We start from the raw sequence: 60,948 nt of genomic DNA, 5'->3' as shown, positions 1-60,948 counted from the left end.
ACCTCCATTCTTTAATGGCACTCATTTGAATTCTGGTCCACTTTGCATCTGGTTTTGACTCAGTAGTTTGAAAGCTGCTGCAGGGTCACCTTCAAAGTCAGCTGAGTCTGGCTTGAAGCATTCCCCCTGCCTGCCTGCCTGCCCCCTTTCACATTTCCCCATGACTGCACTCAGCAATGTTCATTTCTACAGCTGACGCTGTATCATTGGGCTATGTGCCACCCACCCCTGGCATGGAATCTAGTCTAGCCGGTTTGCATTAGCCATGTGATGTAGAGTAAACTCTGGTTTAGAAGCTTATTGCCTCAGTCAATATTTGCAATTGCTTTAGGGAGGGAAGTTTTCTTTTACTCTCTCTATCTCTCTCTCTTTAAAACAGCTTTGACTGACGCAAAAGTCCCCAAGCCCCCTCAAAATCTCCGTAAATGCTGATGGGTGTGCCTCACTCACCTCCTCTTCCACAGATGTTTCTGGCTTCGAGAAGAGCTGAAAATGAAGGACAGGTTAGAGGAGCTCAGGAACAGAGTGAACGAAGACGGGGACTCTCTGGAACTAGATGACACTCTCTCCTTCGATAACCCTATTTTCCAAGAGGAAGAGGGCAATCCCATGAACAAGGTTTTCCAGGAGATAACCAGTCTCTCCTTGGTGCTGAATAAGCTGGAAGAATTATCTGAGAACATTGACAAGAAGCAGCAGCAGGTGCTTTGCTGCACTACCGAGGAAAGTATTTGCAGGGAGAAAAAAGAGCTGAGTGCAATCAAAGACTCTTTCACCCAGGAGGCCAAAACCCTGCAGCCGAGGCTCAACAGCATCCAAGAGGCTCTCGCCAGGGACAGCAAGCAGTGGCTGGCCATTAGCCGCATACGCCACATCCAGCTCTCGGCACTTGTTGGCCGCTATCGTGACATCATTGCCCACCACTACGCCAAGGAGACACAATATGTGGAGAGGCTGAAGGAGCAGATCAGGAGGCAAACAGAACTGGCTGGTCTGGATCTCCAGGAAGAGGACATCAAGCGGATGGCGGAGAGTTCTGAGGTGCCACGCATCGTTGGCCAAGACTTGGAAGTGCTCAGAGCCAAGCAGCACCTGGCCTTGGTGCAGGTGCGCCACCAGCAGCTGCTGGACTTGGAAGTGCAGATTGGCGAGCTGCACGCTCTCTTCCTGCACCTGGAGATCCTGGTTGCGGAGCAGCAGGAGACCATTAACAGCATTGAGTACAATGTCCTGCATACCCTTGATTACATCTCTCAGTCAAACGAGGAGGTCAAGAAAGCCCTCAAATATGAGCGGCAGTCACGGTTATCCGCTGCGTTGTCTGCTGTGCTGGGCCTCTGCGCTTGCTGCACATGCCTATCGTGTATGGCAACTCCGAGTGTGATGCGCTGAATAAAGAAGTGTGGGCACACAGACATTTTTTCCTAGACTTAAAGGCTACCACTGGTGACTAATGATAGCACTCTGGAACATTGGATGTGCATGTCATTGCAGGTCAGTCCTGGATAGTTGCTTGGGGTGGATGGAAGCATTTGCAAAGACAACTAAAACATCTTCACACCCCTTTGCTTATGGATTTCGCCAAGTTTTTTTGTTCTGTTCTTAAGAGCATGAAAAGAGGCCTGCTGTGGATGCTGTTCTGGCCAGCATCCTGTCTCCAGCACCACACAGCTGAATGCTTCAGGGAAGCAGACAGGCAGGACGTGAAGCTGATGCAACAACAATGAAAAGGTGTTCATTTCTTCAACTATGTCTGTAGGAATATAGAAACCTGTCTTCTGCCGAGTTTGACCATGGGTCCATCTAGCTTCATAATGTCTATGCTGACTGGCAGGGGCTCTCCGGGATTTCAGGCAGGGTTCTCTCCCAGTTCTATCTGGAGATGCTGGGGATTGAACTTGGAACCTTCTGCATGCAAAGCAGGTGTTCTAAGCCGACCACTAAGCCGCAGTCCATTCCCAAACAGCTCTACTGCCTCCCAGTTCAGAGGAGTTAAAACCCAGAAAGGCAGTAGAGGTCAAACCAGCCCAGAGGCCAAATCTTCTTTATGAACAACACTCGAATCATAATCCCAAATGCATCTGAAAGGAAGGTACTTCTGCATATCCTCATAACATTCTCTTCTTTCCCATGTTTTCTGTGTTCCAAATGGAGACTTTGGAAATGTAGGTCTGGCCCAGCAATGCAGCAGGAGGCTTAAGTGACCTGCAGGAAGGGGGATTAGAGGAAGGCAGGAATCAGTGCAGCAAGAGTATTAGCCCTATCTTGGGGTGGGGGTTGGTGGAGGTTGCACATTTGCATTTTGCTCCGCTGGCACTGTGAAAACAGGTTCTGTGGCATCTCTCAGCTCTGCTGACATCTAGCTTCAGTGAAACTGGAGATTACTGAAATATGTATAGCTCAAAAGAAAGTTGTAGACTGCCATAACTCACCCCTCCCCCACAACATCTTCCTTCCTCATTTTTTGCATAACAGAGTTGCCACAAATTCTCCTGATGTGTCCATGGTTAGAATGCATTACCATCCGTGGATGCCCCTTGGACAAGTGACTCCCCCCCTCACCAGGAGGGTCTTCTCAGTGGGCCCTGCTGCTAGGGTGTGTGGCCCATGGTACTGGCCCTGATCCCCATAAAAAGAAAGTGAGGGATTCCCCCTCCCCACACCTGTAAGATGAGGCCATTGCACCATTTGGAACAAAGAAGAAAACCAAAAACATTGTTTAGTTTACTGGCTTTATTTCCTGGATGCTTAAATTGATCATGTGTTTTACATCCTGGCTCCATTTGGTTATTATTTCAAACTGCTTCTGGTTGGTGTAATTTGGAATAACCCACAGTATGAATTAATGGTGTTAATGTTTACATAAGAATGCAACGTGTGCATGCATGTAATATATCTATATATATCTATGTACTTGTATACATGCACATTACATATGTATTAATATGCATGTACTGTATATATAAATTTGTATAAAGTCATCTTACACAATTACGCAGGTCTTCATACTTTCATAAGGTGTGGGGGGAGGGTGGGGCTTAGAGGAAAAGTCATACCGTAGGTCAGTGGCAGGGCACAAGCCTTGCTTGTAGAAGGTCCCTGGTTCATTCCATGCCATCTCCAATTAAAAAATGAGCAAGCAGTGTGCGATGGGAAAAGACCTTTCTCTCTGCCTGAGATGCTGAAGAGCTGCTATCAGCCAGTGTAAACAATACCTGACAAATGGTCTGTCTTAAGGCAGCTTCCTATGTACTTGCCAGGAGTCTAAAATAGTTTTCTCCACCTGCAGTCTGAAGCGGCAAATTTATTATTCTCCTTATTAACCAGTTTTATGCACCACCCTTCATAGTGTCAGCAATCCTAGGGCTTTTCCCAACATATAATTCAACTCAATTGTCTACAAAGTTCATCTGTTGCTTTAAAAGTAAGAAGGGTGGGGGGAGGAAAGGTCTTTTATAGTCCTTGTATTACTGCACAATAGTGAATAGGTGAGATATGAAGTTTTGTTTTTCTGAAGTGGGATTCAGATTCAGACCCAATCTTCGTGGGCAGCTTCCAATGAACTTCAGGCTCAAAAAGAGCCATCCGTTCCCCCTCCCCCAAAGGGGCCATATTGGTGTCAACAGAATTTTGCAGTTGGTGCACATTCATATATTTTAATGAATTTATAATTGCACTTAATATCCTGCTTTTCCTCCAAGGAGCTCAAGGTGGTATACATAGTGCTCCTCCTCTCCATTTTATCTTCATAACAACCCTGTGAGGTAGGTAAGGCCGAGAAAAGGTGACGAGCCCAAAGTCACCCAGTGAGCTTCATGGCAAGGTCACTTTAACCATTACACAGCATTGCCCCTCTCTATAAACAGGAGGGTTGGGGAGGGGAGGCTTACTAAGAGGAGAGTGTGTTCTACAGCCTGGGCCAACCAGAGACATTTTGCTGTCTGAGATGACATCCGTATTCCACATGTAGAAGCTGCTCATACTGTTTTACAAAACAGCATCCCATAGTGTTTGGGAATTTTTAGTTTACAGAAAAGGTGTTTGAGAGGCGACATGCTAGAAGTTTATAAAATTATGCATGGCCTTGAGAAAGTGGGTGGAGGAAAGTTTTTCTCTCGCTCTCTTAACACTAGAACTCAAGGACATGCAGTGAAGCTGAATGTAAGAATGTAGGAATGTAAAAGAATGTAGGAATGTCAAAAAAAAAAAACAACAACGAGCAAAATAAAAGTGAAATTGTTGTTGGTATCCGTCTGTGCAGGCATCCGGTGGATACCAACAACAATTTCACTTTTATTTTGCTCGTTTTTTTAAAAAACAAACAAAATTGTTTTAGGTTATGAAAGAAGATGATTGTTTTCCTCAGATGCAAGCACTTAATGCTAATTATCTGAAATCAAATGGAAATATGAAAAAGGTGACTGAGTGGAAATTGAGGTTTGGACAAGTGCATGCCAGTCTTTCTTTTTTAAAAAACAGGTTTGGTATAAACCACAGGGTTCAAACAGCACTGCTATCTTGCAGACACAGAAGTACAGTTGCAAAGAGTCAGAGGGAATTTTTCTGTGTTTCACTGTCCACTATGTTAATAGGACACTCAAGGCTAAACTCACAGTATTAATAATAGTAATGCAGATGGTAGGTGGGTTTCTGTGCCTGATAAATATAAATAGATTCTGCTTTGGATGCAGAGATGTTTTAATTAGTATGTATGTGTAAGCTGCTGCAAACTCAGAGCTGCAAGAACAAAACATAAGAACTGGATATGCATTCAGCATGCTAGGGAGAATATCAGCTTTCATTTACTCCCTGGCCCGGCCTCAAATTCTAGTCCTCATGTCTGCAATGGGAAGCCTGGTTAAATCTCAGAAGCAATTATTGGTGGTGGTGGTGGTGGGGATGTTGGAGTGCAGTTGTTACGCAAGACAGCCTGTGATTGGCACCTCAGACTCCCCCACAGCACCAATGCCCAAGCAGAGTTAGAGCTGAAATAGTCAAATAAACCTGTTTTGCAAAATATATCCAGCACGTAGTATTCTCTTACCTTCGGTGCAGAATGTTTCACTGTAGGATTCAGACTTCTTGTTCCTGTTTTGCTGCAGATAGGCACAGTTCCTTTCATACCCTCCAACATTTCACAAGAGAAAATAATGAAAATCTTGCAATACTGCTATTTTTAAACTGAGAATTGCTGCCTGAATCCAACCTGATCGGCATGACCTGATGCCTGCACAGACCTGACCATCTCTTCAGCACGTTGGTGTATGTCAGGGGTAGACAACCTTGTTCGCTCCAAGGGCCAGATCCTTATCCGGATCAGCCTCGAGGACCAAATCTAAATGTCCCAATGGCATTGGGTGATTTGCTGCTTCGAAGTCCTCAGAACCACCTCACAGGCAGCAAGGTGCTGCTATAGCAAAGGCGGGGTGGGGGGGGCACTTGTTTTAGCAGCAGTTTCAATGCAAACCCCTTCCTGATTCATTGAATCCTGCTGAACTGAATCAGAGTATGCATGTCAAATCCTACTGCACGCAGCCAAACTGAGCAGGATTTAGCCTCTCATCAGCTGACAAATGTGTATATCTGTTAAAGCCTGCTACTGCATTGTTTTCTCATGACAGTCCATGTGGCCTGCACAGCCAATGTGGTATTGATTCCCACCCCCTGCCCATCAGTTGGCAGGGGCAGACCTTGGTAAAATGGCATCCTGCCTGAGGCCAAAATTTGACACCACCCACCCGGCCCTCACACCACAGATAAGGGAGGCACCGTGCTTTGGGAAGGGAGGCAGGAAGCTCTGGCAGGGTCCTAAGAGTCTTCCTGCCTCCTTCCCAAAGCTGGGCAGGTGCTACTAGGGTTTGATAAGGAGGCAGGAGGACTCTAGAACCTTGTCAGAGCCCTCACATCTCCTTTCTGAAGCAAACACTTACTAGGCTTTGGGAAGAAGACTTGGCCCTTGCGCCCTGTGTGGGGAAACCAGTTGCACTGCCCTAAATCTGCCTCTGCGGATGGCGTTATTGAGTGATGTTTGCTGATGGACAGGTGGGTGTGGTTGGTGGAAAATGGACTTGTGGGACAAAGTGGGCTCCCTGGTAGGGTTGCCAGACTCAATAGTGGACAGGACTTCTGTGCCTTTAATTGCCCTGCTCTCTTTTGAGTCTGGAAGAGAGCAGGGCAATTAAAGGCACAGAAGTCCTGTCCACTATTGAGTCTGGCAACCCTACTCCCTGGCAACCCTACTCCCATGCATGCATTGGAGGTATTGAGTGCATGTCCATCAGGCTCACATATCAGTGCTCACAGCCTTTCTCTCCATAGCAGGCTGTTTGCAGGCTGTTTGCCTTGTATGGGGAAAACAACTCTACCAGAGTGAAATGTATTTCTCCTGATTATGTTATTTTTCCTTCCCCCCCCTCCCCACTAGGCACTATTCTTTGTAATAAAAAGTAGCCCACAAGGCTTTGGAATGGCTCATTATCAGAAGGAGAGTAGCGGCCACAGAGCTGTGAATACTCCATACTTTGTAAAGGCAGCTCCATGCTGTGGAAATGCTTTTCTATATAAATTAACTTGTTTACAAATTGGACACACACAATTCGGCACACTGGAGGAAGCCATATTAAAAAGGATTATGCTCAACAGTCCAGGGAATGTATAACTGGCTTGGCAGCCCTGAGTATATTTCATTGAGACAGCCTTCTCGGCTGAATAAATACTACTGTACAAGAAAGGTGGCTTTTTTGTGTGTTTTTTACAGGAGACTCTCAAATCCTTTCTTGACATTTAGAACAGCATATCATGATTTGGTAGTGTAATTTTCCAACAGAGACACCTCCAAGGGAAATAAATTTGCCTAACTCACTTAACAAATGTGGAATGGGGAGTTCTGCTTGACAATTCTTGCTGCAGTTCGAGGATAGGATCTGATTTGTAAAATGAAAGGCACCACGGTTTCTCTCTCCCTATAATACTGTTGTGAGGTGGCTTTTTACGGTGGGGAGGGTAGCGTGTATGCATGAGCCCCCTTCTACTTCCTGGATCCAGCATGAATTTAATTCCTGGAATAGCTCACTTCCTAGCGAGGTAATGGCCTGTGTATGGGTCATTAAGGTAACAAATGAAGTGCCTCACATGGGTGGCCCTCAACTCCCTCAACTTGCTGGTAATTAGAAAGACAAAGCCCAGAGTTGAGTTGAGTTGAGTTGATGTGTGTGTGTGTGTGGTAGAAGCAAGAAGCAGGCTGGGCAGCTGAGAGACAGAGCCATGCTGGATCCCTGCCAGAATCCAAGGCTGTGGCAATGGGAGAAACAAGATACTCTTAGGATGTTAATGCTGTGAGCCCCTCCATCAAAGGTTCAGCTTGTATATATGTGTAAATAAACCACATATCTGAAAGACACTGCGGTCTCTGCTGTCCCTCATTCTGAAGAAACCAAACCCTGGGTAAGCGCCTGGAACCCCTGGAATCTCATACTGCTCAGAGACTGGAGTGGTGTGCAACAATACCAATATCTCCAGTGATCTATCTATATATGTACAGATGCTGTAAAGTTTTGCATGGTTTTGTTTTGATTTTATCTGTGCTTTTTTGTATTATTATGCTGTGTATCATCTACATTGACTGGTGGGGCTCTCCAGGCTATCTGGGAAGCTCAGGTACAGTCACCTGATCTGAAACAGATCTAGGAATGAAGAACACCATCTTAGATGCTGCAGCTTGGTCTTTTGTTACAGTTGTGTGAAAGAGCTTGCCCCCATCATTGCATCTGGTGCCAGGATATAGTCTAAGGCTGAAGCTAAGCAGTACTGAATCTGTTCAGTGCCTGGATGGGTGACTGCCTGGGAACCACCTGCACACTGGCTAGGTTTCCACAATGAAAGAAAGGCAGGCTATAAAAGGCAGAAAAGACACATGCAATTCTGGATCAAACTCCCTGGTGATCCCCGGAGAATCAAATGACACAGTTCTTGCAGGGCTGTCTCTAAAGCATTTTGCTGCATGAGGAAGAGGATAAGCTGGTCCCTGCTCCCCAAATTCCATGTATCATAGCCAACTTGACCCAAAGCAGTTGACTCTTTTTTCAGTGGTGAATGCAGGGTAGGCCAGGTTGCATATACTGCCCCTGTCCTTTTGCCTCTCCTAAGAATGTGCTACTTCGGCCAGCCACACTGAACACTTCTGCATCGAACTGTAGCTAGAGGATCATAGCTTTGAGTGCTTCCATGTTAAAAACAAAGCAAAGCATATACAAATCAATCTGCTTGTAATACACTAGTTTTCTATGCATGTAAAGGAACATGGGAATATACTCTGGCCCAGGAATATACTGCTTGACCATCCAGTGGTTTTGCCTACTCCAACGAGTAGCAGTTCTTCCCCAAAGTCTCAGGCAGAGTTCTCTCACATTGACTGCTATGTTTTTGCACAATGAGCCAAGTTTTGTGAATTCATTGCTCCACCCACTTTTGCCTGTGGCCTGCCCACCACTGGCATGTGGCCCCTGGAAGGCTGCCCAGAAGGGAATGTGGCCCCTGGACAACATTCCTCACTCTTGAAGTTATAAAATAATACCAGAAAGTACCCAATCAAAGTAATCAGTCAAACCTAGAAAAATACCACCTTAGTTTCAGAATGTCTGAAAAATGCTTTTGTTACTACTTTCCCTTGTGCTTTCCTTTGTCAACAGGCTTTGATGTGTATAATTTCTCACTCTAACCACAGACCTGGATATTTGTCCACTTAGCTCTTGGGGGAATCTTTTGTCCTTTTCCTACTTGACCTCTGAATAATTTAATTAATTCATCTGTTTTAATTTAATCAGCAAACCAGTATTAATTAAAAGGGAGATGATTCATTGAGACATTATTTTAATCAGTGTGTAGCCCTAAAAGAAAGAAGGAAACAAAAATTAAACAGCAGCAGTCATCCTGGTCCACCTTAGGGTTTTGGATATGACTCAGGGAGGAGGCAATGTCATTGTTGACCCTAGAGACATCTTTGTATCCTGGAGGAAGTGGTGGGGGAATTTAGCCATTGATAGCCTTATCATCCATGAATTTGCCCAATCCTCCTTAAAGCTGTCCAGGTTGGTAGCTGTCACTACTTCTTGGTGGAGCAAATTTAAGTATGCACAGTGTGAATAAATGCTACATGTTTGTCCATAATCTCTCTCTATTCAACTTCATTAGATGATCCTGTTGCAGTCTAGTGCAGGCTTGTCCAACAGGTAGATCGTGATCTATCGGTAGATCACTGGACATCTGTGGCAGATCACTGGTAGATCACTGCTTGCCCCAAAGAAGCTCAACAACTTTGCCCTGCCCTCCTAAAAAACAGGGCTTTCCTCCTCCCTAAAAAAGCTTAACAACTTACCCAAAAAGGGGTAGATCACTGCCAGTTTTTAACTCTGTGAGTAGATCGCAGTCTCTTGGGAGTTGGTCACCCCTGGTCTAGTGTGATGAGAAAAGAGGGGGGGGGAACCACATTCTGCATGCCATGCATACCATGCATAATTTTACACACCTCTATCATTGCCTCTATCACGCAGGTGGTGCTGTGGGTTAAACCACTGAGCCTAGGGCTTGCCGATCAGAAGGTCGGTGGTTTGAATCCCTGCAGCGGGGTGAGCTCCTGTTGCTCGGTCCCAGTTCCTGCCAATCTAGCAGTTCATAAGCATGCCAAAGTGCAAGTAGATACTGTAAATAGGTACCACTACAACGGGAAGGTAAATGGTGTTTCCGTGCACTGCTCTGGTCACCAGAAGTAGTCTTGTCATGCTGGCCACATGACCTGGAAGCTGTACGCCGGCTCCCTCAGCCAATAACGCAAGATGAGCGCCACAACCCCAGAGTCGGTCACGACTGGACCTAATGGTCAGGGGTCCCTTTACCTTTATCATTGCCTTGCTGTGAATGCTGAAGATAGATAGATTCTTTATTGCGGCTAAAAAGCCCACACAAATGAAATACATCAAACACAAAAAGCAAAAGAACTGCATTTCAGACACAAAACAAGGACAAACAGAGGCAACGTCTCTATAAAAGTTACACCGCAGCCATTTAGGGTTAACATAGTCGAATATCTATATACAGTATGTGTAAAATTGCCGAGAAATAATAGAATAAAATAATATATTAAAAGGTTTCAATAATCATACAGCATTCCGGTTTGTCTCTTGTAGGAGAGAACTGAGGTTAAAAACCTTGAATGCTGCCTCCTGGTCTGGTCTTGACCAGAAGGATACTGGAATCAACAAGGGAGACCCACATGACCTTAAGGTGCTGCTTGCAATGCCAGGTCAATGATCCATAAGACCACTGTCATCCACAACTTGATCGTGGATGGAGGACTTGACCTGGCATGTGTGTCAGAGACTTGGTTAGATGAAGCATATGGGCCTGTCCTTGCTGCTGCTTGTCCACCAGGTTTCTCTTATGCACAGCAACACAGGTCATATGGTCGGGGAGGGTTGCAGTGATTTTTAGGAAGTCATTAGCTTACACTGGGCGTCCTATTGGGAAGACCCAGTTTTCTGAGTGCATGTTCTGGAAGTTGGGCAGTAGGGGAAGTACAGGATTCCTTTTGGTGTAATGACCTCACTGCACCAAGGATTCCCTGCCCGAGCTACTTCAGGTCGTGCCGGATGTTCTCCTGGAGACACCTAGTTTGGTTGTCCTAGGGGACTTTAACACCCATGCCAACGTGACCTTACAAGGGGCTGCTCAGGACTTCGTGGAAAGCATGGCCTCCATGGGGCTGTCCCTGAATAAGTCTGGCCCAACTCATAGCCGTGGACATGCCTTGGACCTGGTGTTTACCTCTATGGACGTTGGTGATCTGACACTAAGTAAAAGTGAAACAAAAAAGGTGCCATGGTTGGATCACTTCCTGGTGCAACTGGACTTCTCCTTGACCCTTCCCCTCTGCAGGGAGGTGGGACCGATTTGGATGGTCCGCCCCCACCACTTAATGGATCCAAAGGGTTTCCAAAGAGTGGGGTAGGGGATGCTTTCTCCCAGGCTTTCCCAAACTAAGGCCCGGAGGCTGGATGCGGCCCGCGAGGCTCTTTTATGCGGCCCCTGCCACCCGCCACTGCCCACTGCTGCCGCCTACTCTTAACAGCGTGGCTGCCCACTTCTGGGTCGCCGGAGCTTCGGAAATAGCTTGTGTGCATGGGTCGGAGGAGGCCCATGTGCATGCGCACAAGGTAATTCTGGTGTTCCGGTGACCCAGAAGTGTGCTGGAAATCGCGTGTGCACACGCGTATGGGTGCACACTCCCATGTGCTCCGGCCCACAGCACGATTGGTGCTGGCGTCACCGGCCCTCGACGATGTAAGTTTGGGGACCCCTGCTTTATCCCATGCTGATGGCCTTTCAGCTGATTCCCTGGTGGCCCACTGGAATGCGGAGTTAACCAGGGCATGGGCGGATTTAGGTTTGATGAGGCCCTAAGCTACTGAAGGTAATGAGACCCTTTATATGTCCAGCTGTCCTTTGTCAACAACAAATTGTCGCTGTTTTTTGTATTGAATATATGCTATATGGTAATTTATGAACCTAATAGGTATCTAAAGCCATTTGCACATAACAAAATAGGAGCCTAGACAACAAAACACTGTTGCTGTATGTAGGTTTTATTTTATTTGTTTTTTGTCTTATATTTTGGAAATGTACATCCAGGTTTTTTTCCTTTAAGTGTTTTTGGGGGCCCCAAGAGAGTGGGGCCCTAGGCTATAGCTTGTTTAGCTTATACGTAAATCTGGAACTGAACCAGGGCTATCAACTGTCTGGCTCTGAAGCACCCTCTCTGATTGCATGGAGCCTGGATAAGTGGCGATAGTGATGGTGAAGAGGACTTTCTTCATTGCCTCTATTACATCTGCAGAAAACAGTAGCGGGAGACTCTTTCAGGTCGTTCGCAATCTAACAGAATCATCTCCACCATCAGGCCTCAAGATCTCCTGCAATGATTTTGCAAATATTTTTGCAGAAAAAGTCACTCAGATTTGGAATGAGGTAGACTGCACCATGGGAGCAGGGCCAGGGCGGGAGAGTGCTAGAGCCCTGTCTAGTCATGTTATATGGGATCAATTCCAATTTGTTACCTCCGAGGATGTGGACAGGCTGCTTGGACGAGTGAAACCGACCACCTGTCTCCTTGATCCTTGACCATCCTGGCTAATAAAAGCGAGCTGGGAAGGGCTCCGTGGGGTGGTGAATGCTTCCCTCTATGAGGGAGCCTTCCCAGACCCACTGAAAGAGGCGGTCATTAAACCACTTCTTAAAAAACCATCTTTGGACCCAGCCAATATAGCCAACTATCACCCAGTATCAAAACTTCCATTCTTGGGCAAGGTGACTGAGTTGGTGGTAGCTGAACAACTCAAAGCATGCCTGGATGCGGATGATATCCAGCTCTACCTCTCTTTTAAATCAGAACCAGTGAAGGCGGTGAAGGTCCTGGAGGCAGTTGGAGGATGGATGGGGGTGGGGGACTCCCTGGTCCTGAATGGGGTAACTGTGCAGCCTGGGAATCATTTTAGGCCGGGGGTAGGCAACCTCAGGCCCGTGGGCCGGTTGCGGCCCAATCGTCTTCGCAATCCGGCCCACAGACGGTCCGGGAATCAGTATGATTTTACATGAGTAGAATGTGTCCTTTTACTGACAAGCTGGAACATGTCCAGAAGAGGGCAACCAAAATGGTCAAAGGCCTGGAAACGATGCCTTATGAGGAACGGCTTAGGGAGCTGGGTATGTTTAGCGTGGAGAAGAGAAGGTTAAGGGCTGATATGATAGCCATGTTCAAATATATAAAAGGATGTCATATAGAGGAGGGAGAAAGGTTGTTTTCTGCTGCTCCAGAGAAGCGGACACGGAACAATGGATTCAAACTGCCAGAAAGAAGATTCCACCTAAACATTAGGAAGAACTTCCTGACAGTAAGAGCTGTTCGGCAGTGGAATTTGCTACCAAGGAGTGTGGTGGAGTCTCCTTCTTTGGAGGTCTTTAAGCAGAAGCTTGACAGGCATATGCCAAGAATGCTTTGATGGTGTTTCCTGCTTGGCAGGGGGTTGGACTGGATGGCCCTTGTGGTCTCTTCCAACTCTATGATTCTATGATTTAAAATGCATATCTGGGTTATTTGTGGGGCATAGGAATTTCTTCATTTTTTCCTCCAAAATATAGTCTGGCTCACCACATGGTCTGAGGGACGGTGGATTGGCCCACGGCTGAAAAATGTTGCTGACCCCTGTTTTAGACTCACAGGTGTCCATGGAAGTGCAGGTCAATTCTGGATCCAGGGCAGTTGTCTACCAGCTCCATGTGGTGTGCAGGCTGAGACCCTCCCTGCCTGCAGACTGTCTCAGCAGAGTGGTACATGCTCTAGTTATCCCCCTGCTTGGACTACTGCAATGTGCTCCACACGGGGCTGCCTTTGAAGGTGACTTGGAAACAACAATTAATTCAGAATGCGGCAGCTAGACTGGTGACTGGGAGTAGCTGCTGAGACCACATAACACTGGTTCTGAAAGACCTACATTGGCTCCTGTTATGTTTCCGAGCACAGTTCAAAGTGTTGGTGCTGACCTATAAAACCGTAAACGGCCTTAGCCTAGTGTACCTGAAGAAACGTCTCCACCCCCATCATTCAGCCCGGACACTAAGGTCCAGCTCCAAGGGCCTTCTGGCAGTTCCCTCATTGTGAGAAGTGAAGCTATAGGGAACCAGGCAGAGGGCCTTCGTGGTAGTGGCGCCCAACCTGTGGAACACCCTCCCTTCATATGTCAAGGAAATAAGCAACTATCTGACTTTTAGCAGCCCTGTTTAGGGAAGTTTTTAATGTTTGATATTTTATGGTGTTTTTAATATTCTGTTGGGAGCTGCCCAGAGTGGCTGGAGAAACCCAGCCAGATGGGCGGGGTATGAATATCATCATCATCATCATCATCTTACTCAACCTCCACCCCCCAATCAAAAATAAGTCCCAGAAGTTGTAAACTTTCCTGATGGGGTAAGAAAGCTTCCACTGTCAGAGGCAGTAATGCTTCTGAATACCCGATGCTGGAAACTGCAGGAGAGAAGAGCACTGACATTGTGTATTTGGGCTTCCCAGAGGCATCTGGTTGGCCATTATGAGAACAGGATGTTGAACTAGAAAGGCCACCACAACTTGCTGGAACTCAGTTCCGGTACCCCTCAGGTGGATGCCATTGCCATTCTAAGAGAACAATGGAGCCACACCTCTTTTTCTAGAAAAATAGCACTTATCCAGCAGGAAAGTCTTATGTTCTTATGCTCTAGCCTCTTGATTATTTTGATTGCTCAATTGCTTCATGATAGAAAAGAAAAGATATAAAAGAAAACTGCTCAATGGCAATTCTGCACTAGCTGAACCATTTTATTAAAGGCAGCCTTCTGTGGAGCGCATGGTGGCAGTCCAATTTGGTGTATCTCCACCAGTTATGGAGCTCTGTTAGCCTCCTTGCCCAAGATGCCTGCCTTCTCTTTCAGCCATGGGTCTCACACTACAACATCTGATGTGTTCAAAGAGCCAAGAGCTTTCATTCTGACTGCACTGGAGGACTCGTTTTAATAACTCCATGCTGAAGTCTGTGAGAACAGCAATATTTTTGGTATGATTCTTTCACTTTCATTCAAAGCCCTGCTTGGATGTCATTAGCCTTTGTTACATTATCTCCTCTGTACAGCCTGTCTTGGTGAGTCATTCCACAGGGAGTAGCAGATCCTTTAATAATTCAGCTCGTTAGGAGATGATATCCAACTGTCCTTTGGAATCGCCTTGAAAAGAGAAGAAGAAGAAGAAGAAGAAGAAGAAGAAGAAGAAGAAGAAGAAGAAGAAGAAGAAGAAGAAGAAGAAGAAGAAGAAAGGAAATCTAAGAAACCAAGTTATCCCAGGAGAAGCTATTATCTCCACTGCCTATAAGGCGATGCTAACAGGAAAGGCTGCAAAGTGGGGACAATGACTTCCATTCAGGATTTCTAAAAGGATGAAAAACTTGTTCATGAGGCAGATGAATAACAGTTGCAAAAAATAACAAAGCATGGATGGGATTAATGCCTTTCGTCCACATCCACACACTCCGAAAGAGAGTTTCCTTTGTGGAGATGTCAGGCACTGAGGGATGGAAGAAGGCATCCTTTCCCATTCAGCTCTCTCTATTAATTGCATGCAGCACTGTTTCTGTCCTGCTGCATTTTGCCATCTGCCAAAAACTGTTACTCATCTCACTTTCCACTGTGGCAATATTACAGAACCTCTTATCATTGACCATAAAAAACCAAGATTAGGCACCAAATACCTGCACCTCCCCACCTCAGCAGAAGGATGGGGAATCCCCAACATAGAAACATACTACATAGCCAACCAAATCAGCCATATAATCCCATATATACTAAAAGATGAGACAAAACAATGGATACACCTAGAGAGGGACTCAATTGAAGGTATCTCAAACAATCTAAGGAAAATTCCTACAACACTTAATAGGTACACACAAACCATGTTCAAAGCACAGAAAACAGAAACAGGCAAACTATCCCCAACCCCAACCCCATTAACCCCTCTGGCTTACCACCCCTTATTCCACCATGCAGCACAAAACCTCCAGATAAAAACCTGGCAATCCAAAGGCTTATATCACCTAATAGACTTTTATAAAAATAGCAAACCTTTGTCAACACAAGAAATACAGGATAAACTAGAAGACACCCAAATACCCTGGTTAGCACACCACCAATTACATGCCCTCTTAAACAATCCAGCAGTAAAATCAGCAGCAACTAGGCCCCTGACAACCTTTGAAAACCTCCTCCAAACGACATTGGGACACAGCAAAGGGATGGTATCTGCAATATACAAAATGCTACTCCAAAATCCCATGAATCCCCTAGACACAATCAAAAGACAATGGGAAGACAACATAGGCTACAAGATTAACCCCAATCAATGGACCAGAATGTGGTCTAACCCCCCCTTTAAATCCATATCAACAAAAAGGAAAGAACTCACTCTGAAAATCACCTACAGATGGTACCTAACACAAGAAAACTAGCGCTAATATGCCCAGAAACCTGACCAAAATGCTGGAGAGGGTCACCTTAACAGGCACGTATTTCCACATGTGGTGGGAGTACCCCAAAATCCAACTATTCTGGACAACAACCATATGAGAAATAAGCAAAATAACCAAGCAAACATTAGAAATGACCCCAGAATTGGCCTTACCAAACATCTTCCAAGACAATAATGCCCAATTTTACCACAAAGAACTCATAACCCACTTACTCTCAGCAACCAGAAGCACCATAACCAGACACTGGAAAGACCTGTCAGGAGTAAGCATGAATCAATGGTACCAAATAGTATGGGAAACAGCCTTACTAGAAAAATTAACCAATAAGCTGAAACTGACACGGGGACAAACAGAAGAAGACGGCTGGTATGGCTCCCTTTTATCACATACATAGCCCAACAAGACAATGACAAAAACCCACCAACAGCATACAAATCAATATGGCTAACCTGATCCAAAACACCCACCCACCCCACTCACACATGAAACAAAGACCACCACAGCCAACCATAAATGAACAACCATACCCTAGGCTAACCCCAACATCTCTCACCACCAAAGGAACACAAGCAAACAGCAGAGAACCTGCACAAGCAACGCTGACAATAAACCCCACATATATTAAGCAAAATAGAAACATCGTCACCCACCCACACCCCCACACCCCATCTCCCCCCCATCTCCCTCTTTTCTCCTTTCTTCCCAATGTCTCAACAAATGAAACTGATAATAATAATAATAATAATAATAATAATAATAATAATAATAATAATAATAATGGACCATGCTGCCTTAGGTTGATGGGAGTTGAAGCCCAACCTTTGGAGGGCCACATTTCCCCATTCCTGCTATAAAGATATGCCATATTGAAAAGGTTACAAGGGAAAATTATAAAAGGACAAGAGCCACAGACAACTGGCTAGCAGGACTTCACAGCAGAACAGGGCTTTGTTTCATTCAACCACTTTATCCCAAATTAAATTTCATAAAAGGCCTGTGGTTGTACTATGGAATAATACTAATACTAATAATAAATGCTGATGGTATTCTGGGCATTGCATGCTTTTAGGGCAATGAAGGGGAAAACACAATTTAATCTGTTTAACAGACTGTGTTATTGGATTGGGACTTCTTTGGCACTTTGGGTAGAAGTCCTTTTGCTGTTATTCAGATTCAGAGTGCAATTGGGTGCCAAGAACTACAAACAACACGTACGCAGGCGCCATTGTGGAAGCGTGGCATGGGAGGACTCAAAAGCTTGACACACACACACCCCAGGATTCTCCAAGCCCCTTCCCTGAATTTTCAGTTTTTATTACGAAAGAAGAAGTAGAATCCACTTTTATGTCAAGAGATATAAGGAAGCAAGATCCAGGCCAAAGCTCAGTGGTAGACCAACTACTTCTTATGCGGAAGGCCCCAGGTTCAACCTGCAGGTAAGCATGGAAGAGACAAGGGCTCAGCACAACCTTCCTCAATCCACCCTATGGCTCCAACCCAAGAACCCCCTGTCAGGCCAACCTGCCTTTAGCCAATCTGGGGACCACTCAACCTGCCTCAGATCCAGCCCCAAATTAATTTGGAGAGTGCGGCTTATCTTTAATTAGGGTTAAAAACATATGGCTGGGGTGGGAGTGGGGGGTGAGACATTACATACCCTTCCCCCATTTCTTACCAAGAGTGGGGTGGTTGTGTTTTCATTTTGCTGGGTGCTCCTGTGGAGAAGCTGCTTGTGAACGAGCCTCTTGTACCCCAAAAGATTTCTGCACTGATACTAGGTTGAGGCAACAGGCAGGAAGGAGAGGCAGGTGTCATTAGGGGAAAGTTGTCCCAGATTGGGAAGCAGACCCCGAGATTGAAGGTGGGGAAAAGGGGCATATGTTGTAAAAGGCTGCAGTCTGGTGCCAGGCATTATCTGAGCAAGTTGGTCACTCAGAGCTCTTCCTGCCCCATGTGTGCCTCTTCAGGACTGGAACAGGACAGCGAATGGGTTTGGTTTGCATGCAGGCACAGCTGCTTGTTGGAGGAGAAGCCCCAGGTCTTCACTGAGGTTTTGTGGGTTGGAACACAGGGTTCTTAACCCAAGGTACCACTGTAAACATATTTGCTAAAACTGCATGCATGTGTGTATGTGTGCATGTGTGTGTATAGAGGACTGGAAACAATTAATTAGAAATTTTCATTAAGTATAATGACACTCTCCAAGAATGCTTTCTAGGCCTTTCTAATCAAGCACAGCCTTGACAAAGCTGTTTTTAACCTTGACACTGGAACACAACTGGAGAAATGACTGAATTCATATATATTCCTCCAAAATGTATTGTTCAATAAGCACAGGATCAAGTGGCCTCTGATTAAATCCAATTAATATGACATTTTGGAGTGGAGAGTGTCACTTGGTGACATATAGATCATGATCTCACCCTTTGCATCAGGCTGAAACAGCCCTGATATAATGTTAGCAAGAAAATGTTTTCTTTTTCTTTTTTGGAGTTTGGAAACAAGGCTACAATTTACTTGTGAGCGATAGCTCCTGTTTTCTGTCATTTGTTTCTGATACATCTTATTCCTATTTTCTCCCTGTCGGCTCTACCATTAGACAGAGTGTGGCATCTGCCTCTGGCAGCGGATGCTTTGTGGCTGTAGTGTCAGCCTTCCAACCATTCCTCCTAAGCTTCTTATTCATTCTCCTCTTGAGATCAGTGCTGTGTGCTGGCACATGGCCTGTCATGTACACTATCCTAGTGCAATGAGGACTTGCCCCATTGCCAGTCTTGATATAAGATTTCTGTGCCAATCCAGTCAACATCTTGCCCTTTGCCTCAGGGAGTAGAATATATTGGGCCAGCCCTGGTTCAACTCCCTCCCCAGAATCTATAGAAGAGCCTTCCTTCTACCAAACTAGTGACCTCAACATGATGCCAACTCGCATCAGCTGCAGCCAGGGTGGATAATGATCAGACATTATGGGAGCTGTAGTCCAACAACTTCTGCAAGGCAACAGGGTATTTATTTATAGCAATTTAAACTCACCCTTTATCAAATGATCTGAGGGTGAGCTGAGGAAAGCTGCACTAGAAGTTAAATATCTAAAAAGTAAATAGCAGGTGCAAGCAGCCTGATCCAGATTGTGACCCTAACTAGGAGTATGAGGATTTAACTCAGGGAAAGGAAACCTGATGCACACTAGAAGTTGTTTGGTTGTCATCTCATCATTCTTGATCCTTGGTAATATTGTCTGGAGCAGATGAGAGTCTTGGTAGCAAACTTTCCCCAAGAATTGGGACCAGGAGAAGCAGGTGGAAAAAACCCCTTTGCTTCAAGAGGTGCCTCTGAAGATTGCTTTTTCAAACTCCCAATAAAGTCAAATGTCAAGGAAGCCAAAGAGGAGCTATTTCAGTATTAGCAATTCTGTATGCAGCTGTTGATGATGAATATGATGTGTGCAATTAGAACAGCACACACTATTTAGTGCTGCGCATTTTGCAAAATGGCATTCTGTTCGACTAGGTCCTCTCCCATTTATAATCAGCGACAGCTACCATTCACTGCCAGGAAAGCCTGATTCATTCTGACTCACTGCTGAAGTCCCTGTGCTGCCGTGTGTGTGTGTGTGTGTGTGTGTGTGTGTGTGTGTGTGTGTGTCCCCACGTGTGAAGAATAATACAATATTCATGCTCTTTGATGGAGCCAGCGTGTATGTTCCTCGTGGAGGTACAGGGCCTGCCTTTTGAATTACATGAATAATGGGCTGTGCTTCAAATGAAACTTCAGTGAAACTATTTGGAAGTCACAGTTTGGATAAAGCTGGGCCATGCTGTAGCATCCCCCAAAAGCCTACTCAAAGTGAATTCTAAAGACTGCATGTTCTTTTTATACAGCTATGGTTGAAATTCTGCTAAGAGTTTTGCAGATACAGGAAAAAGACATGCAGGCCATCTCAATATTTTTTCTTTCTTTCTTTCAGAGAAGAATACAACTGAGCTGCTTTGAATTAAAAGACAACAACAGCATTCAGCAGGTGGCCCTAGCCTTTCCACAAACCATTAAAGACTAGAGATAAGGAAGAAATTTGGTTCAGATTACACTTAAATATGAACCCACCTAATCTCACTTCTCAAAACAATATGTGAGCAAAGTCGTCCTATGAAATTCATACTGATTTTTTTCAAGGCAGTAAAGTGTACATGTAAGTGCATACATTGATGAAAATAAAATGTATCATATTAGGGGAAACTCTTTGCAATAATGGGTATATTAGGAAAAAATGCATTATAAATGTATATATTAGGAGAAATTCACACTAAACTGCAGATGAAATTTCACGAGGACTTAAAAATAATAATAATAATCACAAAATGAAAATTGAATACTTACCTGGCAGGGGAGACACCTTGATCATGAAGGAGGTTTTCCCAGGTTGAGGCCCATCCCATACCTGCCAAGTCCGGGTCGTAAATATCCGGGATCGGCAGCGCGCGCATGACCGGAAGTTGCGTGACGCGACTTCCGGTGGCGCTTTGCCCTTCTATGGGCATCAGAAAATGGCGGCGCCGGCGCCGGAAGTCCCTTTTACATGTTTCCGGTCATGCGTGGAAGCGACTTCCGGCGCTGGCGCCGCCATTTTCTGGTGCCCATAGAAGGGCAAGCGGCACCAGAAAAATGCCCGGGTAATTAGGGTTGCTAACAATTGCATTCTCCTCCACTCATAGCTGCCAAGTATCCGGATTTAAGGGAGAATACCGGGATTTTTCGCTAAACGGGAGACCGCCGGGAAACGGTAAGAAAAAAGGGGTTTTCCCGGCGGATACGGGACTGCAGATGTGCTGACCTCTGTGATTTCTACAAATGCAGGAAACTCAATGGGATAATTTGTGGTAGTGGGGGACTGTGTTCATGTTTTCCCCTGGAGGGAAAAAGAAAGACTGGAAAAATGAGAACTGGGGAGAATCTGAAATGGACAGGTTTGCCTGTACCTATCAAAGAGAGAACAAATAAGGCAGCTCTCTAGCATAGTTATCCCCACCACACAGGAAAAGTAGGAAATGGATTTCATAAAGTGATATTTTAGTAAACACCGGGTAAGTAGCATATACAATTTCCACAATTCATGTTGAGATATAATTGCATAAGGCAAGGACACTTCCTAGGCTGCTGCCATGGCCCTAATCATCATCATCATCATCATCTGCCAGCTGATGTCATAGCCTGAAAATGGTCAGCTGACCTTGGAGTCCAGTAGAGAGACTCCAAGGTGCTATAAAAATGAAAATAGGTACAGTTATTGAAAAAGGGTAAATGAGTAAAACTGTTCAAGCAACAGTACACATTTAGCAAAAAGAGGTGTGGCCCCACAGAACAAAATACTTTGACTGTCAAAGGCCAATAAAAAGAGTTGTATCTTCAGCAGATAGTGAGAGTCAAACAATGAAGATGCCGGGCACAGGGAAAACATAGGAAAGAGCAAAATACAGAGTGGAAAAATAAGTCACAGCAGGTGCACAGAATGTAAATAGTATTTTTTAAATAGCCCAGGTAATGAGCTTTGTATTCTGTCCAAGAATCTGGAGGTATTTTCTCTAACATTTTGAAGGATTGCATAATTCAGTTTGGGGAATAAATAATTATATCCAATTCAGTTGAAATTGCACTGGGCCAGTTCTTGCACTACAAAGTGTTTCTTTTAAACCTGTGACTTCTTAAGTTTAGATTTTGAAGTGTGTGACTTAGGAAAAGGCCAGAAATAGATCTCTCCCTCCATCTGCCTGAGAAACTTTTCCAATGTTCAGAATGAATTCATCGTGACTCCTACACAGAGCACCAAAGGATCAGGAAAAGCTACTGGAATGCGTCAGAAGGAGCTATTGAGAGCTACTGCACTCCAGATCTATTGTAGTTTATAGCAATGTTTGCCATCTGCCTGGCTGGTTCCTGTGACTCCTGGAAAAGACAATCATGCTAGCACAGTGTCACAATTGCTAGCATTTTAAAGATCTAAATCTGAATGCAAAAAGTTCTGAAGCAAATCAAACAGCTGAGCACCCCTATTGTTACCTGATTCTGCAGAAGTCAAAATCTATAAAACAACTCACTGTGTAGATAGTGTCATACAGTTAAGCCACTAGATGACGCTGGGCTTAGCTATATCTGAATGGAATCAGACATTTCCTGTTACCTATGGCCGGCCAAAGACATTTTGACACCTGAGGTGAACAACAAAATGGTGCCACCTCTGTACCAGGGAAGAAGAGGAACGTGAAGATTTTTAACAGGAACAAGGGTTGAATAAAGATCTGCATTGGGAATGAGTGTAGGTGGAGACGAGTAGGGCCTCCTATTCACAAGAGGCCACTGAAGAAGTGGCATGGGCAGGGGGGCTGGCAGATCCAGGCTCCAAGGAGCATGCCACAGCTGTCCCCACACTCTTGGGTGATCTGTGCTGTGGCTACACCTTCAACCACTGCACATGGCAGAAAAGCTTCGCCACCAGTAAAGCAATACGTACTACGTTGTCACATGTTTTACTACCCCTGTTTCTTGAGTGACTGGAAAATGGATGGGTCAGGTGTATGGTTGGAAAACAGGGGGAAATGTGTGCATTTGTGCATGCTCTGCATATGTGTGTATAGGATGTGTACATATGGTGAGTCTGTGTGCTATGTGTGCACACAATAACTAGAGAGTTGGTCCACTGTCAATGTGACTCCCAATTCCAAAATGTTTAGTCACGCTGCTATACACAGACTGGCCAGGAACCTTCCAGAGTTCCAGGCAGGGGTCTTTCCTAATCCCGATCTTATGTGGATATATGACTTGCAACTAAGAACTGCTACCCTACAACAGGTGCCTGAGTTTTCTTATTTCCTCCTCCATCCCAATTCATTTTTATTTTGTGCTGTGCTATTTTAAATTGCATTCTCAGGTCAGGGACTATAAACTGCTCTGGAAAATTGTTTTGCCTGAAGCGCAACAAAACATTTTAAAAAACAACAACTAAATAAGTAAACGCTAATGAATTCTAGCCTCATGAGAGAGAGAAATACTTGTCTCTCTCTGCTGCCGCCACACTTTGCAAAACCTTATCAACTACCATGAGCTGATTTTCTGAAACAAGGTCTTCTTTGAGGTGAGATTTGTGTTCACGTTAATCTGGGGGGGGGACATAACAGGGGCAAATAACATAATGAGAATTCCCCTTGCTACGAACAGCCATTGTAGTACTGTCTCTGAAAATGTGCGAGAATTGATGCTGAGATGTGGGCTCGTTTCAGGCAGGAGATGACAAATAATTTGGCACCAACCAAACTGTTGCTGTTTTAGTCTTCTCCGGGCCATCTGCCATAGGGAAAACAAGAGGATATGTTTCCTGATTCAGAGGGACGCAAGCAGAGAAGTATTATCTGCATATGGATTTGTACAAGGTCCATCTGATACACACACAGAGGCATTCAAGGTTAGCATTAAATCTTCATGTCAGTTTTTCCGCTCCATATGGTTATTGGAAGTTCACCAGCCAAGGTCCTTCTGTGGGTGACTTAAAGGTTAACCCTGTTAGTAAATCACCTAAACAGGAGGGTGATGGTGGAGATATAGCTTAGCAACCAAGGGTGTTAAGATGTTCACTGAGGTAACCCATGCTCTGGTTGGCTCTGTTGTTCTGAGGGAGTGCTCTTCTGTACTTTTTAGTTGTCCGTCTTCCCTCTCTGTAGAAAAATCTCTGTTCCTTTCTCCACCTTTATGCACTGCTTTTGTTTGGTTTCCTCAGTAAGGGGTTATTTGGATTTCTCCACTCTCTGGAGTCCATCTGCATTTTTTAAAATTACTTTGCTAAGAGTGACGAAGGCAGCAATGGCTGGCATTGTTAACTAACTGAGAGGTCCACATTCTAAGCTGGGGGTGCATTGCCAGCCTTCAGAACCCCCTGACTCTGCTATGTCTTCCTTCTTGCTACTGCTGGCTGCTCCCCTTTCCTTTTTTGGTAGAGCAAGCAGTGACTGGAGCAGCTCCAGCCTGTCTTGCCCCATCCCTCTGGGCCAGGGACATCTTCTGGAGCCCACCAAGTCTCTGAACTTTTCCCTGCAGGGTGGTAAAGGAGGGAGGGTGGTAAAGGCTATTTTATCATTCTGCATCTATTGTAATGTGATCGTCCCTCCCTGGGTTAAGGTTGAGTTTTGAACCTGTTGTTCTGTGATTATTTTTAGAAATATTTGTTTACTTAAGGCTGTGGAATGTTGTTGTTTTTTAATTAAGGCTGTGGAATGCACTGTTCTGATACACGGTGAATAAAATATGGAGGGGGCAGGTAAGGCCCACCCCGCATAATAGATCATATGACGCAGCACATAACATACATACAATTTGAAAGGCAATGTCCATTAACTTGGGGGGCTGGGCCCCTTAAATATTTTCTTGTGCGGAGCAAAGATTCCTATGTTGGCTCCTATGTTCTGATTTAACTATTATTATTATTATTATTATTATTATTATTATTATTATTATTATTAGCAATAAGAGTTGGTGAGGTGGTGGCACTCTTCCGGCTTCCAAACACAGTGTGTTGTTGGTACTTACATGCTCAGGAAGCTTGGCACTGCGCAGTGCAACTATATATTCCTCTGCAGGGAGATAATATCAGAACCTCCTATAATTTATCCATTACTTAGTTGGCTTTTTGAATTTGGACAAAGGAGTTGATTGACAATGAGGCTGATGAAACAGTCAAATTTCCTTTTTATCAATAATAACAATAACAATAATAATAGTAAAGGTAAAGGGACCCCTGACCTTTAGGTCCAGTCGTGACTGATTCTGGGGTTGCGGCGCTCATCTCGCATTATTGGCTGAGGGAGCCGGCGTATAGCTTCCAGGTCATGTGGCCAGCATGACAAAGCCGCTTCTGGCGAACCAGAGCAGCACACGGAAACACCGTTTACCTTCCTACTGCAGCAGTACCTATTTATCTACTTGCACTTCATGCTTTTGAACTGCTAGGTTGGCAGAAGCTGGGACCGGGCAATGGGAGCTCACCCCATCACGGGGATTCGAACTGCCGACCTTCTGATTGGCAAGCCCTAGGCTCTGTGGTTTAACCCACAACGCCATCTGCATCCCTAATAATAATAATAATAATAATAATAATAATAATAATAATATATTTATGCCCTCCCACCATCTGGCTGGGTTTCCTCAGCCACTCTGTGCAGCTTCCAACAGAATATTAAAATACAATAATCTATTAAACACTAAAAACTTCCCTATACAGGGCTGCCTTCAGATGTCTTATAAAAGTCTGGTGGGACATCTAGTGGGAGGGCGTTCCACAGGGCGGGTGCCACTACCGAGAAGGCCCTCTGCCTGGTTCCCTGTAACTTGGCTTCTTGCAGCGAGGGAACTGCCAGAAGGCCCTCAGCACTGGACCTCAGTGTCCAGGCAGAACGATGGGGGTGGAGACGCTCCTTCAGGTATACTGGACCAAGGCCATTTAGGGCTTTAAAGGTCAGCACCAACCAATAGCAAGATGGTGACTGTATGGGGTTCTTTCCGCCTGCAGGTTTCAGAAAATCTGTCAGGGTGTATGTGATTTCATTTTTCTTCTAGTAGAAGGAATGCTTGTCCTTGAGCATTAAGTGTATATACGATACTTTAACGTCACCAATTGTTTTACTCCACATCCTGGCAACTACTTCATATGTGGTTTTGTGCGGAAGCATTTTTCAATCTGAACTTGATTCAAGTGTGTCATTGGCTCCGTGACAAATGCCAGGCCAATGGTAAACTGCTATATACAGTGACAATAGCTAAGAAGGAGAGCAAATCCATTCCAGGGCTGCGTGCTGCTGCAGTAGTTTTAAAAAACCAGATATATTAAAATGTTACTAGGATAAAGACAACAGCACCTAAACAGACTGGTTTTTCAGAATGAATGATCACAATAGGAATAAGTCTCAGCAGAACTGATGTAGTGATGATTTTCATCATTTATCTAATGGAAAAATATTGTTTCCTCAACAGTTTCTGGATAAATAATCATGCTTACTAGATTTTACTTGGCAATGGGTAACTGTACCCTAACAGATGCATTAGGCATTTTCCAGGACGGGTTCCATTTTAGTGGTGGTGCTTGTGAGTTTGGCAAAGTGCTCTCTGGTGGCAGTAGCATAATTTTAATCTGAGCACTGAATGGTATTATGGAGGTTCCCTTCTTTAGGTGGCAATGTATATTTCTTAATTCAAAATAGTGTTGTGTGCACCCCAGTCTCCAAGTGATGAGAAAGTCCTGGGGTTCTAGCACTTACTGGAAGCTCAGTTTTTCTGGAATGAAGATCACTGAAGACTGCCTTTAGGATATTTGGTTTTACTTACACACATATGCAACCTGAACATCAAACAGCATCAGCATTCCAACAGATCTTGCCTCTCCGTTAGGTTTCTAGGGGGTTCCCAAAGCTGTAGCTTGGGATTCAGCACAGAGCAAGACAGGTTTCTATGTCTCCTTTCCAATTCCCAGCTTTTGCCCAGACTAAAACAAAGACTAGTTTCCAGGCCTATTGTTCTTCCACCCAAGGAATGACATGGCATCCAGCCAGGTGAGCGGGGAAGGAGACCTGCACAGCTCCTGAAAGAGCTTCACCAGCCAGTTGTGTCTTTGGCGAAACACCTGTTCTTAACTAATTCCAGGCCCAGCTAAGGCCATTAACTTAACAGAGCTTGGTCTGATCACTTCAGCAACCCCTTTTCCTACAAACTACACCATCTCTACAAGCAGTTTATACAAAGCCGTGAAAGATGCTGACTTTCTTGCAAGCTAATGGAGCTCCCATTAAAATAAACAGGCTGTTTCTGTACACCTTGCAGTAACTGTCCCTTCTGTGTGCTGAGCTCTTTTTCATGTTTTAGCATAGTGTGTTTATGCCAAGCTTGTGATTTTATGTCTTAGCCATTTGCCAGTGCGTGTTAAATGCTGTAAAATTTAATACCTGCTCTTTAGAATGTCCTCATAATGCTTTTGTTTGCAGCACATGTCTTCTTCCTTCCTTCCTTCCTTCCTTCCTTCCTTCCTTCCTTCCTTCCTTCCTTCCTTCCTTCCTTCCTTCCTTCCTTCCTTCCTTCCCATGCATACCAATCTCAGAATTTGCCAATCCATTGCAATTTGCAAAGCAGCAATACAGTGATGGCCCCAGCACATCTGCCAATGCAGCATCTGAGTCAGAACAATGGCGAATGAGTCAATGTTAAATAAAGGAAAATTGAGTTAACAGAAAGAATTGTAACCAAACTGTTCCCTTCTCTAACCAATTGCCAGGATGGGCCTTTGATTAGGGATGGAACACTATGTCCAGACGAACACAGTAATTGCCATGCTGGATCTGACCAGAGTTCTGTCTGGTGCAGCATTCTGCTTTTGTTAAACCCAACCAGTGGTCAGCAGAATGAGTAGGAGGGCTCCAAAACGCAGGAGGGCTTGAGCGCCACATTTTGAAATAAGTGAATGCATACCGGTATTATTGAAAGAGGGACTGCCCACAAGATACTTCAGCCTAGATCACCTTTTAACTGCTTGATTTTATATTAATCCTGCCAATGCATTTAGTTGTTTACAATGGTTATTTAAATTATTGAAATATTCTACATAACTTTCCCATGCTTTAATAAAAACATTTTCTTCTTGATTTCTTATTTTCCCCATAACTTTTGCTATTTCTACGGGTTCCATGAATTTTGCTTGCACTCTTCCTTGGTTGGGACGGTACAAAGCATAGGAAGCGGTGGCAGTCCTGCATTTGGGCCGGGGGTCCTGAAGTTCGAACTGTTATGGAGGCCCCTTTGCAGCCAGCAATGAGGTCTGGACAACTGCTGTTGTCTTCTTCAGTGGAGTTGTTCCATGACAGATCACAACACCTTCACAACAGCTGTGCTATTGACTCTCACAACAATATATACAACAACAAAAATAAATCCATTTGGTCATTCTTCTGGGATCCCGCCAGGATTAGGGGCCCTGGAGCTTAATTTTCAATGCGCTTCATGGTAGATCTGCCCCTGATAGGAAGGATAGGAGTCATACGATTGGTCTGTCTTGCTCAGTATACTGACTGACTGTGGGGTTTCAAATTGGGATGTCTGCCAGCCCTTCCTAGAGAAGCCAGAGACTGAAACTGGGGCCCCTTGCATGCAACATGGATGCTCTACCACTGATCTATGGCCTTTTCACAAGAGCACTCTGCTCCCCTGTGGTTTCCCGCAACTGGTATTCAGAAGTGTTATGGCCTATGACCGTGAAGGCAGAGCAAAGCCATCGTGGCTGGCAGCCATTGATAGCCTTATCCTCATAAGAATATTAGGAGAGAAAAGAAAACATCCATGGGATGGGGAAGGGGGGTGAGCTTGTTAGGAGGGTGAGTCAAATGACCACAGCGCAGCAGTCTTTAAACAGATGCATACATCAGGTCAATGTGACATTTACACATTGGAAAGAGGATTACGCATGACTGATGAAAACATAATTACCTCGAATCTATTGAATGCACTGCACTCTTTATTCTTGGAATTGTTTGGGTTGAGCCACAATTAAGCCACAAGCTCAGTTAAGGTTTTATTTGGAAACTATAAACACAGCCATATTTAGAAAGTCGGGACTCTACCCACGCTGTGCCTCTTAGATATACATATTTTAAAAATTAGATTCACATCTTACCTCAAGGTTCCTGACCCTGTTTTTCCATTCTACCCTCACAATAAACCGTGAGGTCGGTTAAACCGAGAGGTAGTTACTGTCTGTAAGCGAACTTGGTGTCTAATCCAGGGGTGGGGAACCTCAAGCCCAGGGGCCAAGTGTGGCATCATAGTTAGAGTGTTGGACTATGACCTGGGAGACCAGGATTTGAATTCTCACTGAGCCATTAAGTTGACTGGGTGACCTTGGACCAGACACCATCTCTTAGCCTAATCTACCTCACAGGGTTGTTGTGAGGATGAAATGGGGTAGGGTGGGTGGGGAGAGAACCATGTACACCATGAGAAATGGGGCCGGGGGGGGGGGCGCTGGAGCGATCATCGCACCACGGCGCCCGGGCGCCCGATATGCTTAAGACGGCCTGCAAGAGGCTCAGTGGTTTAGACCCCAGTGCCACCTGCGTCCCAATGAAAATAGGGACATCTTACACACACACACACACACACACACACACACACACACACTACCCATCTGATTGGGTTGCCCCAGCCACTCTGGGCAGCTTCTAACATATATAAAAACATAATAAAACATTAAACATATAATTTTTTTTTTTTAAAAAAAGCTTCCCTATACAGGGCTGCCTCCATATGTCTTCTAAAGGTTGTATAGTTACTTATTTCCTTGGCTTGAGGATCACATAACTCCATACCCTCTGATGAACATAGGGATGTCCTAAGGACATTATGGGATCGAATCAGAAACCAGGGCAGCTTCTGTAACTCTGGGACTGTCCCTGGAAATAGGACTCTTGGAGTATCTGAAGTTGCCCATGAGGGGATGTGGCTCTTGAACTGAAAATGATACTCCACCATTTACATGTCTGTGGAAGTATCTTCAAACTTTTCACACCCAGGATCTATCTGGGGACCCATTTCCTAATCTTTTACCTTACATTTGCAAGGTGGTAGTGCTCTACGGGCAGCTGGCTTCCAGCACCAGGCCAATTGGCAGACCAATTCTGTGCCTGCAATTGTGACATGGAGGCTGGCAACATCAACTCTGGCATTTGGGAATCTCTTGCAGATGACTGCATTGTGTAACATAGTGAGAAGCAGCACCATGGTGCACCTGCAGCAGCCCAACTGGACATCTTCATCTGTCCCAGCTGCAACAAAACGTGACTCTCCTGTCTCAGTCTCTACAGCCACAGCAGGCGCTGCAACCTTCCAACAGCGTGACCTCACCCTCAAAGGTGCACTGCTCCATCGTCTTCCGAGACAGACGGATGCCATCAACATTGCATTACATTGGTAGTGCTCCTGTTGTGACCCACCTTGGACCAAGCTGCAACCTACTTGTGGGTCCTGACCAACCAGCTGGAGACTGGTGGCCTACAGATTCCAACACTGTGCAGAACAGGCCTCCTGCAGATACCACCCTATCAGGTGGTATGTTTTGCACTGTGTTGAAATTGAGCCTTTAGTGTGGTGGCATCTACTCTTGGAACTCCCTCCCATTACAGTCTGGATAGCTCAGTCTGGATAGTTCAGGCATCCCCAAACTGCAGCCCTCCAGATGTTTTAGCCTACAACTCCCATGATCCCTAGCTAACAGGACCAGTGGTCAGGGAAGATGGGAATTGTAGTCCACAACATCTGGAGGGCCGAAGTTTGGGGATGCCTGGCTCAGTTCGTTAGAGCTTGGTGCTCATAATGCCAAGGTTGCAGGTTCAATTCCCATATGGGACAGTTGCATATTCCTGCATTGCAGGGGGTTGGGTGATCCTCAGGGTCCCTTCCAACTCTACAATTCTGTGGTTCTCTATCAGACAGGTAGCGTCTCTGTTTCTTTTTGGCACCCGTTGAAGGCCTTTCTCTTTCAACAAGACTTCTAAGCAGAGATTTTATCCTAAATGGTATCTGTATTGGATTTGACATCATTTTTAAATAGGAATTTTTTTTATTGTAGATATGTTTACTGTCCCTTATTCTGAAATTGCTTCGAAATGCTTCAGGGGAAGACATTCATGAATTAAATAAATAAATGCATGTCTACTCAGAAGCCGAATGGGACTTACACCCAGGTAAGTATATAGGATTGAAGGCTGAGTGGGGAGTTCAACCTTCCCCTTCTCCAGCCCTAATCCAACACTGTGTTTTCTGAAAATGCAAATGTTTTTCTCACCCCAGTCCTCAGAATGATAATTGGTGCTGGGAAACTGTTATTGGCTCAGTATTCTGCCCACTACCTCCCTCAGGGATGAATGCAAACTTCAATTCTTCATATTAATTTTCAGATGAAGTCCCAGGCAGAACCCTTTTTTAAAAAAACTGATGCTTGTTGAACAAAGTATGATGAATTCATCTTATATATTATTTATGCATGCAAAAACCACTCCAAACCAAATTGCATATTGTCTAATCTTGTCACTCCTATTTATGATATATGTGTTATTATTCATAATGATGCAACTCCTTGACATTCCTTACCTCTTTATCCAATTCTCGGTGGCAGAATAACACAATTATAAAGTATTCGATTGTAGAGATGAATATATATATATATATATGGGTAGGGAATGAGATTCCAAATATGGAAAGTTATTGCAAAACTGGTTTGAATCTGGGCTCTTCAAGCAAAACCGAAACGTGACTGTAGCATATGTCTTTGGCTCAAGGGCTTTTGGAATGAGTTAAGCCCCCAGATAACAGGAACTAGGCTTCTTCTGCAGGATTAGAATCATCCACAGTTGCAAACCTGACATATTGCAAGCCTTCCATAACACCAGTAGCATTCCAGGAGACAGCCTGGAACCACGTCAAGAGGAATACCATGGCATTAGAGTGACCCCCTGCCCCTGAGTCAGGAAGACTGTTGTCAAAGTACTAACCAGGGTCTCCCACTACCTATCATTAGGGGATGAGTGAATCTTGCCAATTCTGTTTTCACTCACATTCTCATTTTTTCAGTCTTCTGTTCTGTTCTCCACATTTCTGAATCAGTGATGCTTTCCCCATTAAAAAAAGCTCTGTTAAAATTAATCAGCATTCTATTTTTTTTAAATACAATTTTGTCTAGTAAGATAAGTTAAAGGTAAAAGACCCCTGGATGGTTAAGTCCAGTCAAATTTGACTATAAGATGCGGTGCTCATCTCACTTTTCAGGCTGAGGGAACTGGCGTTTGTCCACAGACAGCTTTCCAGGTCATGTGGCCAGCATGGCTAAACCGCTTCAGTTGCTTCTGCTAGGTTGGCAGAAGCTGGGACAGAGCAACAGAAGCTCACCCTGTCACACAGATTCGAACTGCCGACCTTCCAATCAGCAAGCTCAAGAGGCTCAGTGGTTTAGACCACAGGGCCTTTATAAAACACTTTTTCCTAATTTGCATTTTTGTGGTACTTTTACTAATATATGCATTTATACACACACCCATTACGCTACTATATGCATTCTGGTACATATCTTTATCTTTAAGTGCTAATTCCAAATGCTCATTTATGCTTAATATAAAAGCCATTTTACTCTTCACTGTTCACAGGTGAGACATGATTATTTTTCACCTTTCACCATGGGGTGGGTGTGTTGTGATTATTTTCACACACACCCCTTTGGGGGAAATGGTGGGGTTGTTTGTATCAGCACTTTTTTCTGGGGGTACTCAAGGGTACACAGTATGGGCTCCTTTTTCTAGTTAAAAGCACTAGTTAAAAGTATGGCACTTACTTTAACAACTTTATGGTGAGTATTGGCACCTTTTTTCCTAGAAAAAAAGCTCTCCTAGTGACGGGAGAGAAGTTCAATTCAACTCACAAACCTAACAAATTCATACTTTCTGCAACTGTACATGAACTGAAATGCAGCCATCCTTCAAAATTCACACTTCTCTGAAATTTGCAGTGCAGTTCTCCAGCCAAGTAGTGTGTGCAAAAATGCATATGATAAGGTAAAGTCTGCATATAAATGCATGTGTGACTGGAATTAATGTAAACAAATGCATTATACTAGGAAAATTGCTTTCTGAAAATATCATTATTAGGTGAAATTCACACAAATATGCTGATGAGTTCTTTTAAAAACACACACAAGGTGGTATAGAAACTAAATTTAAGACTGAAAAAAATGGGAAACTGAGAGAAATGAAAACTGACAGATTTGCCCACCCCTATGGACTGCTTTTCAACTGGCCATTGGTGCTGCATATATTTTCCACTGTAGGCACCCCCTCTTGGCTGGAGACCATGTACAGACCATACAAGATGGGATCTCTTCCTCTGAGACACCATCTCTCTCTCTCTCTGAGAATGACTGGCCCTTTTCCTTACTCAAGTATATTAAATTAGACTCTGCTGTTCTATAATCCATTATCTAACTTGTAATAGTTTTACAACTATGGATTTAAATCAAGACAGATGATTTTTTTGCATTGGTTAGCAATTAAATATCCCTGTTGCAGAAAAAGACCAAAAAGCTTTGGGATCCCTTGGAGAAGGAAGCCGTTTGCCATGGAAATGATGTCTCAACAATATCAATTACTGCTCTGGTTTATGATTAGGTGGATTTTCAAAGGCTAATTAATTTTAAGAGCATATGAAGGCTGCTAGGCTACCTTCATAGGGGAATTGAGCCTTGGGGAGAAATTAATAGCTCCCAGATGGAGGCTTTTTAACCAAACACACACAGCACTGAGAGTGTTTCTGTCCCACTCCAAGGTTACAGACTAGGTGTCGGAGATGTTGGAGAACTGCAACAGCAATGAAAAAGGAAGGGGAAATCACTGCACTCCACACACTTACCTGTGGTCAAGAATGGAAATAATTCATGCAAATTCAATCAGCATTGGTTCATTTAACTGCTTTTTTTAAGTCCACAAACTATACATAAGTATTATTTTTTACATTGCTTTAATGTTTTCTTTACATTGAAATGAATGTAAGTTATGAAAGTTATGTAAATAGTTGCACAACTCACGCAAATTATGTTACATGGCAGACAGCGATACAAATGAATTGGTATTTGGTGGAAATCAAACAGCAGTAGAATGGAAACAGCGCTGATTGTGATGAATACAGGTTAGATATTTCTGCCTTCTTACATCGCAAAAGGGGGCAGAGGCAACCATTCTGAAGATTAGTTTGGAGCTCGATGGGATATGTGTGTGCAGAGCCAAGGGTCAGAAAATCATCTGAATTTCCTCCTACTAGGCATGGGGAACCTCAGCCCCAGGGACCAAAGTGGACCTCTCTATTTGACCCTTGGAACTGTGCAAAATCCATGCCTCCTCTTCCCTGGTTATATTATTTGTTGGAAGTGCACAGTTGAGATCATTCAGTGAGCAACTGTAGTAAGAATTTACTTTTACACTACCTTGTCCTACCCAGGTGAGGGACCACCTTTTAACTAAAATACAGAACCAAGGAAGTAAAACAAGTCCTGTGCCCAGTTAGGGACCCAGAGTTTATGAGATACTATTGCAACAGGACAGAGCTCAATTCAATATGGTTGTTCTTGCCAAACTGCCATTTAAGAAGGTCTGCCCAGAGGAAAATAAGAACAAAGCTTACACAGCAGCTCAAATACAAAGAGTTATAAAACATCAAAACATACCTGACCATCCTCCTACATACATCAAGAAAGGTTACAGGCCATGAGAAGTAAAAGACACATGGTTCTATACAGTGGAACCTCGGTTTATGAACACCTCAGTTTATGAATTTTCGGTTTATGAACGCCGCGGACCCATCTGGAACGGATTAATTCACTTTCCATTACTTTTAATGGGAAAGTTCGCTTCAGTTTATGAACGGTTACTCCGCGGACCGTCTGGAACGGATTAATCCACTTTCCATTACTTTCAATGGGAAAGTTCGCTTCAGTTTATGAACGCTTCAGTTTATGAACAGACTTCCGGAACCAATTGTGTTCATAAACCGAGGTAGCACTGTACTGGTAACTTCATCCTCACAATTACCTTGGGGTGCCGCTAACTGCCTAGGCCATTTGGGTTTCATTGTTTTCTTATGAACCAGGCCTTTGACAGGGTTATTGATATTCCTGTTCCTGATATTCCCTTCATCCCTGAGCCTTCTCAGGAAGCTTCAAGGAGATGTTACACTCAAACAACATCCTTAATGACCATTTGTACCACTTTTAGAGTTGGATAGGATTTCTTGTTTATGTCCTAGAGAGCATAGAGGTTGTAAAATATTATAAAATTTAGGCACACAAGAACCACACATAAAAACTATTCAGTCATGCACTCTATCTTTCTGAAGGTAAAATGCCATTAATATTTGAAAAATTATTAAATCAAAATATGCACTCTGGGTCTCTGATTCTCTGATATAATAACTAATCACTCGCCACCCCTCATCCACAGGGATGAGTCTAGACTGATGTTCCCCTCTAGTCCTCTCTTTGTCTAATTGGCTAGATCTGCATCAGGGTCTTTTCCAAGGATTCTTCTCTTCTCATGAGGTGGCCAGAGTATTGGAGCCTCAGCTTCACGATCTGTCCTTCCAGTGAGCACTCAGGGCTGATTTCCTTCAGAATGGATAGGTTTGATCTTCTTGCAGTCCATGGGACTCTCAAGAGTCTCCTCCAGCACCATAATTCAAAAGCATCAATTCTTCAGCGTTCAGCCTTCTTTATGGTCCAGCTCTCACTTCCATACATCACTACTGGGAAAACCATAGTTTTAACTATACGGACCTTTGTTGGCAAGGTGATGTCTCTGCTTTTTAAGATGCTGTCTAGGATTGTCATTGCTTTTCTCCCAAGAAGCAGGTGTCTCTTAATTTCATGACTGCTTTCACAATCTGCAGTGATCATGGAACCCAAGAAAGTAAAATCTCTCACTGCCTCCATTTCTTCCCCTTCTATTTGCCAGGAGGTGATGGGACCAGTGGCCATGATCTTGTTTTTTTTTTATGTTGAGCTTCAGACCATATTTTGTGCTCTCCTCTTTCACCCTCATTAAAAGGCTCTTTCATTCCTCCTCACTTTCTGCCATCAAGGTTGTGTCATCAACCTTGGAACTAGCAGACTAGTTCCTTACAAAACAAATGATGAGAATAGAACCTGCACATTTTGCCTCATATCTCAGTTTCTACAAATACTAGAAACTTGCTTTTAAAAAAAGGAACCTGGGGTTATTGTGGGGGGTGGGGTAGGACCACCACCTATTACTTAAGATGCTAGGGAGCATTTTGTCCCCGTGCTTTAGATTTTATTTTGGTGATGGACAGGAATACACCTGTATGTGCTTAGAGTGCCATATGGCTAAAAAGACATTTGAGAATTTATTATACAGAAAACAGAAAATCCTGTTTGCAACCCTCATCTGATGCTATTTGTGTATGCATATTACTATTTATGTGGGTTGGAAAACAGAAGGAAGACACTGTTTTCAATGAAATGTTCTTTGCAGCCTATGTCGGTGTAACACAGAACATAATGTCATAACAGAAAGCAGATCCTCTAAATGCAGAGTTCCATCTTTATTATCATCTTTGTATCCGTTCAGGTCTTTGGAAGACTCAGCTTGATTTTAAAAATATATTTTAAAAAATGGGATGAGCACTTTTGCGATGTGAAAGTTTAGGGAAAGCAATAGGCACCCATTATTCTTATTTTTAATGGTTGTGGTGAAACATCAGAAGACATACTGCAGTTGTTACCTGTTACCTGCAGGAAGCTCACCCCATCAGTGGAGACAAATCAAGCTACACATCCTATCTCCTCAAGTAATTTGAAAATGTTTTTTTAAAGCACACTAGCTTATGAAAGCGGGACGTGGGTGGTGCTGTGGGTTAAACCACAGAGCCTAGGGCTTGCCGATCAGAAGGTTGGCAGTTTGAATCCCTGTGACGGGGTGAGCTCCCGTTACTCGGTCCCAGCTCCTGCCAACCTAGCAGTTCGAAAGCACATGAAAGTGCAAGTAGATAAATAGGCACCGCTGCAGCGGGAAGGTAAACAGCGTTTCCGTGTGCTGCTCTGGTTCGCCAGAAGTGGCTTTTGTCATGCTGGCCACATGACCTGGAAACTGTACGCTGGCCAATAATGCGAGATAAGCGCCGCAACCCCAGAGTCAGTCACGACTGGACCTAATGGCCAGGGGTCCCTTTACCTTTACATAGCTGATGAAAAGAAAACACCAGGGAAAAGATCCTTTGCATCCTTTGGAGTGGTGCAGTCTGGATGCAACTGAAGTTGTGGTGTTAAAAAGTACACTAAGAAGACATTGGAATGAGGGGGCTTTACAGATGGCTTCTAGATGACCTGTTCATTGAGTATTCATACTGATCTGTTTGCAGGGAAGTTAAATGATGTTGTGTCAGACAAATGCTATCCCACACTTTTCAGAGCATTTCCCCTCACTATACTCTGGCTTTTTTGTTTGGGGGTGAGGAATGAAATCAGGTCCATTGCTCAAGAATTCCAAATCTATTTTAATGGCACAACTTGAATTTGCTGGTATGCCATTGAATCCCACCCCCAAATAGATATTTGGGGGGCAGTTTGCTGAGCATGTGGGTTGACAATCCATTGACATGACAGGACATGATATAAATGATAATCTCTCTGTTGATTTACATGGCAATCCTCACTTGCTTCTGCAACCCTCAAAGGATGAGCATGCCTACTGCACTCCCCATACTCCAAAACCTCCATGCATCACACAGATCAGTTCCTTTGTCAACCATATCACAGTGTGTCAGGAGCAAGATGCACTGGGGGGAGGCACCCCACATTACCCCACATGAAGAATAAGGCTATCAATGGCTAGTAGCCATGACAACTATGCATTCCCCCCCCCCCCACAGGAGGGGAGCAGAACATAGAACATAGAGTACAACAGCAGAACATAGAGAGCAACTATGAAGAACACTGCCTTTGAGAGTGAACTGGTCAGTTATAGAAAACCAAAATGTGCGGTAACTGAAAGGGTTTTTTATTCAGGTGAACGAAAGGAGGTGAATGAAAGGTACTTTTCTGAATAGAAGTGCACTTGATGTTTGATGGGTGTTTGCTGGTGCTAGCTGAAAGGTTGCATAAGAGTTCAGGGCTCTCAGTAGTCAATGAATGAGTGGTAAGGAATTGTCCTGTTTACATTAGGATTTAGGAGACTCTTGTTTGATACAATAGGTAGGTGGTCTGATGCAAGCAATCATTCAATTGGATCAGAAGCACTAAATTTCAAGTACAATCCCCTTTAAAACAGATTTTTCCTCAAGCCACAACAAGCACAACTCAGGATGTGAGGGCAGTAATCCTCTATGGCTAGCATTAAGCACCAATGGATTCTTTGGGGTTAGAGATTGCCAACTCAACACACTCTCATTCAAGACGTCATTTGGAACCTTTTAATTCACTCCCATTGATCTTCTGCTGGTCTGTTTAAAGATGTGTTACTTTAATTAGCGCTTGAGAGACAAACTAGGTGTCTACATTATTTATGCTGTAATATGATTGGGATGGGTTTTTGCCGTAACATCTGATTCTTGGGAGGGAAAGGCTGGGAGGAAGAAAAAACATCTTTGCCTGAATGGTTTTTAAATGTCAAGCAGGGATTATATTTGTGAACACTGTTAAACAACTAGCTTAATGCATAAAGCTTAGCCTACAAGTTCAACCTTTCAATTAAACTTTGCTTTAATGCAATCTGTGGGTGACAGAAAAAACAAGTAACAAAACATAGAGAGAAATAAGATCACCATGACTACAAAGGAAACTTTCCAGCACAAGCCATGCTTTAGTCAATCAGGGGCAGATTATTTTTTTCAAGGCTTGAGGAAATAATTTTTTTAAAAAGATCATTAGGCTCCCTCGGCCTATAGAGCGAGATGACGGCCTATAGAGCGAGATGAGCGCCGCAACCCCAGAGTCGGACACGACTGGACCAGATGGTCAGGGACCCCTTTACCTTTACCCTTTAAGTGCAAATAACAAACATAATATACAAACATTGTGAACCAATGGTTGAAGAAGCAGTACAATACTTGATGCGCTACAGGTCTTGACAAAGAGGTTGTTTAGGATACCCACATCCAGTCTTTGGGTTTTGGGGGGGATTTTAAAAGCATTTTTCTTTAAAAATTGCCATGCTGGCCCAGCCACGCGTTGCTGTGGGTCATCCCTGTGATTCCCCCCACCCTGTCCCAGTCCATGACGTATCCCACCCCTCCTCCCTCTAACCCCCTGGCTCATCCCTGTGTTTCGGTAGGACACCCTTCCCTCTGTTTTCCCCAGGGAGTGTTGTCCCCTCCCCCCTGTATCGCCATACATTGGCCCCTGCTCACGCATCGTGAATATTTTTATATATTTAGATTAATTTTTTTAAAAATAAGAACATGAGAAGCAGAAGTTATTAGACCCACAGCCCCGTAGCAACAGGAGGCGAGTTCCGAAGCACTCGAGCAAGGGGTGGCAAGGGGAAGGTAGGAAATTGTAAATAGGGGGAAGGTTGGCCACTGCAAACATCCGAGGATTTAAACTGGGGAGAGAAAGTGCATGGTTGTTGTTTTTTTTAAGATGCAGAGCCCTGCAATCAGTCATAGTATAAAGTGTAGGTTAAAAGGGGCATGAGTGCCCTTACTTAAAATGGCCACCGGAGCCTTGCATGTGACACAACGCCCGCTAAATTTTAAAGTAAAAACCCCTTGCCATGCCCCCAAGTGCGTTGCTGTGGGTTATCCCCCCCCCGGGCCTAGTGGGGGCCTGGGGGCCTGGCAGTGGCCTGCATAAAACAAAGGCCGTGCTGCGACCTGCGACCCAGGCACTTGCCCTCCCCAGGCCTAGTGGGGGCCTGGCAGCCTGGTAGGGGGCTACATAAAACAAAGGCTGTGCTGCGGCCTGCGATCCGGGCAATCGCCCTCCCCCCCAGGGCCGAGTGGGGGCCTAGCAGCCTGGCAGGGTCTGGGGTCTGCTAATGGCCACCTTGGTGGTTTCAGTTGCTTGGTTGATGGTGTCATTATTTGGTTTGTGGGTGTGGTGTAGATTTCACAGGAAGGGAGGGGGTGTACTGTGGGAGGAATTCCACTTGAGGGCGCTGGTTTACTTGGTGGAAAAGCAGGTTTCTACCTGCGCTGGTGTGAGATTTGAGGGAGTGACATGGACCATTGTGTCCAAATTTCAGGACGATTGGTCAAGCGGTTACACTTTCACCATTTTTACATTTTTATATATATAGATTCTAATTTACATTTCAAAATATTCATTTAGACAACTTTAAATCAGTGACTTCTCTTTCCATGGTTCATTTTGCATACCATATATCCCTGCATATTTTACATAAACTAAACCATTCAGTAATCCATTGTTACATCCATCAAAACTTATTTACACTGTTGACTTTATCTTAATGCTAAGAGCGTTTTTAAATGAACACAATTTTCACCCCTATATTCAGTAAACATTTCCCAGTCTTCTTTAAGCATATATTCCTCTTGTTCTCTTATTCTATATGTTTAAGCTGCAAGTTGTGTGTATTCCATCAGTTTAAGTTGCCATTCTTCTTTGGTTAGGACCTCACTCGTTTTCCATTTTTGGGCTAACAAAACACAGGCCGCAGTAGTAGGATACATCAATAGTCTTTTTTGACACCTGGGAATTTCCCTCTGAATTATCCCCAACAGAAAGGATGCTCCAGCGCAACTTTAATTTAGGAACATTCATCATTTTGTAACTAAGCTCAGTTTTACTGTCCGTGCAACTATTCTGAAGCACATGAATTTGACTTTGGAGACTTTGTAAATAAACAATTTGCAAACTTACCAAACATGTGGTGTTTTCCTGTGCTGAGGGAAACTTTGGAAAGAAACTTTTTAAGGAGATGTTTTGGAACTCACTTTATGGAGTGTAAGGTTTAACAACCTGTATTTCCACACTTTAGTTTGCTGCATATTTTGTGACTTTAAAATCTCTGATGGGGTTCTCTCACCAAAGAGTACTTGCCCCATACATTGAGTTGGCATCCAAGAATCCCCCCCCTATATTGCACCAACATAATTTGAAGCTCACTTTCCAGTTGTTGTTGGGCTGGTTGGGATGATACCTTAATCTCTCCATAGACATTTTCTGAAAAGTGTGCTTAGAGCAATGGATGGCTTTGTGTGTGCCATACCTTTTGAGGAGGACTAGGCACATGCCCTGGCAGTGGGTTTATATATGTATTATTATTATTATTATTATTATTATTATTATTATTATTATTATTATTATTTCCCACCCTCCACCCTAAGGTTCCAGAGCAGGCCACAATATTAAAGCACAAAAATATAGTATTTGGATTTTTGATTACCAAAATCCTTGAGCCAGCCCTGTGAGGCATGAATAAATACATAAATTCAATTGTTCCAAAAGAAGTAAACTAATTAAACTTATGGAACGGGAAATGTGTTGAAGCCATCACATTGAGTCTATGCCCTTCTGTGCCTTCTTCTGATAATGAGTTGTTCTGTGATGCTCTAATTTATGTCTTTGGGCCATGGGCTTAAACTCTTTCATCCATGCTCTTTCAGGAAGCGGCACTGGAGCAAAGGTCTCAGGAACAGGCACACTGACCCTACAATTTCAGGAAGCGGCACTGGAGCAAAGGTCTCAGGAACAGGCACACTGACCCTACAATTTCAGGAGCACAGGCTTTTCAGCTTGATAGGCAAGCAGTTCTGTGGCCAACTCTGATGACAAAAGCAAAATCTAGCTACTAAAGCAATTAAACAAAACAAGGGACCACTTAACAGTTCCTGCATAAGAAAAGAAGAGCTGTGCTGGATCAGATCAATGACCCACCTGTCTCAGCATCCTTTTCTCACAGTGGCCAACCAGATGCCTATGGAAAGCCTGCAAGCAGAACATGAGCGCAACAGCACTCTTCCATCCTGCAGTTTCCAGCAACTTTAATTTGGGCATGTTGCCTCTGACAATGGCCATTATGGCAGATAGGTTTGGACTGGCTGAAGGTAAACGGTGAAGTTGGTGAGGCAGTGCCCCATTTTCCCTATCAGGACCAGGCTCCACTGCCTGGAAGAGACACTGGAGAGACCACTGTCAGAAGAAAGCTTGGTGAGCCACTGCCAGTGAGTGTGGACACTGGGATTGATGGATCAATGGTCTGACTCAGTATAAGGTAGCTTCCCATGCTCCTATTTTGCACAGTGTCAAAGATGCTCAAAGGCACGCACTGCCTTGAGCTCAGAAGTGCTCCATTGTCACATGCTCCAGAATGGAGCACTGTCACTGCAAGCAGATTTCACACTGAATACTGGTTCCTTTTGAATGTTGCCACAAATGTCACTGTTCCTGGGGAAAGCCCAAGAGTAAAATGAATGTTTGGTTTGATCAGCCAAAGATCAGCAGGAGAGAATGTGGGTGGTGTATTGTTTTGCAGCAAAGGTGGAGGAATGGATTCTTCATTGTTTTGAATGTGTGGACAATGTGAAGAAGCATTGCACAGAAGAATGAATGTGTGTGTTTATACACATACACCCCTCATTTACTTTCTGAGCAATGAGAAGATCAATGCAAACTCCTGAAACAAGGCTCTGGAAATAGCAGGCAAATGTAACAGGGAGAATAATAGCAGCAGAATCCTTTGTTGGTGCTTTTATCATGTATGACTATCTCACTACACAGCTGTGAACTAGAAAGGGCAAAAATTGGTTAGACATTAAAAGGTGGGGGGCAAACTTCAGAGTAAACCATTTGAATACTTTTTAAAAACAACAACAACAATATTTTTCAAAGTCTCAGGTTCTGAACTTTTAACAGCTCAATCTACCACCTAGTTAAATTTCCCCCTAGAAATCTGCTGAAATTTCATTAATACGTGATATCTAGAGGAAAATAATTTCATTCACAGGTACACCTTGAAATTGGTAGGAACTGTTTTTGGTTACAAAAAGATAGTCCTTCATAACCCTGTCTTTCTTTCACCAAGGAACCCAAATGATCTCCCTGGTGGGAGAAATTCAATTCATTTAAAGCTGAGCTTATCAAACCCAGATTTAAGAAACAATATGAAAACTGAAACACATTCATCCTTCAAAATCTGAACTCATCCAAATTTTACAATACAGTTCTTCAACCAAATTGTAATTACACAAACAAAAATGCACATATTAGGGGAAATGTGTGCAAAAAATGAATGAGTGGATGGAAATAGCATAAAAATGCATTCTATAAAAAGACATTGTACACATTAGTTGAAACTGCAGATAAAAATGTTCTCAGGAGAAAAATGCAAACTGAAATGCTGAAGAATTATCATGTGGTTTTTTTAAAAAAAAAATCTGCAAATTGCTGCAGAATCATGCAGAACTTCATTTAAGATTGGGAAAATGAGAAATAGAGACAACTGGAATTGAGAGATTTTTCCATCCTTACACTGACCAGACCTAGGTCTGATTAGCTTCAGAAAGGTGGTGGTCTCATGTGCCTGCAGACCATACCACAGGACAGAGATAGGGAAACTGCAGCCCCCAGATCTCTTATTCTGGCCCAGGGTTCTCCCCAGACGATGACTTGCCTGAGGTCATGATGTCCTCCCCAAATCTTGCTCCATGCCTTTGAGTGCTTTTGTACCCAAGTTTAGGATATTCCACCATTCTTCAGCAGAGTTTCTTTGAGAAAAATAAGTGGCTCACGTAAATGTAAACAAGCTTTAATAATAAATTGAGAGAAAACTAACAAAATAACATAATGACTGAGAGAAATTAAATGCAACAACATGAGGCAAGAAACAAGAAGAGACAGTTGGTCCCTCTTAACTGACATTCTTAATGGAACACACCAAAGGGAGGGGCTGATTCCAGAGCAGAACACACAAGCCCCACCCACCAGATATCAAGCACTCTACTATTTAAATTAGGCCCCAGTGTCTTTTTTTACAGGTACTGCCCACCAGAAGCTTGGAAGGTTTGCCTACAAGGAAATGCTGCTGTTTGACAGGAAAAGGTTCCTGTCTCCACCTGGCATCCAGGGTCAAGGTTATTTTACTTGAAATATGGCAGGTTGTCATTGACTAAACATATCAGAATCTGCAAAATTAGTTCATAAAAATGTGGTGGGTGTGACTTTTGAACAAACCTAAACACACACATAACTTCTGATTCATTATGCACAGCAGAACCCCAATTTTATCCAGATTAGGTGACTCAGTCATTGCTCCCATGCTGTGGCAAATCTACACCATTGTCTCTCTGAATCTATTTTACTATGCAAATGGTTTGTGACTGCTTTACTCTCTGGAATGTGGAAAGTACTTTGTGTTGTTGGTTGTTGTTTTTTTAAATGTTCCCATTCACACAATAGCCTGAGGCTTTTTTAATTTTCTGTGCTCTACTTCTGGTGAAGCATCTCAGCAGTGTGAATCAGTGTTCCCTTCTAATATCAAACTTGAGTGGTTGGGTGTATATCTAAATGGATATACACCCACCAAAAAATAAAGGGACTGCATATTTGAGGGACTTGCCAGGTAGGAAGAAGCTGATAAAAACCAATTAGCCAGGCAAGGAGGTGGGAGCTTCTGTGGTATATGGGACACTGAGTTGTAAACTGTTTGGGAAAGCAGACTAGAGGTTGAGGGTGGAGAGAAAAGTAGCTGGCCTCTTCAACCCCCCCCCCCAGCTTGTGACAAGTATCATAAATGGAAGAATTAGGATTTGGGTTGATGTGGGCCTATAGGAGTCAACTGGGCCCACCCAATGAAAGGAGTCCCTTTAGGCCACCCAATAAAACATTTGAGGGGGCCAGCTCCTCCCCCCCCCAGTTGATGGATAAAGGTAAAGGGACTCCTGACCATTAGGTCCAGTCATGACAGACTCTGGGGTTGCGGCGCTCATCTCATGTTATTGGCCGAGGGAGCCAGCGTACAGCTTCTGGGTCATGTGGCCAGCATGACAAAGCCACTTCTGGCGAACCAGAGCAGCACTCGGAAACGCTGTGTACCTTCCCACTGTAGCGGTACCTATTTATCTACTTGCTTTGACATGCTTTCAAACTGCTAGGTTGGCAGGAGCTGGGACAGAGCAACGGGAGCTCACGGGGATTCGAACTGCCGACCTTCTGATCAGCAAGCCCTAGGCTCACAGCGCCACCCACGTCCCGAAGTTGATTGATATTGCCATTCAAATGGTGTGTGTGCATCTTGTGGTTGATTATCCAGAGCAGGACTTACCTGTCCGTGCCCCCTGCAATATTTTATTCAAGTTGCGACCTCTGTGTTAGGCGGAAGATGAAAAAAGAACCTCACAATTTGTGCTCCATTCAGGGATGTTTCAGGAGAAAGGAAGGTGTAAAACCACCTATTCATTTCGCTTTTCCATTTTCCAGGAACCCTTTCTCTCTCCTCAACCACCCCAACCCTGAGCCCTCTAGCACTCTATAGCATATCAAGGGAAGACCTCAGGTGGAAATAACAACTATGTATATTCTCTTCCCAATTCCTGACTGTCACCCTTGTGCTAGCCCAAATATTGCACGATCCATTTTGTAAGGAAACCAAGTACTTTTCTACTTAAGTCATTTGGAACCTTTTCTTCTTCTTTGTTTTACTGCTAATGGACAGAGACTTGTTTGCTGTAACTTCTGGAAACTGTGGGTAAAATAGTCACCTTCATGTGAAGCTAAGTATCTGTGACTTATTCTAGTTGAAGTATTTTTGTGGGGAATGTTTGTTTAAAGGTAGATGGTGACAGATTCAAATCTAACCAATCTTTAATGTACAGTGGTACCTCGGGTTACAGACGCTTCAGGTTACAGACACTTTAGGTTACAGACTGCTAACCCAGCTTAAGAACAGTTTCAGGTTAAGAAGGGACCTCCAGAACGAATTAAGTTCTTAACCCGAGGTACCACTGTACTTGGAGCTATCACCATTGTGCTTAACCCTGCTATTAGAGAATAGTAATCTCTCTTCCAAATCTCTCTCAGGGGAGACTGCCAGGATTCTAGCTCACAGTAGTTTCTGAATCTGGAGATTGACAATTTATAAATTCAGTCTTTATGGTACTACATAGTTTTGGCCAGAGGAAAAGGCTAAGCTATAATCAGAAGGCTATAGAAATTTCTGGACAGTGGTAGATCACAGAAAATTATGTGGTGAAGCCTGACCCATACAGAAAACAGAATATTTTCCCTTCAGCTCTTGCTGAAATTTCTGGAAATGCTTATATAGAATATGTAATTTGCTCAGGAAAAGCCATCTTTTGCACCATTTACTATAATTTCACAGGAATGAAAATATGCACATAGAATCTGTTGACATAATAGTACATTACAGTGAGATAGCTACCTTCCACCTCTCAGGTGGACTCCATTGCTATTCTAAGAGAACAAGAGAGGTGTTCATTGTGAGTTTTGGCACCTCTTTTCCTAGAAAAATAGCAGTGCCAAAGAATGCCAAATCACATAAAAAGTGTCTGGAGGTCCTTGCCCATCTGTAATGGATGCTGCAATTGAGACCCCCCACACTGCAGACTAGATGACCCCCAGGGTCTCCTCCAATGAAATATCAAATTACATGTTATTTTCTCCATTACAGCTATATTCCAGAGTGATTGGTACCAAGTGTCCAATGGAAGATTTGGGGCTGTTTGATGGCTGGTATTTTTAAAAAAAAATAGGGTCAGGTAATGAGAATTCTGGGATCCTCTTAGATCACGGGTGTCAAACACAAGGCCCGCGGGCCAAATCCGGCTCGCCAGACCTCGTCATGTGGCCCGCCGAGCGCCCCAGCCAGCGGGACCCAGCAGCGGGACCTTGCTGCTGAAGCGCCGTGCCGACAAAGCGCCGACAAACAGCTGGGGGCTGGGGGGGGTAGAAAGGCGGCCAGAGCAGCGCTGCGTGGAGCGCCCCGAGCCACAGCAGGAGAAGGAGGAGGCAGCTTGCCGGGTCAGCGCCTGGCAGCGCCGCACGGAGAGTCCCGAGCCTCTGCGACGCAGCAGTGCTCTGTAGCACTTTGAATCCTCCTCCTCCTGCCACGGTTCGGCGCCTGGAAACGGCTGCTGCTGCTGAAGCACAGACAAAGCACCCAGCAGCGCCGCGTGGAGGAGTCCTTCCCATCTTTCTTCCTCTCCCTCATTCTTATTCTTTCTTTCCCTCTCCTTCCTTCCTTCCTTCCTTCCTTCCTTCCTTCCTTCCTTCCTTCCTTCCTTCCTTCCTTCCTTCCTTCCTTCCTTCTTTATCTCTGTCTTCTCTCCCTCTTTTTCTTTCCTTCTTTATTCCCTTCCTTATTTCCTACTCTTCTTTCTCTCCCTTCTTTCCTTCCTTCCTCTCTCCTCCCACTCCCTCTTTTCTTCCTTCCTTCCTCCCTCCCCTCCCCTCCCTCTCCCTCTCCCTCTCCTCAGAAACATAGGATGCTGCTTTATACTTCTGGCCCTTAAACCCTGGAACCAGGAGAACAGCTCCAGTGAGTCAACCTCAGCCAGTCCCTTTGGTGAAGGGTGGTGGCTCACTGGCAGAACACCTGTCCTGCATGCAGAAGGACCCCAGCATCTCCAGGTACCAGTAGCTCTGCAAAGCTCCTGCATGAAACCCTAGCGAGCCTCCACCACCCAGTGCAGTTACCAAAAAATCAATAATCAGTGCAGTTACCAAAAATCAATAATTGTACATTTGAATATCTACTTGCCATTATTCTGACTATGTTAGTTATTACTTACATTATTACAAAAAACAGAAATAATTGAATGCAGTGACAATAATTTATGATAATAAAGAGTGGACACATAGTCCTACAGATACAACCGGCCCTTTGAGGGTGACCAAACTGCTGATGCGGCCCCCGATGAATTTGAGTTTGACACCCCTGCCTTAGATCCTCATAGATTCCAACTATAATTAACAGAACTACCTAGGCACTTCTATCAAAACACAAGAAGCTTCTCATAGACTTAGGATTCTCATAATGCTAAGAGGGTTGGAATTTTTCAAGCGGCAAAATAATTGAGAGCAGAACACCTTGTTGGAATATGTTAATATCTATGGGACCTTCAGGGAAGCTGGGAAATAAATTCTTTATCTAACAAGGGAACAAAGAACTGAGTGAAGGACAACAGGAGATTTCACAAGGTTTCCACTTTCAGTTATCTCTTATCTAATGCTAATGCAGGCTCCGAAGGGCATTTACATTTATGCATTCATTCACATTATATTTACCAGTGCAAACAGACAAACAGCTAGTTCATGCACATACGCTGATTCCTTACTCGCAGCCAGACTGGTGCACTGTGCAAGAGAAGATGTAAGGTGGAAGACAGGATGTTTCTGCTCCAATTAGGAGGTGGAGGCTTGTGTGATAGGGGAGGAGACTAAAGGCAGTGCCTGGTGGGGGCACAGGAGAGCAAGTGGCAAGTCAGGGGTGGAACCTAGTGAAGGGGTGCAAGACCCTTCATTTCCACCACCATACATAGAATCATAGAGTTGGAAGGGACCACAAGGGTTATCTAGTCTAACCACCTGAAAATCAGGAATAGTTCACCCAACATAGGGCTCGATCCCACAACCCCCAGATTAAGTCTTATGCTCTACCAACTGAGCTATCTGTCTACCAAGTCTTAAACCAGATTTGGGCCAGACAGTCATTCAGAGGACTGTACTTGGTAAACTAGGATACATGAGCCCCCCAACTAGTTATCAATATTGTACAATCTTCATCGGCTCCCAAATAATTTCTGGGCCTGTTTCAAGTGGTAAACAACTTGGATGGCTTTAGAAGAGAATAAAGCTACCAGTGGCTACTAGCAATGAAGGCTATGCTCTGCCTCCACAGCTGGAGGCTGTAATGCTTCTGAATACTGATTGCTGGAAACCACAGAAGGGGAGGGTGCTATTGTGTCGAGGTCCTACTTGCTGGTTTCCCACAGGCATCTGGTTGGCCACTGTGAGAACAGGATGCTGGACTAGGGCCACTGGCCCATAGCTGCCAAGTCTCCCGGATTCACCAGGAAACCTCCATTTTCCCAGCTGTTCCCAGCTGAAAAAACAGATTTTTTTTTGTTTCCCCCCGGTTTTCTTACCGGCCGGGGGAGGCTCCTTCTGCGCATGTCTGGAGTCTCTGGACATGCACAGAAAAGATGTATGGCGTGGCGGCCATTTTGGAACTGGGCAGAGCATGCTCAGAAGCGACTTTTGATGCTGCTCTGCCCAGTTCCAAAATGGCAGCAGCACTACGTCCGGTCTGCTACTTCTGGTCCGAGCCCTTATTTTTCGGGCAGGAACTTGGCAGGAATGCACTGGCCTGATCCTGCAGGGCTCTTCTTAAACCTTTGAAAGAAATCCTTGAATTAAGTCCTCAGTATCTGAAGCATCAGAACTGGGAGAACTCGATGAAGGAGTGAGTTCCATTTAGGAGTGATGTGATGCAGCAAGCTCTTCTTATGCTTACAGCCTTATGTTGTCTGGGGCCAGAGTGTCTCAAGGATGGGCTCTACACCCCATGAATCCACCCATCTGGTTTCTTCCAGATTTACATTTAAAGCACATAGCTTCACTCTAAAAGTCATGGGAAATGTAGTTCACCCCCCAAAGAGACCCCCAGCACCCTTAACAAGCTATGGTTGCCATGATTTTTTTGGGGGGGGGGGTAAGCCATGTAGAATGTGGATAACATCCTGTAAATTTCTGGTGGTGCATTGAGTTTCATTATATTATTGCCACTGGCTTTGTCTGATTGCTATTTCAGGAATTGTATTCTGAAACTCCAAACCATGATATCTTTCCCAAATAAGTAAAGAAATCGGTATTATTCATGATAGTTTCAAATTTATCATGAGTGTGTATTTAAGGATTTTGGTCAATGTCCAGATTAATGATTACTGTTGGCTGAACCAACTAAATGCAGTTTTTGTAAGTGGTCATTTTGAAACTATTGCTTAATGCTCACCATATTGTATGAGGCTTAGAGATGATTCATTAGCCACTTAAACCATCATAGTGGTGTTAATAACCCAGCATAACCACCTAATCACAGATTTGTCCTCTAAACAGATGCACCGTTATTTCAAAGTGTTGGCCAGTTTGTTGAGGGTTCTTGTTTCATGCATTTTATATGATGGCTGCTATTTAATAGACCTACTGGGAAGGCAGAATATTCTATGCTAATATTATTCTGAATTTCATTGCATTTTAATGAAGATTTTAAAAAGTGTTTTCTATGTTTCATTTGGAGTTGTTTTTCCTAATGTTCTTTCTTCGTAATTGTTTAAGGAAAAAGCTGATATCGAGCAACATTCAGAATGTAGTCTTCTAGCAAGTCAAATCAGCTGGTGGGGTGAGAATTTTGTTTGTGTGGGTGTGATTGAGGAGGATTCCCATTCTCTTTCTGCTAATGTTGCTGCCCTCTGGCCCTCACTTCCTTCCATTCAGTTTGGAACAGAGACTCACACAGGAACATAGTGGGCAGTCTCTTTGGAGAGCAGATTTTCTTACTCCAGTGTAGGAAGCTGCATTATAACAAGTCAGGCCATTAGTCCATTTAGCTCCCCATGGTCTACATTGGCAATCCCTAACTTTCTATCCTCTACATGGTTTGGACCACAACTCCCATTCGCTTCAGCCAACATGGCCAGTGGGTAGGAAAAGTGGTGGTTGTAGTCACTGGAACACTGCTGCCCTTTAGCAAGCCCAACCACTGGTCCATCTAGCTCAGTAGATCTCCAAGTTTACAGAGACAGGAGTCTTCTTGATGTCAGGGATTGATCCTGGGACCTTCTGCATGCAAAGCAGATACTCCACTACTGAAGCTATGACACCCTTCCCCTATTAGCTGTCAATTCTCAAATATTCCAAAAGAACTAATTGCATGCCTCTTATGCACTCCACACCCACAAAACAGCTACCTATGCTAACTGTTGGTATTATATATACTGTATATATAAACACACCCATACCCTGAAACATAAGAATATAAATGGTTACCTTTTGGATCAAATCAAAGGTCCATCTAATTTCAGCAGCCTGCTCCCCACAGTAACCAACCAAGATGTTTCTTGGAAGCCCACCTGGGATGACTACAAAAGAAGGCAAAGTTAGAACTCCCTCTCTTCAGATCAGAGCTGAGATCTGGGGCCCTGTGCCCTGGGGCCATAATTGCATCAATTGTACCTGCTCTAGTTCCCACCATTAGTGTTCATGCACCCACATTAACATACCAGTGCATCATACCAGATGATCCCATCGCTCACTTGGTGAGAGACTGAATTTCTAAAGACCTATGGAAGGGAAATGAAACATACAGTATAGGAAAGAAAACTCAGGCCCCACCTACACCACATCTTCAAAGTACTTTTGCCATCATAGGTTCTATCAAAGTATCCTGGGAACTTTAGTTTGCAAAATGTTCTGAGAGTTGCTAGGAGACGCTTATTCCCCTCATGGAGCTAAAATTCCCAGTGTGGTTTAACATTCAGTCTCTTTCCCCAGGGAACTCTGGGAATTGTAGCTGGGAAGGGGATAGGGAGTCTCCCAAGAACTCTCCTAACAAACTACAGTTCTCAGGATTCCTTGGGGGAAGCCATTACTGACAAAGTAGTATGATATTGCTTTAAATCTATGGTATGCATGTGGTCTCAGCCGCACAAATTTTCATAAGGTTTCCGGGAGAGGCAACAATGGCAAAATCAAACAACTGAGGCTCTGGTAAACAAAGACAATTAGTTGGACAGTGTGCTATTTTATATTACTGTCTCCTCAAGCTTCATCTCCTAAGTAATATTTCATTCATTATTTTACTTCTATAAGTGTGCTTGTTCTTTCAAAACGTGCACTTGCTGGAATGCTTTTTCCATGTTTCACTGGGTGCTCAATGGAACTACAGTATTGGGAGATGGGCAGCAGAAGGGAGAAGCAGTTATCTGGATTTCTTAGAATTCAAGCTCATTTAATGGGATTTTAATATGTTTCTCTTATTTCACTTTGAGTTACTTTTTATAATATTCTTAACTGTCTAGAGTGTAGTGAAGTTTTGAGCAACTTCAAAAGACTAATGCACAGGCTGCCTTTGCCTCCTAACTCCTTCGCCTAGGATGCCACACTGCATGTCTCTGTCATACACAAACAGAAGCTGACTTTGTGTGTAGAATGTGTGTAGAAACTGGCCTGTAAATTGAACATTTGTTGCTTTGCTCCTGTTTGCTTCTAGCCTTGCCATCCACTGGCAGCATATGGCTCCTGGAAGGTTCCCTAGAATGAGCGCTCACACCTTCCTTTGTGGGTGCCCTTTGCAGGGCCGTGCGCAACACCTTTGTCATGAGGGACCAACCAGCTGTTTGGGCTGGCCTGCCTCCCTGTGCTGGTCACAGTGGCGTAGTAATAGGGGAGCGGGTGTGTGTGTGTGTGCACCGCCCCAGGCAGCAGGCTGGGCAGGGGGCAGCAAGCTGGATGGGGCTGACCACCTCCGAAGGCTGCCGCTGCCGCTGCTGTGCGATGTGGCTGCCACTTTGGAGGAGAAGCCCCAACGCAAGCAAGACTGCCTCACTCTGCGGCTTGCTCGCGGGGTTTGCTGCGTCGCCATGTTGCATGTCTCCTGTGCACGCATGTGCCGCGCGCCACACTGTGCACATCGTGTGTCGTGACGCGCGACGCATGTGCGTGATGGACACCCCCCCGGCAGGGTGACTTCATGTTTGCCGCCCCAGGCAGCCAGGCAACTAGCTACGCCGCTGGCTGGTCATTGGAGGTTCCCGCCAAACATCAGCCAATCAGAACCACAGGGAGGTGAGGCCAGTTGCTTAAAAGAGGTGGCTCACTCCCCCACCCCACCCCCGTGCGGCGGTGATTCCAGGGGTTTGTATATGGGAGTCACTGGCCATACACTGAAAGGTCTTGTTGTGCACCCTCCCATATCCCATTCACCTTGAGGAGCCCCAGTTCCCCTGGCTAGGGGGCTGGGAGGGATACACACCTAATGCCCAAGCCAATTTCTTTCTGCATCTGAAAGGTTTAATCAAGTTGCGGCAAATTTTTATTCCATAACATGTTGTCACGAGTTAATATTCCTTCTGGTGGTCTTTCGGGCCGGCGGTCTCCATTTAGGCACACAAAGGAATGTGTCTGTTGGGCTGAAGACAATTTTTACTCTGTTAATGTCCACCTTCACATGTTGCTCTTGAGGCACTTTGGCTCTCAGCAGCAAAAATGTTCCACATCCTGAACCTAGAGGGATGCTCCAGACTGCTGTTCTGGTGGGTGATCATAGGAAGCAACTATGCAATGCAACAGTGAGTTCCTGGTTCCATCATCTTCTGATGGAAGGGGGGGGGGGAGAGAAACCTGACGTCTATGCTTCTCTGCTACTCAGCCTCCAGGAGGAAGACAATTCAAGATGGGCATAAGAAGACTTAATTGCTATGATCCATATGCAGATACAAATGCATCCCTCTTACTGTGCTCACTGGGTCTCATTGAGGAGCACAATGAAAAACAGCTCTGCCATTCATTTGCAACACAATATAACTGCTGGGCAGCAGGGAGGAGTGGAGTTGGGGGGAATGAAGGTTTCTATAACTAGCTTTTGTGATGGACAATAGATCTGAGGAAGCAGCAGTCCTGGATCTTTTTATTTGTTTTATTTACAGCTTTTTAGTCACCCTGGAAACAGAGTAGATGCTACCAGACACGACTTTTAACACAGTTAATTATGTCATTAGAGTCAGCAGTCCTTGACAGCTTGCATCAACCTTTGCTGGCCGAACTATGGAACTGTTCCTATGGAAATGACCGTGGCAACTGGCCTTATTTTAAGCTGACACAAAAATGTTCTAGTGCGATGAGGACAGGTAGCCAGCTTACATGATTTCCTCTGTGTGTGTTACTTTTACACAGGCTAGTTGCTATGCAGCTAATAAGAACCCACTTCTATAGCTGGGACATTTGCATAGGGAGAGCCAGATTAACAAGAAGAAGGTAGAACACAGTAGGTTTTTTGGAATATGGACATTAGTGATCAGTTGGATCCCCAGCCAGCCTGGAAATAATTGGAGGATCCCTGATTAGTTTGTCTCACCTGTGACCTGTGTGCCTGCTCAGTCTGCTGTTAAGTCCTGCTAACTGTCAATGTACATCTTTATGGCCTGCTCCTCCTGCTCTCTTTTCTTTGGATTATCTCTCTTTTAGCTGGACTTGGACTAGTTCATCCTTCAAATAGAGGATGTTCCTCAGGAAACCTTTCAAATGGTGCACTGTCCTCCATAAACCCAATTGAGATGTTAGTTAAAATAATGTATTCATTGCACTGGGCCCAGTGCGGATCAGGCCTCTACTATCCACCTTTTCCTAACCCCCATTAGTTGCCTTTTGCTATAATTTAACAAGGTAATAGGGTAACAGGGAAAGATCAGCACTGGACACTTCAGCAGAACCTTCATGAGGTCCTGGGTGCTGCAGAGATAGCCAAGGTTGCTGGGATCCATGAGGTTTGGGCCTTCCTAAAGAGGCAGTCTTTGTAGAGGCCATTCTGTCCGAAGCAATCCCCTATGGATCTCCACACCTGGGTAAAGAAATAGACTTGTGCCTGGTACCAGACAAATGTTAGTGACAGGTGAACTTTCTTGGGGAGAACATTCTAGAAATGGGATGCTACAACCAAGAGGGCTATGAGAATTTAGGGAAAAGAGGTCTGTAAGGGATGCGGGTGGCGCTGTGGGTTAAACCACAGAGCCTAGGGCTTGCCAATCAGAAGGTCGGCGGTTCGAATCCCCGCGACGGGGTGGGCTCCCATTGCTCGGTCCCAGCTCCTGCCAATCTACTGTAGCAGTTCGAAAGCACGTCAAAGTGCAAGTAGATAAATAGGTACCACTACAGCGGAAAGGTAAATGGCGTTTCCGTGCGCTGCTCTGGTTCACCAGATGCCGCTTTGTAATGCTGGCCACATGACCTGGAAGCTGTACGCCAGCTCCCTCAGCCAATAACATGAGATGAGTGCCGCAACCCCAGAGTCAGTCACAACTTTACCTTTAAGAGCCCTTAAGTTAGATTCTGTGATGCATATTAGGAACAGATTCAATTATGAACACTCCTAGGCTCCAGATGGGCCTGGACTTGGAGGATGTGTGGGTCCAAGGGTCCAGGGTGGGTCCAAGGGTCCATGTGTGGGTCCAAGGGTCCAGGGTCCAAATCCCTCATTCTTATGATTACTTCCCATCACTAATGAAGACATCAAGCTGCATTCTTTTGAATCACACCTCAGGTTCATTCTAGCCTAGTAGTTTTTTCCTACAGCTTTTCCCAACCTGGGGCCCTCTAGATGATGTTGGGCTACAGCTCCCAGAATCCCCAACTATTGGACATGCTGGCTGAGATTGATGGGAGATGTAATCTACAACATCTTAAGAGCTGTTCTACTCATGTTGGAAGCAGATCTGCAGTATCTGGGTCTTTCTCATCTTTGAGAAGGTGTAAAAAAAAATGAAGCCTGGACTTTTTGCATGCCTCCTCTCCTACTAAGCTAGGAACCTGTGGCCTTCCAGACGTTTTCGGACTCCAATACCCATCGGCCCCAAGCAGTATGACCAACAGTGATGGATGAGTTGGCCTATACTCCTGCATCATCTCTCAAAGGCACAATCTCTTAGTGAAGATGGAAGCAGTGCCACATAGCTGAGTGAGTGATGACTTAGCCATGCCAACTCCATATCTATAGCAATTGAGAATTCAGGGGTTTTATATATGTGGTGGCATATATTAGAAACCTACACCAAGGATGCTTGATATCCAGGATTCCTGTGACAAGTCATTTCTTGAATTAGAATTAAATTAAATTAAATTAAATTAATGCTGAGACACCTTGAACCCCTTTCAACAGAGTATGTGGAACCCCCTTTCTCTCTTTCTTCAGATGAGCCAGGCTACAACTCTCTTGCCCCTTCTAAAGCAGCAGCAGCAGTAGTAGTAGAAGAAGAGTTTGGATTTTATATCCCGCTTAATCACTACCCAAAGGAGTCTCAAAGCGGCTAACATTCTCCTTTCCCTTCCTCTCCCACAACAAACACTCTGTGAGGTGAGTGGGGCTGAGAGACTTCAGAGAAGTGTGACTAGCCCAAGGTCACCCAGCAGCTGCATGTGGAGGAGCAGAGACACGAACACGGTTCCCCAGATGATGAGTCTACTGCTCTTGACCACTACACCACACTGGCAGTGAGGAACATTTTCATCCCCAGGCTCATCATCCCTCCTGGGCAACTTTCTGGGATTCCCTATCCCTGTTCTAAAGCCCTGATCCTCACCAGACCCTCTTCCTCAGAATTGGGAGCCTTCTAGGTGGTGTTGTCCTGGGCCCCAAGAAAAGACCTAGACATCTTGCTGTTTAAGACACCTCTCCCATCAAACAATGGTGCTTAGAAGTCAAGGCAGAAAATACCACGTCCCCCCCCTCTCCTTCCTTGTCAGTAAAAGTGCAATAAAAAGAAATGTGTTGTTGTTGTTGTTGTTTAGTCGTTTAGTCGTGTCTGACTCTTCGTGACCCCATGGACCATAGCACGCCAGGCACTCCTGTCTTGCACTGCCTCCCGCAGTTTGGTCAAACTCATGTTCGTAGCTTCGAGAACACTGTCCAACCATCTCGTCCTCTGTCGTCCCCTTCTCCTAGTGCCCTCCATCTTTCCCAACATCAAGGTCTTTTCCAATGATTCTTCTCTTCTCATGAGGTGGCCAAAGTATTGGAGCCTCAGCTTCACGATCTGTCCTTCCAGTGAGCACTCAGGGCTGATTTCTTTAAGAAAAGAAATGTAATGACAAACAAATTGCTGCCCTTTCATTACATTTGAAATCAGCTGCCTAAATAACGAGAAGGTTACTGCTGATTCAGGCTAAAGGCCCATCTCTTCCTGTATCATGTGCTCACAGGAAACCCACGTGGGATCAAAGCACAAGAGCCCTCTTTCCTTCTGCAGTTTCCAGCAACTGGTATTCAGAGATAACCTGCCTCTGACTGTGGAGGCAGAGCTTAGCCATTGTAGCTAGTAACTATTGATAACCTTGTCTTCCATGAGTTTGTCTAATCCTCTTTTAGAGCCATCTACATTGGTGGCTGCCCCTGCCTCCTAATATAAGCATAATAAAGCAGGTAAGCATTGTAGGTCACAACACCTCAAAAGTCACTTCTTGGCCAGTGGTGTGAGGTCAGTGGATGAGGGGGACTAGGTTAGTCCCTAAATGTTCCTAGTGAATTAGAGTATTAAGGTGTGCACCTTTTACTCCAACTTGCTTGTTCATTTTTATATCTTGATATAAAAGTGACAAATCATTTGTTTGAGAGCTGTTCCCTTGGTTCATATCCTGCTAAACCCATCGCTGCATGTGAATGCATTTTGTGCATCCCTGCATCCCTTTCCGCTTGTGGCTGATGAGTCATCTGTGGGAGTGGCTGCAACTGAGGAACAAGAAAGCAATAGCTAGTCTACTGGGAGAAGTACCATATTTTTTCATCTATAAGATGCCCCCATGAATAAGACGCCCTCTATTTTGGGGGACTCAGATTTAAGAAAATGGGCGGAGATCCTTTTAAAGAGCTGTTTCTTTCCTACCAGTAAAATAAGACATCCGTTTCCCCAGTCCCACATTGAGTCTTCTGTGTAGCCATGAGAGATCCCTTTTCTGAGTCGGCATATCTACTAATTCATAAAAGCCTCTAACGCATGCTGTACAATAATAAGCAAATGAGTTAAAATTCATTATATCTTGACATCAGCAATGACTGTATTTAGATTCAGTGCTGCGTGTCAATTTGACTAAAAGCTGGAGCGTGGCCTCAAGAGGAACGGTCTCCCTTAATAACACACTAATGAGGCCCAACTGCAAAAATGATGAATTATGAATCAAACTTACTTTTTCCCCTTAACAAAATATGATTACTTCTCCAGATGAACACAAATGGGTACAGATTAACTAATAGATTGGGATGTAAATCAAGAGCTCCGTGACAGCAGCATGTGGCTGGCCAGCTTCTGTTCAGCTCATTAATAGTATTAGTATGTCTGTTGTATTTTTTAAAAATGTTTGTTAAATGTTTTGGTATATTTAAAGCAATGGTTCGTGCTGTGAAGTCCAACTGAATTCAGTCTTCTGCCATTTCATTTATCTGAAAATCCCTTTATTCTAGATACCCTTGTGCAAAGTTTATAGTGTGCAAGGCTCTTGAGGGTTGGGCCAGGTTGCAGCCACCAAAGTCGCCAGGTAGGAGGCCAATCACATTTGACATTTTATCTGCTGTGCACAGCAAGTTGAGACTAGTTTGCTCGTCTATTTATGAGGCGAGACTCTTTTCGGCAGCTTTTTCAATAGCATTTTTTGGTGCACTGCACGTGGGCAAAGTGGTGCTGGAGTCAGCATAGGGAAGGGCTCCCAGGGGCTTGCTATTTCAGGATGTTCAGCTTTCTGATGATGAGCTGGTGCTCACTATTTGAAATTCCAAAATGACCAGTTGGGCAGAGGTGCCTTGATGAGGCTGCCTGCCACTGGTAAGTCCGGCCCTTGTCCAGTGAAAGATGCCAAGAAATATTTGTTACTTCACCCGCCTGGGGATGGTCCCTTCCTGGTCCACGAGGATGGGTCCCTGTTAAAAAGGCATCAATTTGCTGCAGTAACGCGTACGGCACTCGCAGCATGTGGCCTGCTGGCCAGTGAGTTTGCCACGTGAGCGTCTCCTGAGTGTCCAGACAAGGAATGCATTGGGAGAAGCTTCTCCCAATGGTGCGGGCGAAGGTGTCTGCGGAAGGCATGCCTGCGGTGATGGTGGTGCAGCTGAGCGAGAACGATTTGCTGGAAGCTCTCAGTTTCAGCCTGCAGACCCCCATGCAGGAGGGCTTGGAAGAGTTGAAGGCAGCTCTTCCTGGACTCAAAATATTTTGGTCACAGCTGTTGCAGCGACATGTGTGGCATGGTAGCCACAGTGGCCAAGAAGGTTCTGGCCTTGGGCGGGACAGTGATCCATCACCCAGGCATTACCTTCCGTGATGCATCCCTTTACAGGCTTGATGGGTTTCATCTGTCTGTGATTGGGAATGATTTGTGGCTGACCTCTGTGTCAGTGGGGTTAAGGAATTGGTTACAGGTGTGAGTGGTTGGTGGCGAGCGCGGGTGCTCGTGTGGCAGATAGGCACTGGTTCAGGTGATAGGGATGGGGGAACAGTCTCACCATCCCTATGTGAAGGGTATTCCATTAAAGGAATCCAGGGACTCAAATGGTTTGGTCACCCCCGAAAGGGGGTTGTGCCCGTGCCGAGTCCAGGGGGACATCTGGGTGGTGAACATAGTCTATCCAGATGTTCACCCTTGGCTGACCTATGCTGGTGCCCTGGGTCAGCACTGCTTGCAAGGGTGCAGGGAGCTGGTCGAACCAGAGCCTATGCAAGCACTCACTTTCTGTAATCAATAAAGTTGTGGCCTAAATTCTGCCAAAAACCAAAACTAAAATTTGAATCAAGTGTGAATTTATTTAGGGGGGAGGTCTCTGGGTCTGAACATGCAACAGGGAGCACATATGAATAATGGCCCAACCACATCTGGTTTGGCCTTTAGAAAGGTGTGCAGAAAACAATTCCTGCCATCTCCTTGGCCAGCTTAGCTAGGACTCGGCTGATGGGACAATTACCTTGGAATCACCCAGCCCAGTGCTCCAGTGAGGGCTGCCGATCACATTATGAATGCTGCTAATGAACAGCCTGTAAATTGTTTACATTATTTATCTTCAGCTATGACACACACTTCTGACACATCCTTTTAGGGACCCAGGTGGCGCTGTGGGTTAAACCACAGAGTCTAGGGCTTGCCGATCAGAAGGTCGGCGGTTCGAATCCCTGCAATGGGGTGAGCTCCCGTTGCTCGGTCCCAGCTCCTGCCCACCTAGCAGTTCGAAAGCACATCAAAGTAAAGTGTGGAAATATAGGCTGTTGGATCTTAAATACATGCCCTTGTGAGTTCCAAAACTTCTCTCTTCCCATAGCATAGAAAAAGACCACATATTTGGTAAGTTAAAAACGGTTTACCTACAAGCTCTTCAAATGCCAGATTCATGTGCTTCTGAAAGTTGCACAGGCAGTAAAATTTGGCTTAGTTACAGGGGTGCAGTTTCCTAAATTATTGGTATAGGAACTCAAGAGTGGCTTGTCAGAGTCATGCAGTCTGAACTTGGAGCAACCAGCTCAGACCTCCTCATACTCTCAGCTTCTCAGGTAGACTGGGGGGGTGGGGGTTGGGACAAAGATTTGATTACCTAGCCCAGTGATGGGCAACCTTTTGAGCTTGGTGTGTCAAAATTCGCCAAAAAAACGAGCATAACTTGGGTGGTGTTTCACTTTGAGAAAAAAACCATAATTTCGCAATATTTATAGTTTAAATAACAAAAAATATATAATTGTAATATATAGCTGTATTTAATAAACCAAAAACTAATTATTTAACCAAACCAAACAAAAAAACCCTTATTTATCACAAAGTGCCCAGAGTTGTTGAGCTTTTTGGGGGGAGCTGCTGACCAAAGTTTTGGAGGTTTCTTTGGGGTGCAAAAGTTGCTTTACTTTTGGGGGGAGATGCCCCAAAACTGCTGCACTTTTTGGGGGGGAAGAGAACAGAAATAAATGACGAATAATACCTTCGCTGGAACTAACATGCAGCACCGACATAGTCTGCCAAAGCGCCAAAAAACCCAGCACAGAACGGGTTAAAAAAAGGACGCTGTTACACCCAATCATTGTCTGCCAAAGCGCCAGAAAAAACAGCACAGAATGGGGTTTTTTTTTTAAAAAAAAAAAACAATCTCTAGCTACCAGCAACAACAACAACAAAAAAGGATCCGGGTTTTAACAGTGGAGACAAGCTGTAGCGTGAGGAGGAGCGGGGGGGGGACAACAACAACAGCGTGAATGGGCCGATGGGGCGTGTGCCAGCACTGAGGGCTCTGCGTGTCATGTCTGACACGCGTGTCATAGGTTCGCCATCACTGACCTAGCCCATCCCAAGGTGAGCTAAGCCTGGTAGGACAGCTACCATACCACCAAGTCAATACTGTATAGCTGTAGTTCAAGATCCATTAGAACAGGGCTGGAAAACTCAGAACCAAGGTCTAAATGAAGCCTCCAGAACTTTCTATCTGATCTGAGGGATTCCCCGTAGGCAGTGCCTCTTCTCAGACTACAATCCTTCTTACCAGGCTCCACCCTTCACAAGACATGCTTTCACTCCTTC

At 44.5% G+C, this 60,948-nt stretch overlaps 1 protein-coding gene across 2 annotated transcripts; it reads left to right on the top strand.

Moving 5' to 3' along the window:
* The first annotated feature begins 323 nt into the window (after positions 1–323).
* LOC118094060 (syntaxin-1A-like) lies at positions 324–20,565 on the top strand. 2 transcript variants are annotated; one of them, XM_035134037.2, is made up of 2 exons: positions 324–1,731; positions 20,065–20,565. In XM_035134037.2, exon 1 carries the CDS (start codon positions 493–495, stop codon positions 1,390–1,392), a length of 900 nt encoding a protein of 299 aa, XP_034989928.2. In that variant the 5' UTR covers positions 324–492; the 3' UTR covers positions 1,393–1,731; positions 20,065–20,565. The 2 variants fall into 2 exon arrangements, with proteins under 2 accessions (XP_034989928.2, XP_060126213.1); XM_060270230.1 differs by having other exon boundaries at positions 324–2,092; positions 20,065–20,564.
* Positions 20,566–60,948: the final 40,383 nt, after the last annotated feature.

Source organism: Zootoca vivipara, chromosome Z (genome assembly GCF_963506605.1).
Source record: "Zootoca vivipara chromosome Z, rZooViv1.1, whole genome shotgun sequence".
Lineage (NCBI taxonomy): Eukaryota > Metazoa > Chordata > Lepidosauria > Squamata > Lacertidae > Zootoca > Zootoca vivipara.
The sequence above is the reverse complement of the archived record's forward strand: the minus strand, read 5'-3'. Positions and strand labels throughout refer to the sequence as shown.

What these genes read in the sequence shown, in the direction of transcription:
- LOC118094060 (XM_035134037.2), top strand. Translation starts at nt 493, where the DNA reads ATGAAGGACAGGTTAGAGGAGCTCAGGAACAGAGTGAACGAAGACGGG.